Source organism: Castanea sativa, chromosome 3 (genome assembly GCF_040712315.1).
Source record: "Castanea sativa cultivar Marrone di Chiusa Pesio chromosome 3, ASM4071231v1".
In the NCBI taxonomy this organism is placed as follows: Eukaryota; Viridiplantae; Streptophyta; class Magnoliopsida; order Fagales; family Fagaceae; genus Castanea; species Castanea sativa.
In genome coordinates, this window is record NC_134015.1 from 5,553,939 (window position 1) to 5,626,027 (window position 72,089).

A 72,089-nucleotide genomic window follows, 5' to 3' on the forward strand; every position below is an offset into this window, starting at 1 on the left:
ATTACATAGAATGACTTGGATAATATGATGTTTATTGTTATATATTTTATTTTTACTCTTTTTTCCTCTCATCTTATTTTATTCAACATTTAAATCCAATCACATCTTCCATAGTATTAAATTATGCAACACAAATCAAGAAAATGGCTAGACACAAACTTGCCTTCCTTTACCATACATTGGGGGAATCAAAATCTTTGTGTGATAAAGGATCATATAATATATAATTTAGATAACACCCTTTGAATGTGTCTAGGCCCATAGATTTAGCAATTTGTAGAGTTAAAAGGCTATTGAGAATGAATTATTATATATCAGTCTAAAAAAAAATATGAACTACTATATATCATTTAGATAAAAACTTTTATCATAGATACATTAATATTTTTTTTTGCCACAAATTTAAATCACGCAAAATTAATAATTTTATATAATGTGTTAGCATCGCCTCTGCTTCTTCTTCTTCTTCTTCTGCTTAAAAATATTATGTATCATCTTTAAAGGATGCCAATAATATTGATTTTATGGGAAAAAGTTACATAAATATTGAGAAAAAAAATGTTTTATATTACAATCTACTAAAAATGTTTTTTTTTAAATATTTAAACCTTTATATTTTTCATATCACTGACATGTTTTACACTACCACATGTGTTAACTTAAGTCTTAATATTCTTAAGTTGTTTCAACAAAAAGAAAAGAAAATGAAAAAAAAAAAAAGTTGTCACAAAAAAGGAGTTCATGTAAAGTTCTTGAAAAATCTGTTTTGTAAGGCCACCAAACTTAATAATTTGCAAATGTGGAACCACTCGCAACAATATCGACATAGTTATATAGTTCTAGCTAAGGCAATCGTGTATACTTTTAGTCTTCAAAAAACATGCATCTGCCAGTGGTTAAACGTTCATCTTGGGTAGTTTTAACTTTTCATATAATTTTACCTTTACATATTCATCTATTTTAATTTAGATTTTTTTTTCAAAAAAAAAAACTTTAATTTAGATATTTATAAGTAAACAATGAAATAATGATTCATGAATAATTAAAAAAAATCTATAAATATTTATCTTGTGCAGTTGTAACTTTACATATATATATATATATATATATATATATATATATATATATATTCATATAATTTAATTTAGATATTTATAAATCAATAATGAAATCTATAAACAAGGTAATTAAAACAATTATATTTCTACAATTCAAAAAGTCACAATTTCTTTTTTCTAAAAAAGGCCTTTTACATTTCCTAGGAATTATTTTTAAAAATTTTTATAATACCTTTGACATACCAATATCCTAACCACTTCATACATTAAAAAAATTTAAGTCTCATTATTACTTCCGTTAATATATAATGGATATCTTAATTGATTGAAACCAAACTAGAGAAATGTCTTTCATATTTCCTTGAAAATTTAGAAGGGCAAAAAAAAAAAAACCTTTGACATACCACTAATGTAACTATATCTATAACTATTTAAGCCATCCATGATATCTATTTCTTATTGATAACCATAAAATTTACAACTAGCAAGGGGAAAAAAATGAAATCAAACGTTAATTAATAACCGTTATATGAAAAATAAAAAGGTGGCCAAAAGGAGGAAGAAATAAATTAGAGATGGCTCTACAAAGGACATTGAAAACTTTATAGTGCAATAAAATCAACCATTACATTCACTTAATTAAATCAATAATCAACAATTAAGTATAATAATACAAAATTTAAACTTAAAACTAATCAAACTCTAACTAGGGAAGTTTTATATATATTGTAAGTGCACAATTTGTACCCGGTCCAATCACTAGATGGACTCAGGCCCAAAGAGCCTTATACAATGAAATTTGTAGAATATGGGTTTGAAACTTAGGTCATGGATGTTAGAGAAATAATAAACGGGCTAGATTGCTGCTATCTTATGCAAATAATAGATGAATATAACAAAAAACTCTCCTCGGACGTAACCCAAGAACCACTTATATTGCCTTTCTTTCTTTAAGCAAAAGATTACAATTGAAGTTAAAGTCTTTAATTCCTTCTCTCTCTTGATCTCTTTCCTCTAATTCTTCGATCCCCCTCTTCATACCTCTCTCGTCTTCTTATATCCATCTTCTTCTCTCTCATTTTTCTTCCACATGTAGCACAGATCTTCCAAATAGATACTTGTCATATCCACTACCTTCTTAAAGTCTTCAAACAATAGCTGGAAGGTTGAATATTACTGTTCAGAGGTCATTTCTCCATTAATGCGGCCAGGGAAGTAGGGGCAGAGTCTTTAATGCGGTGGTAGCAACATTTTCCCTCGATATTTCACATACGTTCTTTCTCTTTACAACAGTATAGAACACATCTTTACCCACCAGGCCTTCCAGAATTCTCTCCCCATACATAATGACACGTCACACGGTCTTTAGCTGACCTGACCGAGGAGACGTCTCTCCTCGGACAACCTCACCAATCTATCTAGCACGAGTCGACTTGTGGGCCTCGAAGGCTCTACTCAGACAGGCTTACACCACCAAATCAGGCCCAAGGCCCAAATGCATATTTTAACCGTTTTACCCCCCCTCCCCCCCCCCCACACACACACACGCACACACACACACACACACACACACACACACACACACACATATATATATATAATCATAATCTCCATACACCATGACTTAAAAAAATTTAATGAATAGTTCTACCTCTTATTTAATGTCTATGTTATGTAAATCATCAACCAATAAATATGCAATAATGGTAAAAAACATTATAGACAAGATTATGAAAAATATGATAAAACTATTTATTAAAAAAACTCTTTATAAATTCTAGGGATTAAAATAATATTTTACCTAAAATTCTATGTTATCCTGCGACTAGTTTTAATAAAACTCAAATTCTTCCATAACATTCATCAATAAAAGAAAGGGTGTAATTTTTCTCAAAAAATAAAAAAGAAAGGGTGTAATTTCATTCCCTTTTTTATGGTATAATCGTTTAAACTAAAATTTAAAATCCGATCCTCCTCTTTGAATACCTATATTGCAACCAACCATTAGTTCATTTGCCACTTGAAATCTTTTGGTGCAAGATGGGTTTTGCAACTCTCCAAATATCTTGACGGTAGCTTTGAGTATTTCAAATGAACATATCAGTGGAGGAAAAGCAATACATGATAGAAGAAAATGAAAAGATATTTTAACTAAATTTAACCAAAAACATTAGGAGTTACTCACAATACTGAAAATAATTAACATTGGGTTTCTCAATGTTAATATAATGACAAATGTCTTTCATCAAAAGTAAAAGGACGCAGGTTTGAGTTTGAGAATCTGTTTCTCCAACAACAACAAAAAATAAATAAATAAATAAATAAAATGGGGGGTGTCAAGGTAGCCTATCAATCATATTTCTTAAACCTCATAAAAAATTTAGGATTTTGTGCACTTAATACAACTTCTTCTTTTTCATTTTTTTTTATTTTATTTTTTTTATTTTTTCTCTTGCATATAATTTGTTTCTATCTTCATGTCAATATTACAGAAGTGTAAAAAAAAACTGCAATAGAATTTACAATGATGATATGAACTTTCTGTGAGCTCATAATAGTATGTCTCGCTAGTCAGAATGTGTCCTTTGGTGCATATAAAATTAGGCAAATGTTATCAAGCATCGATATGAATTTTCTGTGAGCCCATAATGCTATGCATTACTAGTCATCATAAGTCCTTTGGTGCATATAAAATTAGGCAAATGTTAACAAGCACTATACAGTGCTTGTTAAGGTTGAACTAATATAGGTCCACTTAATAAAAAAATTAAATAAATAAAAAAAAAATACATAAACTGGTCTTACGGCCTATTTTAATATATTTTTTTTCTCTCAATAAAGTTGGCCTTATAGTCTATAAAGTTGAAAAAAATAAATAAATAAATAAATAAAAAAAGACATAAAACTGCAAAAAGTGACAAAAAGCTACCGCACATGGACACCTTAACTAATAAAATCATTCAGTAGAGCCGATGTATTGTGCATTCTCTTCTTCCATAAGAATAGGCTTTACTTGTAAATCTTGCATACAAGACCCACCCTTACCTAAGAGAGATGTATATTAAATTGTACGGAATAATTATATTGGTGTACAAGAGTAGCAAAACATGGATGCCTCACCCTATTGGTGTACAAGAGTAGCATCAGCACAAGGCAAAGCCCAACCAGGTAGCAATGGGGCTCAGAGTTCAGAAATCAGATTTGTAGCATAAAATTTGCACATATTTGCATTGACTCCAAAACAGGCCCATTACCAAGTTAGTCCAAGCCCACATATGATAGAGTGAGCAGGATCTTTTATTTGTTTTTATAGTTTTTTTTTCTTAAACTTAAAAGCTAGACTTAACAAAGTTTCAACCCAGCTAATAAGGTGTCAATGAGAAAGCCCAAAGCTTTTTCTTATTTATTATGGGCTTTGCTTCTAACTTCAATCAGATGGCAAAAATTGTGTATCACCAAAAATTAAATTTCAAAGATCAGGAAAGTGATTTTTTTTTTTTTTTGAGAATAAATCAGGAAAGTGATCTTATTATTACTTAGTTAGCTATTTTTTTTTTTTTTAGAGATAGTTTCAACCTATAGCGTCCGCACCTGATGATAGTTTTTTATCATCAGACCAAGACATCAATCAGTTTTTGCCTTTTTGGTGTAAGGGGAGATTTAACTCTAGATCTCTTATTCAACCATTAGAGACTTTACCAGTTAAACTAACTATAACCCACAGCTAATTAATTCCTAGCAAGGCCCACCCCAATCCTGTTATTATTTATTACCCTAATTGTTTGATGAAACTAATGTCCCCGTCTTTAATTTATTCTTTTGGCTAAGCTAAAATAAAAGGAAGGCTAAGGTTTTAAATTTTAATATAGGAGAAATTATTGGGTGTGTTGGACCACGTCAGCCATATCCAATTGTGATAATACCATTAATTAGGCCGAGAATTTAGGGAAAAAAACATTGCTTTTAGCTTATGGAATTAATTTAAAATGACGCCTAGTTATAATTGCAACAACATTGGAGCACTAGAAAAATCAATGCTTTTCACTTCCAATATTCATAAGATGAGATACAACAATAATTGGACCTTAAAGTTGCTGATTATTCTTTTATAAACCTTATTATGGAAGAATCTAATTGGTAGCTGATTTGAGATTTACAACTCATTGGATTTATTACCTTCCCTAACTCAAACTAATTTACTCTATGAAAAATGCTAAAGACACAAATTATTTTACAAACTTTTGTATAATCTACTAATAGGGTGGATGATCAATAGTAAGTAAAAATGTGATGTTAGAAGTAAGCCCATTTGTGAACACTATAATAGTGTTGCTTGCAATAGGTGTCTCACACAACGGGTTATCTTATCTCATACACACACTATTTCTATTCATTCTAACATGTAAGATTTACTATTTTGTAAGATCCACTAAAAATGTGCACACTTGCATAGATTCCACTTGCATAAAATATCTATTACATGCAATGGGTACACTAAATTGGTTATTAGAAAGCATAAAACTCACGCATCATGATATGACTCATAAAAATTTTTAAAAAATTATCATAAAATAGAAAATAATACTCTCCATATGAAGTTTGACAATTAAAATTGAGCTCAAAATCTCTATCTACGCCAAAAAGAAACATATTAGTGTCTTAAAATAAAGAACAATAATTATTTAATAGATACCATATATTTCAAATTCTATCATAGCTATAAAAAAAATAGTTTAATGTAATTTCCTTATTCCATTTTTTTAATATTTGAGAATCATTTTCTTATTCCAATAATGGAGATGGTTTCCGTTATAAACAAATCTCCCTTTTACTTTTGTTTGGGATGGAAATTTCGTAAATAAATATAGCTAACAAGATTTTAATTACTTTTTAACTCAATTATCAAATCCTTAAAAGAAAAAAATAATTAAGAGGACAAAAGAAAAACGCCTTTTTGGTATTTATTTATTTATTATGCAAATTTGTTCAATCACAAAGGAAAAGTGCAAAGCACATTGAAGTTTGAACTACCTCTCTGTCTTCATATAGCTAATAATGCATGGTGATAGCTGCCAATAAAATGTAAAGGAATCTGTAATAGCCTAATAGCCAGGTCCCCTTAATTAACCGTTCTTCTTCTTCTTCTAATTATTTGTGCCAACAACCTTACAACTCATCCTGAAATATCATTTACATGCGCAAGTATCACTGAACGCATGCATATATAAATATTTTACTATAACTTAGTTCTAAATTAATATTAAAAAAATTGGGTACTTATAACAACTAACAAGTGTCTTGAGGGCATAGATTAAGATTAAAAAATGCTTAATTATGAGTTGTAATGCATAATTTTTTCAAAAAAATAAAATATATTTGTTAATAATTCATTGGCTTACAAGCACAATTCAATGTGGCTGTGTGAGTTTTTTTGAATATATGTATACAGTTTGACTTTATTTTTGAAAATTTTATTAAAATATTATTTAATAAAATATCAAATGAATCTTAATCAACACTCTTAATACATTCGTTGATAAATAAATAAAAAATCCTTTTTATTTTTTAATATATATATATATAGTAATGCATAGATACTATCAAATTCATAAAGATTTTACAACTCTGTAGTCATGTTCACCAGATCTAATTCAACTTATTTTACTTAAAGTAAAAAATTTCAAGTTTTACTTTTTTCTAAATAAAACTGTACTTTTATTCAATTTATTTTTTATGTCCAATAAACCAATGAAAATAAACTCTCTCAAACTAACACTTTAAGCAAGTTATCAAAAAATTAAGTCTAGCCAAAAGTTTATAATTATTTTATAATAAAATAGATAATATTACATTCAAATCTAAGAAGGTTGTGTAAAATCCTCATACAACTTAGGTTACCTTGGCATAAAAATAGGCTAAAATATTATTTTTCTTCCTAAATTTTGTTTTTTTTCCTGAATTTCAAAAAGTTAATTTTTCATCTCTAAATTATTGAAAATATTTCACTTTTATGTTTATATATTTTTTTAAATATCTTTTTTATCCATAAACGATTGAAGATGAAAAATGTGTTCATATATGCACCCATAACATATTGAAAATAACTCTCTACTAAGTTTAAGGATGAAAAATGAACTTTCAAAAGTTTAAACACCAAACATAAAATTTATGCAAAGATTAGAGATACATGAAAACAATATTCCAGCCCATAAAAATATGATAGGTAAGGGGTACTATTTTCTTCTAATTTTTAATGGGTGACATTTGCACTAAAACTCTGCCCCAAATTCACCTCATCATTGAGATTAAAGTGCGCACTAATATATACACTGAATAAAAGCATAAGTAGATTACAACCCCCCTCCCCCTCCTGGGCTCCCTCATTCAATTTTTAAACTCTATAATGCTGTCTAATTCCCTTTTCTAATATTTATGTGCCAAACCATCCACCATACTATCGGTTTATAAAATTTTCAAGGTATTTTATGATCATTTAGTGGAATAATTTGACCAATTCTTTTTTTAAAAATTCCATATTCCCTTTTTTATACCACAAAAAAAAAAAAAAAAAAAGTTACATCCAAAGTCTCATGTGACCATTAATTAAGAAGTTTTTTTTTTTTTTTGGGTCAAAATTCCTCTCAAGTGACTGTATAGATTACACACTTTATCATATTTTATGCACAAGCTCAAAGCCCGAATTTTTTTTTTATATATAAATGTTTTTGGTACATGTATTACAACTTCTATAAAAAATTAAAAATGAGGACACTATATTGTAATCCCTAACACCCTCCCCATTCTTTACATTTCTTGAATTCCAATTGTTTTAATAATCAATGCACCCTCCCCATTCTTTACATTTCTTGAATTCCAATTGTTTTAATAATCAATGGTTAATACTTAATAGCCCTAAAATTAGGTGAAAAATGTATATGATAATTGATATATAATTAGAGTTGATAAAATTAAAAAAAGATAATTATCTTTAAAATTTAAAGTATATAAATAAAGGGTCATGCAAACGAATGCCCTTAAGGCATTGGTTAACAATCCATTTTAGGAAAGTTTTGACATCACTTTTATGGAAAATAAAAAAAATTGTCAAAATATTAATTGTTTTTCTTTCTTTCCCCATAAAAATTTTATTTAAATAGATTATTAAACAATGCCCTAAGAGCATTCGTTAGCATTTTTCATAAATAAATAAATAAATAAGATGAGAATCGGAAGTTATGATTACTATGTGCATTTAAAATCAAAATGTTAAAAAAACAAAAAAGGTTGAATAAGAAGTTAAGAGCAGTAAAAGTTCTGTGTGTAAAATAGTTAAATGAGAGTTAGACGTGAGAATTGAGACCATTGGAGTAGTCAAAAACTCAAACGTGTCACGTGTTTTTTGTGTTTTTGTCTCCTTTCAAAATATATATATATATTCAATTTGTCTTTGAAGTTTCAACCATTTGTCAAGATACTTTTTTGCCATTAATTTGTTTCTTTTGTAAAATCAATTCGAAGTAAAATTGTGAAAAGGTGCTGAGTTATTTGCGATTATAAATGAGAAAGCTCCCAAAGAACCAAGAACTTGTATAAAAGTTCAAGTGGAAACAAACCTCCTTCTAGATGGTCAAAGCTAAATTATGATGGGAATGCTGACTAGTTTGACAGGAGGAGGTGGGCTGATACAAAATGAGAATGGAGATTGGACTGCGGAGTTTGCAAGATCCTTAGACCTTAGGTATAACCTCTAGAGTCATGTTTGAATTGTGGGTATTAAAGGATGGACTCATTCTAGCTACACAACTTAGAGGGCGTTTGGATGCAGCTTATTGCTGCGTCCACGTTTTGCCCCCTTTTTTTTTTTTTTTACTCGCTGCTGTGAGGGACAAGCGCGCAGTGCGCGCACTGTGCGCACACTGTGCGTGTACTTTTTTAGCAATTTTTTATTAAAAGTGGGTCCCGCAGCACTATTTACACATTTAAAAATTATTTTGCTGCAGTGTTTTCAGTTTTCAGTTTTCAATTTTCAGCAATAAATTCTATCCAAACGGACCCTTAAAATTAACTCTCATGTTTGCTGCTAACAATCATTCTATGCCCAATGATTGAAGGATTCTGTTGAGAAACTTTCACATGTCAACAGTCCAATACATTTTCAAGGAAGCGAATTAGTGTGTTGATGCATTGGCTAAGTCCTAAGCCAACCAATCTACTGAATATATTAATTTTGAGGGCAAGACTTAGGTACATTAGTTAGGTGATGTTCCTTAGGCTCCCTCTTAAGATTCTGTCATGTGAATTGTTTATCATGGGATATAATTGTATTTTTTAGTTAAGTAGTCATATGGCTGAATCTTAAGAAGGAAACCTAAGAAACATCACCTATCTAAGTTTTGTCCTAATTTTGATAATTCAACGCTTGTGGTGGAGAACCTGCTAGCTTTTGACAAAACTGAGTCTTTTTTTTTTAACAAACTTATTTGCAGGTAATATATTTGCACTGTCGAATTACCCAAAAAAAAATACACAATAAGAGTGTTCTTGAAAATAATGAAAAGTGGACATCAATCAATCAATCTCTCTCTCTCTCTCTCTCTCTCTCTCTCTCTCTCATATATATATATATATAGGGGTGGCAAAATTTGACACGACCCGCGAACCCGACACGACACGACACGAAATTAGCAGGTTATGGGTTGAGGCTTAACGGGTTCGTGTCATATTCGGGTTGACACGACTAACCCGTTTAATAAATGGGTTGGGTTAGGGTTGAACACATAGAACCTGTTTGACCCGTCTGACCCGTTTAATTAAATGATATTTTACCAATATACCCTTCAAACTCTAGGTATATAAACTTATTAATTGTTGTGATTTATTTTCTTTGACATATTGTGATTGATTATTTGTGATATTGGGATATGCTTTAACTTTGAATGATTATTTGTGATGCAGTTACTCGTTAGTTCTAAATTTTATATTAAAAATATTTATTTGTTTGTTTTTTCATTAATTTTTATTTTTCATTTTGATAAAATCTGATAAACAGGTCGACACGACTGACCCGTTTAATAAATGGGTCGTGTTAGGGTTGAGAAATCTTGACCCGTTTAATAAACAGGTCGGGTTAGTGTTGACCTATGTAGTCGAATACTCATGACTTGACACGACACGAACCCGACACGCGAACACGAATTGCCACCCCTATATATATATATAGACACACATATTATGGAAGGAGCGAATTAGCCTCTGCTTGCTGGCTTGCTTATAATTGCAATTATTTTTTATTATGGGCTTAATATAATCCGTGATAGGGAGATTTGAACAAGAAACAAACAGTTCTATGTTAACCGAAAATATGCTTTTTATTTTATTTATGCATTCTTTCTATTACATCTCTCACAAGTGTTTCTCTCTACTCTTTTTTTTTTTTAGAATCCTCTTCTTTGTTTGTCTTCTTTTCTTTTTGTACTCTTCATTTTCTTTCTTCTTCATCCTTATCCTATGCTTGGTTCTTCTTATTGGATTTGGTTTACCTTCATTACTTTTTTAACCGAACATGTCATTTTGTTTTAAATATACAATGACAAGTGGTAATGAGTTTTAATCTCCACATTTTATTTAGTTAGTAGGTGATGTGCAGTCTCTCATTAAAACAAAAGGAGATTCATTTTTCAAAAGTACTGGAAGTAAGCTAAACCATTTCTTATTTTCTTCTCCAACATATGCCATAGTAGGTGGTGTCCTAGTATGGTTAGGTAGCCTTCTATTCCAGCAAACTCTTCTTTTCTTAAGGTTAAGATGAACAAAGACTTTGGGGGCTTCTTGTTTTATTATGATAAGTTATTTGTTGCATTAAATACTATTGCATCTAGTGAATTTCTATGGATTTATCAGGAAGATCCAAAGGACATCCTCGGATTCTGTGCATACCTTGGTGGTATGCCTTTAGTAGCTTGGAACATGAATTGGTGTGGATAGAGTAGTCAATAGGCTCTCACCTCAAACAATTCAAGTTGTCTACTCATGCTAGGACTAAGGTGATGGGTCCAGTTAAGTTAGATTCCAAGGTTCAAGGTCTTAGGGCACTTCTAATGACTTCTTGCTTCACCTTTTACCTGTATTCTAGAGTATGTATCTCTGTAGTTGGGCCCCATATCTAGAAGAGGTACGTTCTGGGCCCATTTTGGTCCAAGGCCCAATGTTTGATTGGGTTTTAAGTGCTACATACACACACACACATATATATATATATATATATAATTAAAGTGTTTTAAAATGCTCATACTTTTTATTAATTTTTTTAAGTTAGGCTTAATTTGAAATCATATAGATATTTAATTCACTAAAATCTTTAATGAGTGTTTGTCTTGAGTAAAACAAATAGTGTAACCACTCAACGCAACTTCAACTTTTATAAACCAACTTACATGATTTGGAAATTCTTTTAAGCTCTTGACTTATTAGTAATTGCAGGTTTTGTTTTGTTTTTTCTTTTTCTTTCTTAAGGAAAATTAGTAATTGCAAGTTACTGATGCTTTATGATTTGAATCTTAATAAATATTATCATAAATGTAATTTATATGTAATTTTTTTATACTCAATAATTAATTTTAACAAAAAGAAATTGTGCACAGTAGTTCTCAATTAAAACATCAAAAGCAGATTAGAGATACACAACAAAAGGAATAGATCCAGCAAAATTAAGACATAGAGCCCACTTTCAAGGGCTTGAGCTGCACTATTGACTTCTCTTCTAGTCCGGAAAAACAAACTTTGGACAATGTGGAAGAGATGTCTCTTATATCATGCAGGTTGAGAAGTCCATATTTGTTAGCTTTATTCAACAACAAATTTATTTGTATTTATTTACTTTTTAATGCATCTTTCCATGACTTAATTATATTTGGGGTAGAAGTACTTACGCCTCGTTTGCTATTTGTAAAGCTGCATTCAAAGTCATCTCATGATCTGAAACGACCTTTATGCGGCCTGCTTTCCTACAAGTGACACGTGGTAAAACGTCAAGATCAAAATGATTAATAGGCAAGTCGCGACCATCTCACGACTAGCCAAGCCGCAACAAGGTTGCGAGTTACACGATCAATGTACTCTACTCTATTTTCTGGCCATTGTGATTTTGTAAGCACACATCCTCGCAATTGTTATGCGTGGCTAAGCCTTCAGATAAGGGTCTTAACAAACCCTAGAACATAAGTTGAATATCAAAAAGAGACCATTTTATGTATGAAAAGAGAGAGTTTTTGGTTTTTAGCAAAAATAACTCTATCATCTCTTTTCCATCTCTTTCAATCCTTGATTGAGACATATATTGTATTCTTTCATCTCACCCAAACACAAACCTTGTGAGTGGAATGAAGGTTCTTGGAAATTAAGAAGCCATTTTCACATTTCAATTTATTTTGGTGGTGTTTTCATTGGTGCTTTAATGGAGGTTCTCTGGTAAGCTAGAAAGAGAAAGGACTTTCTGAACTCGGTTGCTAGCTGGAGCTAGGAGGACTCAAGTACTTATAGGCTTGTGCGCTTGGAGGATTCATACTGTTCTTAAGTACTGCAACTATCTTGTCTAGTGGGAATTTTCGACAGGTGGTTGGGGGACAAGTTTTTCCGCCATAGATTTTGGGCTTTCCTCTTTCTAAATAATTCTTGGTGTTTAGCTTTGGATCGTGTGCTTTTACTTTATTCATATTGCTTTATATTTGATATGCCTTATTTAGCCTAGCTCTTGGTTTATGGAAATTGATTAATCACTTACACTTTGACTAATCTTATTAGTTTTGCTTAAAAGTGATTTAGCCGTAAAAAGCATGGTTTAAGGTTCTAAATATTTGCTAAGGTTATTATAGCATTTTTGATTTGGTATCAGAGTCAAGTTCATGGGTTCGAGTCGAGGAAGTGTCATTGTCAGGGAAGGATTATTGGGGGAGATTACAATTCAACTCAACTCCTTACAGCTAATCTAAAAATAGGTCCCTAGGGCACAATATCAAATGCCATAAAAGAGTTAAGTGTGACTTATTCACCATCAATTAGTTTTGAGGTGGAGTGACACGGCTTACGGTCCAACAAATATTTTGTATTTTTTTCGTCTAAACCAAGAACACACTCCAAGGAATCACTTTCCATAATGACATTTCTAAGTCCTTCTTACATGTAACTTGAACACTCAATCTTATTGTTGAATCTTCAGCATCAACAGAGGAGCATCCATGTAATAACTGTGTCTCACCCCACACAAAATCCTCTCGATGATCATGAGCCACAATTGCAATGGCTACCTTTTGATCCGTTACAGCAGTGTCACAATTTATTTTGATAGCACCTGGCTCATGTTTTACACCATTTTATACTATACTTTGAGGTCAGAGACTGCACAATTTGACTTTTCCCACCCCCGACTTTCCACAAGGCTACTACAAACAAAGTAGCCATCAAATTAAAATCTCTAATTGGGATGTGTGGGGCACCATTTGTGTACGAGGCATATGCATTAAAAAAACAAAAAGGACTGTATTTCTAAGACTCTTCTATTTCAACGGTCCTGATTAACATCTGAAAGTTGATGGTGCTCTGCAGTGTGGTGTGCGGTAGTGTATACTATCATTCCTAAAGTCAAAAGTACAGTTCAACTGCTCGTCAACACTACAACCCAAAAAAACCTGCTCTTCAAGTTGGAAGGGTATTCCCGTAAAATCACCCAATGACAATAATTAGGACACATGCCTAACATGCATCATTCTATTCTCAATTTGACAAATTGTGGCCTTGGTGATTTTGATTTTGTTATTTACCCAAAAAAAAAAATTTTTTAAATTATTTTGTTGGGCCTCTTCAATTTTACTGTATTTCATATCAGTTTTGGAAATAATTTATTTAGTTTTTTGTTGTGAATTTTTTTAAAATATTATAAATAAAAGGTAAAAGTTAAATAAAATAAATAGGTGATTCAGGTAGAACATACAGATAGTAAAAAAAAAGCAATAAATAAATAAATAAATAAATAATTTACATAGAATCTTCATATAGTAATAAAAAAAAAAAGAGTGTAATCCATATGACTTCTTCATTAAGTGGGTTGATTAAGAATTTTTTTAATTGAGTAACTTTATAACTATAGTGATATGCAATGACTCAGAAAGATTATGAGGGTAAATGGGAACTAGAAGATCTCATGTCACATGTTATCTTGTTTAGGATATTATACAATTACTTTTTATTTCCTTTTATGGTCAAATCCTCAATTTAATATTATTCTTTGTAATCAAAAGAAATTCTTCTCATTTTCTTTCTTTAATTTTTTATAGAATCAATTAGGCTCTTACACTTTCTTGATTTTTTTAATCATTATATAAGCACAATAACTGTAAAAGCCAAAAATAAGTATCCATTATCTTTAAATCTTTCATAGGAATAGTGGCCACCAATCATATCAGCAAATTACTATACTGGGTCAAATAATTAATCACGAAAATAAATGTCCTTTTCACTTTTTGTTTTTGTTTTTCTACTAGGCCAAGTTGTGAATTTCACATATTGCAAAAAACCATCATTACGACAATGGTCCAAACAACATAATTATGTACTCATTTTCTCGGTTTGAGTTTTCCACTTCTTTCTTTTACATAATTTTTCATACCCGTTCACATTGAGATGGTACATAACAAAAAATAATATTAGTGATGGAATAAACTTTTTTTTAATTGAGAGTTTTAACTTCTGTTTTTTATGATAATTATTTATCATTAGATTAAGATACCAATTGAATTTTGGTGTAAGTGGAGATTGAATCTCAAAACTCTTATTCAACTATTAGAGACTTTATTAGTTGACTTTATTAGAATAAAACTTAGTTACACATAAAAGTTACACTATCTTTACTTTTGTTGACCAATTTTCAAGTGTTTTTGAATTTAATTGAAAACTCGGTAGGTATAAAATAACTATACCTTGAATCATAGGAGAAAAGTAAATAAAGGCATTGATTTATGAATATTTTTAGAAAAATTTTATGTAAAAAGAAAAAAATAATTGATTTTTTTTTTACAATTTTTTATATTTCCCATAAAAATAGTATCGATACTTTTAAAAAATAAGATAAATTAACAAATACCTAAAAAATATTCATTAACCGGAACCAAGTTTTATTATTGTAATCTAATATTGCTTTTTTTTTTTGAAAAGTAATATTGCTTAAATCATAACATGTTACTTGTTACCTTAACATTATTTTTTTATTTTTAAGTTTTAACTTACTAACACACGATAAAAATGATGTTAGTGATAGCTCTATATAAAAAATTGATAATACCCCAATCACAATTTCCAACTTTAAACATTTTTCATTCTAAAAAAAAAAAAAAAATTTAAGGACCCGTTTGATACGTATATTTAAATAACAGTTTTTAGTTTTTTTGAAAATACACGTGAATGAAAAAGTGTGTGAAAATACTTATACTATTGTTTAAAAACTGAAAACATAGGTTTAAATTAATATACCAAACATGCCTTAAACATCTTTCACTTGTTTGCTTGTTTGTTTTTTAATTTTCCATAAAAATAGTAAAATGTTAAGAAATAGTACAAAGATAATATTGCCTTTGGAAAAAGGAAAATGACGAAAATATCCAAAAGAGTCAAATTCACCGTTCAAAGGCCATAAAGAATAAGGGCATTTTGGTAATCTAACCATCCGAACCTCCTCATCCAATGTAGTTGCCAAGTTGCGTAGGCCATAAGTGTCAACGTTATTACGACATAAAAAAATAAAACATAGAATATTGATAATTACGAAAATAAAATTATTAATATTAATATTAATATTAATAATACTCTGTGTCTCTCTCTCTCTCTGTGTCTCTCTCTTTACATTTGAAAGCAAAAACATTTTCAGAATCCGTGTAAAAAAGAAAAACACTTCCATTGTTTCTGGTGCTTTTCTCTTCCTCCTCTCTCAGGTACCAAAACCCCTCTCTTTCTCTCTCTCTCTCTCTCTCTGTGAAAATTTATTTATGAATATTGTAAAAAATATATGTATATATTTTTAGATGGGCACAATTTTTATGTTTTTCATGTTTTCTGAGTTTGTTTGAGATTTCATTGGAAGTTTTTTCTAAAAATAATGGTGGGTTTTTATTTTTAGATAAATTGGACTTGAAATAAAATGTTATCCAAAGGTAAAGTTTTGGTTTTTTTTTTTTTTTTTTTTTTTGGTTTTTGTTTTTCTGTTTTGGGTGTAAAATTTGAAGCAATTTGTAGAACAAATCTGGGATTTGGATTTTATTTTATGGCTGTTTTGGTTTTTGGGTTTTTGTTTTCTGTGCTGAAATAGATCGGTGATAAAGGAATTTTCAATTTTGGGTGAATGGTACTTTTTCCTGTATCAGATATAGCTATATATTGTATATATATATATTTTTTGGTTAGAGCATTTTGAGTTGTGGAGCTTAAGCTAGGAGCACAAAAAAGGAGGTTAGAGAAAGAATCTTTAGGATTTTTGTTACTGTATGTTTTATTGGATTGGATTGGATTCGATATCATTTGGTGAAACAAAGAATCTTACATATTTGTTTATGTGATTGAATTGGGGTTTTTGGAATTTTGTTTTTCTGTTGGTTTTGTAGGAATAGATGGGCAGGGGAGGAAAGATGAGTAGCAAGAGGAATTTCAGGAGAAGGGTCAGGTCTGAAGATAAGGGTTCTGATGATTCAGATGAGGATTATGTGGTTTCCAATGATGAAAACGTGGTCTCAGATGGTTCTGATGAGGATTATTGCTCTTCTTTAGACGGATGTGCTTCAGAAGAGAGTTTTGATAAGTTTATTGAAGAGGATGAGGAGGAGGAGGAAGAGAAGGGGGTGGTGAGGAAGGTTGTTAGATCAAAGGCTAGATCAAAAGTGCAAAAGGGTCGGTCGGGGCAGCAGAAAATTGTAGTGAAAACAAAGAGAAAGAGGAGAAGGGTTATGGGGGATGATGAAGAAGAAGATGAGGAGGAGGATGAGGATGAGGATTATAAAGTTGATGATGATGATGATGGGGAGGAAGAGGAGGAGGAGGAGGTGGAGGTGGAGGACGAGGACGAGGTAGAGGAGCCCGATTATGAGGATGAGGAATTTACCCCTGATGAAGATGATTGTTCAGATGCGGAAGAGGAATTGATGCATAGAAAGAAGAGAAATAATATGAAAGTGAGCAAGAGAGGTTTGCAGAAAAAGGGTCTTGTTAGAGGTAGGAAAAGGAGAAGGAACCCTAAGGTTCCAAAGAAGCCTTTGGGTAATAAAAAAAGAAAGAATGGTGGGTTTAGGAGGAAACTTCAATTGGATGATGATGACGACGACGACAACGACGACAACGATGATGATGATGATGATGATGATGATGATGATGAGTTTGTTAATAATAGACCGGTTGTGAGAGAGAGGAGCAAGAAAAAATCAGGTCGAAGACGGAGGAGGTATGTTGTTTGTTTGGATTCAGATTTTGTGTCTTCTGGATCATCTGATTGTGAATATACCATTTCCGAGGAAGAGAAACATACTATCTCTGAAGAAGAGAAACATACTATGTCTGAAGAAGAGAAACAGCCAGTGAGAGAAACCATGGAGTTTTCTAGAAGTTTGAGAACTAGTTTAAGGAGTTCATCTTTGCCAAGTGGAACTCAGGAGGTCGGGAATTTACATCAACGAAGAAGACGTCTGGTAAAGAAGGGTAAGGAGAAGTTAGAGGAACCTTCGATTAAGAAGGGTAAGGAGAAGGTGGAGGAAGTGAAGACTGAGGTGGTGAAGCAGGTGTGTGGAATTTGCCTGTCTGAAGAAGATAAAAGAAGATTAAGGGGAACACTGGATTGCTGCTCTCATTATTTTTGTTTTGCTTGCATAATGGAGTGGTCAAAAGTGGAATCTCGTTGCCCTCTGTGCAAGCAGAGGTTCAAAACAATCATTAAGCCTGCAAGGTCAGCAGCAGGAATTGATTTGAGAGAAGTGGAGATTCCAGTGCCTGAGCGTGATCAGGTATCTTATTGCTTTCCTCTTACTGTTCTGTGCTTATTTAGAATTTCTGGTTGCTTAATACTTATTTTCTGGTTTGAATTGGGTTCATTGCTTTATACAGGTTTATCAACCCACTGAGGAAGAACTTAGGAGTTACCTTGATCCATATGAGAGTGTGATTTGTACAGAATGTCATGAAGGTGGGGATGATGGTCTCATGTTGCTGTGTGATATCTGTGATTCTCCCGCACACACCTATTGTGTTGGTCTTGGACGGGAGGTACCCGAAGGTAATTGGTATTGTAACGATTGTAGTAGACCCAGTGCTATGGTATCTTCAAGTTCCCAAGCACAAGATCATCTGCCTGATCAAAGGATTAGAAGCAACAACATGTCTAATAGACCCCCACCTCTTGTAAATATTAGAGAAGGTTTAGACCTCAATTCAATGTCCTCACCTTGTACACCATTTCCCCAAGGATTTGGGAATCTTTCCTCTCCCAGATTTCCTGTTGGAAGTTCTCCTGCAGCTTCTCCAGTAACTGGAGCAGGGGCACCAACTCTTTCAGGGAGACGCTGGATACATCGTCACATACAACAACTCATTTCCTCTAATAGAAATTCTATGGCTAGTAGAACTGATGGGATGTCAGCTGTCAATTCAAGTAGTGATTTTTTAAATTCTCTAAATAATCAAGGCAGGGATACAACAAGTCAACAAACAAGGACACACGACACAGGGATGCCATATCACATGTTCTTGGAGGATAGGTTACGTGACAATCCCTCTTCATCATCCCAAAGTAGGGATTTCTTTCCCTCGAGATTAAGCTTTGTGAGAAGGCAAGCAGCTCAGGACCAGACTATGACATCTACTGATAGGTCTTTAAATGGGACATTATGGCCTGAACAGTCAGGGATGAATACAATACCGGGTTATGAGCAACTCCATCCATTCAACAGATCATCAAACTTTGGGTCTGATAGTAGTGCTTCACCTTGTACAGTTAGAGAGGGGATTGAGTTTCACATGGCAAAGGAACAATTGCAATTAATGGTTAAAACCCATTTGAAGAGCTTGGCCCGAGATATCGATTTAGGTATGCAAAAATTTATATTATTTTATCAACATCACTTAGCCCCTAGACATTGTAAGTGTTTAAAACTATACTTGTAGTGTCTAGGGAGAATCTTCAACTACGGCACTCAATTGGAACATAAAATCCTTGTTTAGGAAATACTAAAGCAACATATGCATTAGAAACATAAGAATAAGTTCTATAATTATTTTCTAATATATGATGCTGCCACTACTTTTGATGCATTCTATTTTGTTGAGTATTTTTTATAAATAATAAAATTTAATTAAAAAGCACAAAAGTGGTGCAATCCTACTACATGGGAAGAATACAGAGGAAATGCCCAAACCAAGAAACAAAAATAAAGGAAAATACAAGAAAACTAATGAAAGCTCAATGTATTCAGGAACTCCAGACAGTCTGCAGTAGAAATAATTCTGGAAGTTCAGCTTAATCAAGTCTAGCTCTTTCTCCTTAGAGCAACAATTGTTTCTTGCTGAGTTGATTTCTTATCTACCATGTCTGTGGAAAAGCTCAAACTGCACTTATTCTTTTGATTCAGGGAATACTTTCAAGGACATTGCAAGGAGTTCTACACACACCATATTAGCTGCATGTGGGCTTGAGCATACGAAGAGCGAGGTTTATTATTCCATTCCCCCACCATCAGTCTGTTCCCACATTGAATTAATGACAGGTGGACAGACAAGTCTGATGAAGGGTTGCTGCTCTTCTTGTTTCGATTCTTTTGTAGGGGATGTGGTGAAGAAGATCATGGATGCAAAAATGCCACCGACATGGTTGAGTCTAGGTCTTTAGGGATATTGATGCAGCAAGTATGTCTTGCTGCACATTTTTTGTTTAGGAGTTAGACAAGAAATTTGTGGTTAACTTGTTTATAGAGATTATTCACTGACATTGAACACACAACACTATTCTTACTCAATTATTTTTACAGCTAATATTCAAGAAGTCAAATTTTCTTCCTCTTAATGCATTGGTTACTGCATTAAAAATTTTTCAGGGGAAAACCAAAATGGTTCTTAGTCACTGCTTGTACCTGTTTAGCACTACTTAATGGTAATCTTGCAGATAATTTCACATGAAGGTGTCGTTGTTAATGGCTTAGTTTGGCATTTTTGTTTGTTTATATTTTGCTTTTTTAAAGATGAACTTTTTTTCAGTTTCCTTGGTATTTTTGTTCAGCTTATTTTTTAAGCAAAATTTAAGAGTCACTGACATAAGCTATACCACACAAAACGTTGTTATCATATGACAGTTGTTTCGGTTATTTTAATGTAAGACATAGTCGTTAACTGTTGCGGCCACCTTGTTTCTTTCCAGAATCTTTGGTCACTGAGTCAAAACCAAAAGTACCAATATCTTATTAGCTCTCTATTTAAATAATAATAATAATTATTACACATTTGGTCCTCAATTTTTACCCTTTGTTTCAAAATGGTCTTTTATCTTTTGAAATATTTTATTAGTCATTGTACTTTTAAGTTTGTGTAAAAAAAAAATCTATATCATTAACCCTTGCTTTGAAACATATATAAAAGAAGTAAACAAAAATATTTAAATAACCAATCTGTTCCCTCTTGCTTCTATCAAAATCCTTCAATTTTACTTAAAAATCTCAATTCAAAATCAAAATAAAAGTAACATCGTAGACCTTTTTGACACACACCTAAAAGTATAATAAATTAAAAAGGAAACATTTTACTACTTTTCGGCCCTTCTTTTTCTTTTTCCCAAACTTTTGCCTCAGCTAAAGAGTTTTGACATAGTCAAAGGCACTATATTCCTTTTTTTTTTAATCGTAACTGTTGAAATGGCACGTTGTGATTTGTATATAGTCAAAGTGATTTCAATAGTTGTTTTATGTGAAAGTGATATTGTGGAAATAGTCATCACCTTGTAAAAAAAAAGTTTTGAAATCTATTATGTTTTTAAGTTGTAACATTGTTTTATTTGGAAAAATGATGTGTCCCAAATATTAATCATTATAATTTGGATTAGGTTAATATCAGTTGGGGCAACGGTGTCAACCAGTTGCAAAATAGAAGAAGTTACAACTTACAAACACACCACCCCACCGCAAGCCAAGTTGGGTAACACAACAAGTTACAACTTTATTCTTTTTTGTTTCTTTACTAACGTAGTTATCTAGAACAAGTTACAAGTTGCTAACACACTTCAGCCACCACAACACTGTAAAAATCATTTTTAACAAACTTTATAGGTATCCACCAATACCACCAAGTCCTCCCTCATGCAACCACCGACACAGTGACACCACCCCCACAGAAAAGTGCCTTCACTTTGCCGGGAGGATTCATCACTTGAATGGGACTGATCAAGTGTGTGTCTATATATATATATACTTTTCTTTTCTTTTTTGTTAAAATAATAAGTTGTGATTAGTGTACGATAAAAATAATATCAGAAGTAATCCTTTAGAAAAGTGATATTGCACTAATCACAATCTTCTATTTTTTTGTATGTTGTAAGATTTATTCTCTAGAATTGACAAAATATTTCATCCTAAGCAAAAACAACCAAATTCCAAACACTCAAATTATTAGCTTCCTTTTTTCTACCTTTTTAATGGGTGCCTATAGGGATGGAATCAAAATTTCATCTATGAGGAGGCAAAGAATGAATTAAAAAGCTTTCAAAGCTTAAGAATAAAATACTCTCACATTAAAAATAATTTACAAATCAATAAGCCATATTAGAAATCACAATTCATAGACAATAAATTCAGTTAAAGAGCACCATCCAAAAACAAACAAAAAAATCAGTTAAAGAGGTGGTGGTGGTTTTTTTTTTTTTTAAATAATTATTTGATAGTTGGAGGTAGAAGTTTTTTTGGGAGGGAAGGAGGGGAGAGTGGAGGAGAATATAAACCTTGAATATCTTCGTTAGAAACACCAAGTTGAGCTTTTTAAGTTGATGGGAAACACTTGGAAAAAATGTTGTATGTACAATATAACAATTTTAACAAATAAATTCCCATTCCAATCCCAATTTACTGGATGACTCAAAGATGAACTACCAAGCAATATACTTGATGCAAATGTCAGTTGCAAAATTTATGCCATTCATGGGAACAACTAACTTTCTTTTTCTTTTTTTTCTTTTCAATTTATGGCCATAAATTAAAAGATGATATAAATAAAAGTATGCTGCCTAGAAACTGAGCCAAGAGCCTTTTCAATTTATGACTTGAAATTATAAGATGATATAAAAGTATTTCGGACCTCACAAATAAAGTTCACATGAGAGCCCACGGCTTACACTGACATTGCCCAACCTCTCCAATGAGAAAAACCACTGTTCAAATCTCCATAACCCCAATTGAAAGCAACAAAAAGAAAAGGAAAAGGTTTTTTTTTTTGGGTGGGGGGGAAGAAGCAAGTTTTCAGTTAAAAGGCATGGAACCAGTCATTCAGTTTCGTTAGTTAAACTTAATTGGGAACAATGAGAATGCTGTTTATATCTACAAAATAATCAAGATGAACTTCCAAGAACATAATTAATGCAGATATCAGTTGAAAATCAAGGCCAATCATAGGAAGAACTCAACTTTTTCTTTTTCAATTTATGACCAGAATTTGAAAGGTGATATAAAAGTATGTTCAGGCCTAGCAACTAAAGTTCACATGCAACATAAATTACACTCATTCCTACACCTTATTCCACACTCTGGGTTTTAATACATTGGCATATTCACTACAAACAAACCATATGTTGATGCAGAGCTGTTGGTTGTAACTTTGAATACCACTAAGCAGCAATTATGAACTTTCTTCATAAATTGTCATCAAGAATGGTGGACAACAACAGCCCATGAACAAACTCGCATCTTTTTGCCTTCTCTTCCTGATCCTTGATAGAGAAGGGAGACGACTGAACATTTCTGTTACCAAAAAAATTACAAAAAAAAAAAAAAATGAACATCAGAATTGGCCAGAAAAATAAGTAAATAACAAGAAATTACATAAAACATGGTGAATTTGCCGAAGAGAAGAGAAGAGTATGGACAATTTGTAGTAACGTGGCTTGTGTTTCTGCTAAACATTTTCACACTAGCATTTGGCTGTAAGCAAGGAAAGTGGTGGGCACAGCACTTGAGATGATGTGTAAAAAGGCCTAAAGTTTACAAATGCTTTTTCTGCGTAAACCAATAGATCATATTTCTTCATGGGTTAATTTTTCATGTGTAACAAACAAATTTTATATGGATGAGGCAAAAAGTTCAGAATCTGCATACGCATGCATGACTGTGAATGCTTGCTTGTGTGTGTGACAAATGCTTTTGCTGCGTATACTTATTGATCATATCTTCCTGGATTAATTTGTTATGTGCTACAATCAAATGTATATGGATGTAGAAAAATTCAGAATTTGCATTTTGCTACATGCATGATTGCAAATCTGTGTGGGGATGTATGTGTTTTACTTTATTTTTTTGATGAATAGGGGGGTGTGTTTCACATTCAACAACCTTTATTCTGGAGTGTCCAGCTTGGCCTAGAGTTATTAGGTCAGGTGTTAAGCTAGCTGGGTAACATAGGTGTTATAGGAACGCTTCAGTCTTGCGTGTTCTGGGCTTTCATTCAATTTTCCTTTGGAAAATGCATAGAACAGATGGGAAACCAGTTCAACTTGACTAATTCTACTGCAAAGACTGCACAATCTTAATCAACCTCAAGCAGTACACTACATATAAATTATGCAGTACACTACATGTCAATTGTAAGTTTGAATGATATTTATAGATTAAAAAACCAAATTACATGGAATATTCCCAAATCAGACATGAATACATAGAAATGATATTATGATTCTCTCAACCAAATATTCCAGCACAATTTGTTGTGAGACTTTAACATGCTTCAAAGGAAAATTGTGTGAAATACCCTTCAACTAGAAGAAAAATCTCCACATGATATTAGCACACAATCAAAGACAATGGTTATATTGATACCACATCAACATTGACATGAATCCTAGCACAAAATAAAATAACTTACTAAAATGGATTAAAAAAAGGTTGGAAATGCAATTACATACCGCTCTGACACTTTCTGCTCTGTTTTTTTCTTGACTGAGCTTGTTTCAGGTGAAAACTGAGGTTGAGCAGATACAAAATCATCAGCCATGGGCAAAATAAATGATGACAACAATGGATCTGGTGCTGCGTTGGATGAAGAGACTATACAGGAAGAACCCCCAAAAAGGGACTGAAAGTTTCCTTCTCGCAGCTCTTTCCTCAATAAAGATAGTGTAGAATGTGCTCCACTTTTACGTGTTTTTCTCTTGCGTTGCATGTAAACAATTGTTAAGGAATCATTGTGTCAAACTCTTGTGATAATTTTTTTATTAGTAATTACATGTGCTGGTGAGTCTTGACTTCACAACCTCATCTTCAACCTTGTTCTTACCAGAGGAGGAGGTGTCGCTTGATATAAAGAAAGTGGTTACCAAATAATTGGCAATGCACAACTTAAATTTAAGTATATTGATGGACCCAAAGACCAAGAAAGTAGAAAAAATACATCTCAAGAAAAGTTAATTGATCTTCACACGACTTACTATTATGTGTTTCATTAGTCTCCTACTGGTTTTTTTTTTTTTTGGCGGGGTTGGGGGGTGGGGAGTTGATTAAAAAAAGAGAAACAAATGAGGGAAACCCGTGTAGACAAATGAATGAGTTAAACAAAAGGCAAGTAGCGGATGGACAAAAATCAATTCTTCTGATCTTTCCAGCACCTTCAGAGGAACCAATCCTTCAGAGAAAGTGCAGGAAAAGATAATTTGTTAATTTAAAACATTAGAGATCCATATCATTTTCAATTATTCTCTCAGATGCCATAAAAGTTGTTCCTTCAAAACACATGCAGAATGTTCAAGCAAGTCGGCTTGGAATTCAACAAAAAAAAACTGACTCGAAAACAATGCATGAAAAGATTGCAGACTACTTGTAATAGATAATAACTCAAAAGTAAAGGATATCTTAAATATGTTTCCATGTTGTAGGGTAATGTGCGCAACCATATCAACCCCCACCCTCATTGCACAAACTGGACATACCTGCAGAGAAACAATACCCATAATGAGCAATATTAAGGTCCAATAAGCACCCTCCCATTAGGGAAACGGGAAAATTATATTTTTATCTATTATATGACAAACAAAAGCCACGAAACCAAAGATTTAAACTTCCATGATCTTAAACCAGACAGGGTATCAATCAAACTTAAATTTTCAGCCCATCACAGACACCCTAATCCACACTATCCTGATCATATCCCAAACCACTAGTGGGTTGAAAATCAAAGACCCACCATCATGTGCAAGTAAGTGGCTTTTCAAGAAGTCAAGTCCCACTTTCCTAAATAAACAAAAGGGGCACGTACCATCATCAGCTGCAAAAGCCTATTGGTTGGTATGAATCAATATGCCAAAAGTCAAAGCAATTAAGGGTTACAATCTCTTACATCAATATTTTTTTTTTGTGTGTATTAATAGATTAACATAATTTAATAGGATACCAGCATTTCATCAACAATTTCATTTAACCAGTGAATAAATGAATTCTAATGCCACCCAGGGCAGTAAAAGTTGAAGCAGCAGCTACCTAATATCATGAGAGGAAATCAATAGGACCAGCTTAACTCTCTGTTGGCTTAAATTCCAACTCTTTAACCAATAGCCATGCAGAAAAACTCCAATAGTTGGAAGTTTAGGCTTTGTAAATTAAGTTGAGCAAAACATTGCTTGATTAAAAACAAATTTATCATGCCATCCATTAGATGCCTAGTTTATAAGCATGAACTAACTTTTTAATAAACATGTAAACACAACGAACAAGGCATTTTGGGGAAAAGAAAGAAAGAAGATATTTCAAGGTTTCAACATCTTCTTGCTTGTAAGTTGTAACATATGGAGATGGTTATTAATAGACAAGGAGTAATACCCCATTCTTCGCCTCTACAGGATGTTCTTCATCAATGTGGCAGCACAGTCCAACGATATCGAAATACTCTGAACAGAAAGGGCATGGAAACTCTTCCTTTATATCATCATCGCCATCAATTTCTTCAAATCCCATGAACATATCTGCATTGCAAAACTTTACTTCAGTAAGCGCCAAAAAATATCACATTGCATACACATCACAGAGCAATTAAGACCTCCATTTTGAGAAAACCAAGTAAAACAATACTGAGGGAAAAAAAACCAAATAATTGGACTTTCAAAGTTCAATTCTCTTCTGTCTGATCATCATTCTTGCAACCAAATGGAGCTTATAATTAAAGGCTTTGTACATCTAGTCCAAAGCAAGCAGTTTTCAAATTTTTTTTTTTTTATTTTTAAGAAAGATGTATATTAAAAAAAGCTGCTATATGCAAAGTAGTACAAAGCATATCAAACAATACAAAAATAGAAAGAAAAGCAAAAACATAAAAAGAAAAACTAATTACAAGGAAAGAGAGAGCTAAGGAACAAAGGAAAGAATCACTAGATGTGAGTTTTAAGACCTAGACCAATCATAGAGGGAACCAGTAAAGAGAGCAAGTAGCTGGTCATCAGATCTATCTAAATCCTCAAAAGCCCGCCAATTGCGTTCCTTCCAAATACACCACATCAAACAAAGCGGAACTAAGCAATATTTACACTTTAGTTTCTTTCCCTTGTCTGCCTCTATAAGCAAAGAAACAAAACATATTTACACACACAAAAAGGCAACTTCAAAGCCAAACAGTGGCATCAAGTTCAATGAAAACTTCATTTCTATACTCTTAACTAATCTTAATTGATTGGTAAGCTACAATATGCATCCCATGTGTTTTTGGACCCACAATATTACGCTCTACCCACACCTGTGAGAGCAGGATGTGCCATTTGAGCCATGGCTCATTGGCCTGATTAACAAAAAGTTAAAACCAAAATCTTAAACCCATAATTTTTCCTTCATTTTCTCAGATATCAGTACACCTGACATTTTGTAAAAATGTTCAGAAAAATGTTACAACAGTTGCTTTAAAGAAATTACCCAAATTTGAATAATAAAATATCCAAAAATCTTTCATAACTCTCTCAGCAGCAGCAAAATACAATAAAAATCTTCAGGTCAAACATTAGACCAACCTCTAAAGTAATCTTCCGTCCAAAATTGACACAACAAATAATTTAAGCTCCAACACTCAAGTCATCACTATTTACCTCATTTTTCAGCTACCAAACAAAGCCATAAAAGGAAGTCATACAAGGCAAGCCATATAATCACATTAGTCTCTCTAAAAGTAATCTTTCACATTTATCAAATCAAAAAGAAGAAATATAAAAATTCTAAGTTCTAACATTATAGTGGTTTCCCTAGTTTTCTCAGCTCCCAAACGACACACAAAAAGTGCCATGTAGGTGATAGAAAACATATTTTCTAATGCTTGAGCTCTAACATTAAATTCACTAAAACTTTCCCTCATCTCTCAGCTACCAAACAAATCCACAAAAAAGGAAGTGTTATTCACACTATAAGCATATAACCACATCAAATTCATTACAAATTGACCTTTTCCCTTTCTCAAATCTAAATGACCAAAAACTTGAGCTCCAAAATTCCAATCACCAAAATCAAGGTCATATAACCACATCAACATTACTAAAAGTAAAGCTTTTCCATTTCCATATAAATAACCAAGAACCCAAGGCCCAAGCTCAAACATAACAATTTTCCCTAATTTTCAACAATCACCAAAAATTCCTCCATTTTCTCATCTAACAAACAAACTCACAAAAAGGAAGTGTAATTCAAGCTATATAACCACATCAACCTCACTAAAAGTAAACACTTTCCATTTCCCACATCAAAATAACCAAGAACCTAAGCTCTAACATTATAACCACCAGAAAGTTCCAATTTTCTAATTTACCAAACAAACCCACAAAAAGGAAGTATCATTCAGGCTATATAACCCCATCAACTTCAGTAAAGTAAACATTACCCATTTCCCACATCTAAACAAACAAAAACCTAAGTTCCAACATTCCAATCACCAAAACATTTCCTCATTTTCTCAACTATCAAACAAACCCGCAAAAAGGAAGTGTTATTCAGGCTATATAAGCACTTCAACCTCACTAAAAGTAAGCCTTTTTCAATTTCACACATGTAAATAACCAAAAACCTAAGCTCCAACATCCAACCACCAAATTTTCACTCAATTTCACAGATACCAAACAAACCCACAAAAAGGAAGTATATTCAGTCTACATAAAGACATCAACCTAAATTAAAGTAAGCCTTCTCCATTTCCCACATGTAAATAACCAAAAATTATAGCTCTAAATTTACAATCACCAGAATTTTCCCTCATTTCTCAGCCTTCAAACAAATCAACAAAAATAAAGTGTTATTAAGGCTATATAACCACATCAACCTCACTAAAACTACGTTTTCCCGTTTACTACATCTAAACAGTTCTAAAGTTTCCAATCACTGAAATTCTCCCTTGTTCTCTCATCTTCCAAACAAACCTACAAAATGGAGTTTTTATTCTTGCTACAAAACCACATCAACCTCATTAAAAAAAAAGGTTCCCTTCTCCCACATCTAAAATACCAAAAACATAAGCTCCGACAGTCCAATGACCAGAAATTTCCCTAATTTTCTCATCTACCAAATAAAACCACAAAAATGAGTGTTATTCTTATTCAGGCTATATAATCACATCAACCTTAATACAACTAAAATTTTCCCCTTTCCCACATCTAAATAACTAAAAACCTAAGCTCTGACAATCCAACCACCAAAAATTTACCTCATTTTCTTGGTTACCAAACAAACACACAAAAAGGAAGTGTGTTTTTCAGGCCATATAACCACATCAACCTCACTAAAGTAAACTTTCCCGTTTTTCACATCTAAATAACCAAGAACCCTAGCTCCAACATTCCAATCCCCAAAAAAAATTCTCCGTAATCTTCTGAGCGGCCAAACAAACACACAAAAAGGAACTGTGATTCAGGCAATAGAACCACCTCAAAAGTAAACATTTTCCATTTTCCACATCTAAATGCCAAGAACCCAAGCTCCAACACTCCAATCCCAAAAATTTCCCTGATTTTCTCAGCTGCCAAGCAAACACACAATAGGAAGTGCTATATATAACCACCCGAAACTCACTAAAAGTCAACTTTTTCTGTTTCCCACATCTAAGGGCCCATTTGGTTTAGAGATAGCTCAGTTTCATATCTCAGTTTTCAAAACTCATAACTCAATTCTCAGTTTTTGAAAACACCCATTTGTTGTTTCCTGTTTCCATCACTCTAACTTAAATTTTTGAGTTTTAAGTGATAGAAACAAATGTTGAAAACTAAGTCAAACACAAAAATTTTTGTGGGACCACGTATTTTGAGAACTCAATTATGAAAACTGTGTGATATGATCCAAAAACCCACTCATCCAATCAGGCTCTAAATAATCAAAAACCAAGCTCCAAGTTTCCAATCACAAAATTCTCCCTAGTTTTTTCTGCTACCAAACAAAAACACAATTAGGAAGTGCTATTTAGGCTATGGAACAACCTCAAACTCGCTAAAAGTAAATCTTTTCCATTTCCCACATCTAAAAAACCAAGAACCCATGCTCCAACATTCCAATCCCCAATATTTACCCTAATTTGCTCAGCTACCAAACAAACACACAAAAAGGAAGCTCTATTCAAGCTATATAACCACCTGAAACTCACTAAAAGTGAACCTTTTCCATTTCCCCCATCTAAATAACCAAGAACACAAGCTCCAACACTCCAATCCTCAAAATTCTCCCTAATGTTTGCAGCTACCACACAAACACACAAAAAGGAAATGCTATTCGGGCTCTAGAACAACCTCAAACTCGCTAAAAGTAAACCCAGATCTAAATAACCAACAACCCAAGCTCCAACATTTCAATCCCCAAAATTTTACCTAATTTCTCAGATACCAAACAAGCACACAAAAAGGAAGTGTCATTGAAGCTATATGACCACCTCAAACTCAATAAAAGTAAACCTTCTCCATTTCCCACATCACAATAAGAAGAACGCAAGCTTAACATTTCAATTCCCAAAATTTACTTAATTCTCTCAGCTATCAAAGAAACACACAAAAAGGAAGTGTTAGGCAATATAACCACATCAACCTCACTAAAACTAAACCTTTTCCATTTCCCACATCTAAATAACCAAGAACTCGACCTCCAACATACCAATCCCCACAATTTTCCTTAATTTTCTCAGCTACAAAACAAACACACAAAAAGGAAGTGTTATGCAAGCTATATAACCACCTCAAACTCACTAAAAATTACTTTTTTCCCCATTTCCCACATCACAATAACCAAGAACCCAAGCTCCAACATTCCAATTCCTAAACTTTCTCAAATTTTCTCAGCTACCAAACAAGAACACAAAAGGCAAGTGTTATTTAAGCTATATAACCACCTCAAATTCACGAAATTTTAAACCTTTTCCGAGTCCTACATCACAATAACCAAAAACCCGAGCTCTAACATTCCAATCCTCAAAATTGTACCTCATTTTCTCAGCTACCAAACAAAAACACATAAAAAAAAGTGTCATTTAAGCTATATAACCACATCAACCTCACAAAAACTTAACCTTTTCAATTACCCACATCACAAATAACCAACAACCCAAGCTCCAAATCCCCATCACCGAAAATTTTTCCCCCATTTTCTCAGCTACCAAACAACCCCACCAAAAAAAAAAGCTCAAAATCCAGCTCACCTGATCGCGATTGCAGAGCCGACTGGTACCTCTTCGAAGCCGAAGAAAGCCGAGCGCTCCACGAATCACCATCCATAGCTCAACCTCTTTCTCCTTTGTCTCTCTCAAAAAAGTCCCACCCCCAAAAAAAAACGCACCGTTTCACACACCACAGGTCCTCAGCTATCTGAGCTCTCCAGCTATAATATCCTCTCTCTCTCTGTCTCTGCTTTTTGATTCACACCCAATTCGATTGAGATTAAGAGCTGTGCGAGAAAAGAAACTGGGTAGGGTTCGAGCTCAGAGAGGAAGAGAGAGAGAGTGTGTATGTGTGTGTGTGTGTGAGAAAGAGAGAGATGTGTATGAAGGAAATTTCACCGAAAGAGAAATGAGAATTGAATTATCACTGTGGTTTTATATTTTTCCCAAAAAAAAAATAAATTTTTCTTTTTCTTTTTTCTTTCCTTTGTTTTTTTTTTCCTTTTTCTTTTTGGGTTTTGTTGGATTATTGGGTGAGAGAAATGTGTGGTGAGCATGAGAAATGGACAACAAGGTATCTCATGAATTTCATAGTATTTACAACGTCCCTTTTATTATAGTATGTGTGAATCCCATGTTAACTTTGAGTTTTAATCATAGATGTCTGATTTATGAAATAATTATTGAACGATCGAACATGATTTTAGGGCGGAGACAATGACCATACACGTGAGCTCTATTTTTTTTTCTTCACATTGAAAAATGATTTGAGTGTGTTAGAGAGAGTGAGTTTATCTAGGTGGATTTGTAGTAGGTGTCAAAGTACTAAATCACATTTGGTATGGGATAATGTTTTAGAATTCTTGATAATATTGAGAGATTCTAACATTTGGTTGCAAATCACACAACAAGGAAACTAGATTCTCATGCAATGCCCTTTTATGGGGATGTGGATTCCTTTCAAAAAAAAAGTGGGTATTCACATTCAAATGCAGCAATAAAGTTACATTTTGTATAAACAGACAATTTTACCTATTCTCTCTTCCTTTACCAATAGAAATAATATATATATATATAATATATTTACAATTTAAATAATTATTTTTGTATAATACATGTCATTTAAAAATGTTCTACTATGTTTTATTAAAAATTTCATGATTTATAATTTATATTTTGTTTCTTATAATTTATTTAGAAGAAGATTTAAAAAAAAAAAACTTGATGTTGTATTTACAAATCAAATGGTATTTTGGAAAAAATAAATAATTCTGATAAGATTCTTATAAATAAACAAAATCTAAACATCTCATATTTTCAGGATTTTTATTACATTTCAAATCAAATTAAATATAGAGATAATTACATTCTCAAACATTCAAATTTCCATGCATCATATTCGAAGAAATCCGAATGTAGAGGATAATGTGCATTCCCTCGTACCAAACACCACGTAAGAGTAGTTATTGAACAATTTTGAGTAATATTTTCTCCTCACATAATAATACTTTCTATTAGTGTGGCATTATTTTCACATTAACTCATTACTGTCATCTTACCTATTTCTCAACAAAAAAAAAAAAAAAACTCATTACTATTATGGCTTTTATTATATATCAATAACACATCATTTTCTCATAAAAAAAAAAAACAGATCATTTTTTGGATGTTATGTCCCCTTATTAATTGTGAACAAATTATAAATAAATAAAAACCAATGAAAATGAATGAAAATTAAGTAATATTATTTGGGAATACCAATACAAGAAAATATAAATAAATCATTTTATAAAAACATTACTCTTTTACCACTAATTTTATACAAAATGTTGAGCTTGTTAGTGTTGTGTTTATTAAACTGTGTTACTGTTTTTCTCAACAAAAAAAAAAAAACTGTGTTAGTGTCAAATAATAGACCGACATCTAACATTGACATGTTATTCCGACATCTAACATTGACATGCTTTAAAGTATAGGCTATAGGATCTAAGTTGAAAAAAAAAGTTAAAACACGTTTTAATTTGAAAGAGAGCTAAAATCTAATTTATTTTCATTTGTTGATTTCCCCTATAGTTTTAAAATTATTCATGAAGCTAATATTTTAAATTATTAATTTACAAACGTCACCTTGTTTACCATTTTATTTATAACATAAGTCTCAAAAAAATCAAATGAATAATAGTATATAACACAATTATTTCAAAAAATCAATATACCATGCATTTCACCTATGTGTTAACTATTTTAAAACGTTTTATTCTAAAAAAAAAAAGGAAAATCAAAACACGACTCCAACTAAAATTGTATTCATTGTTTGTTCATTTATTATAATTTCATATTTAATATAATAATAAAATTTTAACCATACATACCATATTTGTGCCATATGGATAAAATTATTATATTTTTTTGTGGAATTATACAAATAATTAATTCATCCAATATGAAAATTTATTAGATTTTTAATTACTTAACTCTATTAAATATGTGGGTTCCAATTAACTTAACTAGTAAAGTTTCTGATGAATAAATATTAGATCTAGAGTTCAATTTCTTCCTACGCTAAAAATCGATTGGTGTCATGGTCTAATGATAACTCTTATCATTAAAATTTGTCATCAGATTTATTACTAGAAGCAGATGTTATAAATTCAAACTTTTTCAAAAATTTCTATAAAATATAAATTGGAGCACTTATTTGAGCACATATAGGTGTAGCCTATAGTAGTAGACCAAACCAACTGTACCAAAAACTATTTAATATGGGACCCACCCAACAAATTAAATTAACTAAAACCACACCAAACCGTTATAACACTGGCTTTCTCTCCTTGGACCAATCAAACCTCTTTCCTTGACACTAAAATTGTCTCTCTCTCTCTCTCTCTCTCTCTCTCTCTCTTTTTAATAACGCCACGGCTCTTTTTAACATTTCCAAGTCACCACAGCGCACGTGACCCCTCGATCACCACTCACGTGACCCGCTCTCTCTCTTTCTCTCTATTTTCTCTCGCTTTCTTTTGGCTTTTCTCGCTCGCTCGCTCGCTCGGCCATGAGCGAAGCTCAGATCTGAGAGATTTCGGGTTTTTTTTTTCTCGGATCTGAATTTTGTGGTTTTTTATTTGCTTCTTCCATGGCGTCGAGGAACCGGACGGTGATTTTCAGGAAGTACAGGGATGCGTTGAAGACCGTCAGGGCTCCGACGAGTTCTTCGCCGGCGTCGACGAGTTCCGGCGGCGGTCGCGGTAATGGTCCGGTGATTGAAATGGTCAACGCCTCGCTTCTTCATCCTAATCGGTCTTACACTCCTCTCAGCACTGAGGATCCCGGTAATTCAAGGTCTCTTTTTTCTTTTTTTTCTCTGTGTGTTTGGTTGCTAAGAAAATGTTGGAAAAGTAAAGGAATTTGAAAATTTTCAATCTTAATTGGTGTAATTGGGCTGAGTTAATTTCAATCTCAGTGTTTTCTTTGTTAGGAGATGATGATAAAAACGAAGATCTTATACAGCTGAGATGAATAAGATTACTAATTAGTGTGTAATTGTGTTGAGTTTATTAGTAGATTTGAAAGCTGGACAACATTGTATAATTTGATTTTGGCTGCTGATAAAATGTTGGAAAAGTAAAGGAATTGAAATTTTTTTTTATCTTAATTAGTGTAATTGAGCTGAGTTGATTTCAATCTCAGTGTTTTCATTGTTAGGAGATGATTATAAAAGTGAAGATCTTATACAGCTGAGACGAACAAGATTGCTAATTAGTGTGTAATTGAGCTGAGTTTATTAGTAGATTTGAATGCTGGACAACATTGTATAATTTGATTTTGGTTGCTGATGAAATGTTGGAAAAGTAAAGGAATTGAAAATTTTCGATTTTAATCAGTGTGATTGAGCTGAGTTGATTTCAATCTCAGTGTTTTCATTGTTAGGAGACGATAAAAATGAAGATCGTATACAACTGAGATGAATAAGATTGCTAATTAGCGTGTAATTGAGCTGAGTTTATTAGTAGATTTGAAAGCTGGACAACATTGTATAATTTGATTTTGGTTTCTGATAAAATGTTGGAAAAGTAAAGGAATTGAAAATTTTCAATCTTAATTAGTGTAATTGAGCTGAGTTAATTTCAATCTCAGTGTTTTCATTGTTAGGAAATGATAAGGACGAAGATCTTATACAGCTGAGATGAATAAGGTTGCTAATTAGCGTAATTGAGCTGCGTTTATTAGTAGACTTGAAAGCTGGACATCATTGTATAATTTGATTTTGGCTGCTGATAAAATGTTGGAAAAGTAAAGGAATTTGAAATAATCAATTTATTGAACGAGCCTACTTCAAGTATATGGAAAAATATACACAAAGCAGACTAAGAATTACAAAATGTTATGTACAAGTGGACGATGATTCTAAAAACTTAGTAATGGAGTTACAATTAGTAAAACCCCACAACTAGGACCAATCAAACAACAATCTGGAAAAAAATTCTATCAAATATGTCCTTGAACTTTCCAAATTCTCAAATGTACAACCTTACACTCCCCCCATAGTGTCCACATCAAACATAAGGGAACTAGATTCCAAATACGAGAAGACTATGCCACAAGTGGGCCTGTCGCCTGATTTTTAGTGTCGAAAGTCATGATGGTCTAACAATCTTAGTGTTGCTAGCATTTTTTAAGTTTATGAAGATGGGTGAGGTGCAATATAATTTGGATTTTCCTTTGTTTGGCTTTGTTCCAATATAGCAGGGACATAACTTTTTTATGTGGAGCTTGTGTAAGGTTTTTGGTAGATGAAGTAGGCGCTTCAAGTGCATTAGGCTTGCCTCTCAATATTGTAGTGTTAGAGATATATCTGATTTATATTGCAATTGGAGTGTAAAAATGTGAAGTGAAATACCAGTGGCAGTTTAAGCCAGGAGAGATGGTTTATCTGGAGGTTGGTGTGAGACCCAAGGGCATTGGTGGGACATCCAAAGGCTAAATTAATGTGAATATATAATATAGTAGAAGGCAACTATAGATTTCTGTTGAGTTTTTCTTCTTCTGTTGGATTTTTTTTTTCTTAACGTTTTCAGTACTACACATTTTCCTCAGTTAGGCACCCAATCATGTAGCAAATATTAGGGGGAAGTCATATGTTTTTTTTTTGGCTGCAGTAAGGGTGCACTTACTGTGGGTCTACCTCCAGCTTGGGTGGATGTGTCTGAAGAAATATCAGCAAATGTACAGCGTGCACGGACTAGAATGGCTGAGTTAGCCAAGGCTCATGGAAAGGCTTTAATGCCTTCGTTTGGAGATGGTAAAGAAGATCAACATTTGATTGAGTCCCTTACACAAGAGATAACTGCTTTGATAAAGAGATCAGAGAAGAAACTACAGAGACTTTCTGCTGCTGGGCCTTCTGAGGATTCAAATGTTAGAAAGAATGTGCAGGTATGACTTGCAGCAAGATGTGTTACTTATCATTGCTAGCACAGCTATGTTGATTGTCTCTGATATTTTGATTTTTGCACAAGAGGGTTGTCAATTATTTTGTTTCTGGACTCTGGTATAAACCATCATCCTGCATATGGCATTTGCAACCAATATAAACATATACATATCAACTTCTATCCTCTCAAACAGGGGCCTATTCTGGTGAACTATGCTTATGTTTGCACTTTTCTGTTGCAGCGCTCTCTTGCCACTGACCTTCAGAACCTTTCAATGGAGCTTCGCAAGAAACAGTCAACTTATTTAAAGCGCCTCAGGCAGCAAAAAGAGGTGCAGACCAAATTTTCCTCTTAGAGGGAAAAATTATTAGACAATAGTGACTTTGCAATTACAAAGTCACACAATTCAGTGCCTCCTCCTTTGGCACTTGGAAGCATGCTTTGTCATGTATGGTTCCAATATATGGAATAAAACTACAGCCCTTGATGCTGCTACTTTTCTTTTAGAATATTTTGAACGGATCTCTTTTGTTCATAACCACAAGAGCACTGAATAGCTTATAAAGCATATATTCTCATAAAGTTCGTCTGTTATTATTTTGTGCTGCAGGGTCAAGATGGGGTTGATTTAGAGATGAATCTAAATGGAAGTAGATCTATAACGGAAGATGAGGATTTGGACAACATTGTATGTGTTTCTTTTTAACCTTCTCCTGTACATTTGGCTAAATTAATCACAAGAAGTATTAAATCAAATGATCTTTTTACTCCAAATTCTTTGTACTATACGTGATTTGCTCTGAAAATTTAGCTTACTGTTGTGCCTGAACCTTACCTCAGATGACACTAATATAGTATAATAATATGTTAGGTGTTTAGTGAACATCAAATGACCAAGATCAAAAAAAGTGAGGCATTCACTGCCGAAAGAGAAAGAGAGATCCAACAGGCAAGTAGAATTTCTTTGTGCACCATTATCAAGATAGCTTTACACTAACCTTCTGCTATTTAATTATTTTTAATTAAATCTTTTTTTTTTCCTTCTTTCTATATATGCTTGTGTAGGTTGTGGAATCTGTAAATGAGCTTGCTCAGATTATGAAGGATTTATCAGTTCTAGTGATAGACCAGGGCACCATTGTTGATCGAATAGACCACAACATTCAGACTGTTGCAACCACTGTGGACGAGGGGCTAAAGCAGCTGCAGAAGGTCCTTTCTTCCTTCCTCTTTTTTTTTTTTTTTGGACTTTCTTCTTAGCCTCTGGGTTATATAGCAATGCTATGTTGGGTGCTTTGGGTTTGCAGGCAGAGAAGACACAGAAACAAGGGGGAATGGTGATGTGCGCTACAGCTCTCATAATCATGTGCTTTGTCATGTTGGTTCTGCTAATCCTAAAGGAGATATTCTTGTAATCTTTGGGCACTGTTATCTCCAGATTTCGCTTACATTCTTATTGTTGTGACCCTCCCCTGAGACTTTTAACACGCGAAGAAAGGGTGGTGTGCTGTGCGCACGAGAAGATCATGGGAGATTCAATCAACCCCAATATACTTGATAAAGAGACTGTATCTATTTGTTTCTTTTCATTTTCCTGGTTTTTGGGGAGGGGAAAAGAAGGGAAAAGGGGTGGGAGGGTTCATGCCCAGGAAATGTATAGAGCTGCTATTGTATTTTGTTCCATTGGCAAGGGTATTTTTCAATGGGACATGTAATTGATTTTTCTGATCTCCTGGAGGGTTATGGCTTAGTTCCTCCTTGGAGTTCGACTTACAGGGTGATGAGGCTGTTTTATTTGTTTCTATCGATTTTTTCTCATGCAATAAAGATGAATACATCCAAAAATTAATGCATCAGGTTTTGGTATGAAACTATTTCTTTGTGGAGGTGCATGGCAATTCCAAGTATGTGCCTGTGTGTAAACATTTAGTACAGTGACCAGGGGTGGCTTGATGTATTTGGGGCTCAAAGTGAAAACTGATTTTTTTTTTAAATGCAAAATTACTACTAATTAATACAAGTCACATTTTTTTTTTTTTTTTGAGTCTATAGAGTATATACACAAAAAAATTGACAAAACTTTTTACACCCGTTGATGTTGCAGATTAATAGCAGTAAGCAAAAGAGTGATGTTAATGGTAAACCCAGATAAGAACTGGTAAAAATTTGTGAACTCAAATATTGTGAAAGATATTGTGAATTTTTTTTGGGTATTGCTATTATTTTTTAGAAGTATTACATTTACAATATTTTTCTCAACAAATCGTAGATGTTAAGTTGTTACTGGTTTTAATTTGAATCTAATACTAATTTTTTTTTTTTTTTTTGTCATCAATAACAATTTGTTATTTAGAATGTGTTGTAAAAGTATTGTGAAAAATGTGGTGGACGTAACATTTTTCTCTCTTTTTTATTTGTATTTCGTTTGATAAAAAAATACTATTTTATTTGTTGGCTAATATTTGAGCTTAATTATTACTATTATATTGATAAAAATAATCATATTGGTTAAAATTTGGAAGCCTTTTTTTTACTTGGGGCCTTAGGCGGCCTCATTAATTGCTTTCACCATCGAGCCAGCACTAACAGTGACACAATAAATTTCACAATTTATTGAGGTGACATGTTGTGATTAGTGTACAATAAAAATTGTGTTAATTGTGAATCCATGTGAAAATAATATTTCACTAATTACAATTTGTCATCTAAATAAATTGTGAACAAAATTGTGAGATATGAAACTACAATAAGGATTGAGATTTATAAGTTTTGTATCCCCATTTTGTTTTCATTCGGTACAACCTTTCTTTCACTTCCGTTATTTTATCTCTCATTTTAATTAAAAATTAGCTAAAACTATGACACGCTTTCACTTCTTTTTTTTTTTTTTTTTTTTTTGGGACAAAAGTAAAATTTTAGAAAATGAAAATATCCACCAATTCACAATTCCCTTTTGTCTGGATAAAGATATTATAGAGAAAGATTTATCTTTCGAAACTTTAGTTTAAATGACTTGAATAGTATGAAAATATAATTTTGTTTCCACTATATTCCAATTTTAAAAAAAGTACACTTGTATTGTACTAAAACCGAAACCAACAATATATTAAACCAGAACTAACAAATTATATATATACACACATACAGGCAGTTTTAAATGACTTCCATTTGTTATCAAAGAATGATATGGTGGAAAGGTTCATCTGAAAAGCCGCAGTATTTTAAGTAATATATTTTTTTGAAACTGTGTAAAGCAGTTAGCTTTCGTAGCTCAGTTGGTTAGAGCACCCGTTTAGTAAGCGGGAGGTCTTGAGTTCGACTCTCAACGAAAGCAAACTTTAACCTTTTTTCGTGCATATCCATTTCCTTTTTATGTGGGTCAAATTCGAAGTTTTCTAGTCGAAGAATAACTTTGATTAGGCCTTGTACATTCCATCTTTTATGTGTCACAGATTCAAAGTTAAAGATGTTTCAAATTCAAAGTTTTTCTTGTTCAAGAATGACTTTTATTAAGCCTACATTCCATTTTGCTGCTTGGGCATCATTCAAGGTATTCTAACAAGAATGACTTTTTGAGAAGGCCTATGTTGCATTTGCTGTTTGGGGTACCATTTCTACTACAGAGATAATCATGTGGAAAAGAAACATGTATCCAGATATCCCCATCAACTGTAAAAAGCTCCAAGGTTAAACTCAGTCTGTCTAGCATTGGTTCAAACAACATACATGAAAACTCTTAACAAAACCCATGCACCAAAATTACTTGGCACATCATTCCTAACATTTTGTGTCATCCACAAGTTATTCAAGCCCTCCTCTTATTCAAGTAAAGCTGAATCACTCCATTCCTTTAGCAAACATACTTAAAGTGAAAGAAGAAGGCAATAAAAGTTTGAGCCCCAAGACCATAACTTTTAAGACTGAATAAATAATGACATTTTTATTGTAATGAATGATTTAAAGTTACAACAATAAAGTTTCTTTCTTTGAATTACAAAAACTAATAACCCAATTATTGGTTGTATACTTGTATGCCACCCCAAGCATGGTCACCAACATCAATGAATTTCAAACTCTTTAACCTGCTTAAATGAATTCTATTCTCTTGCAGGCCTTACCCCATATCATTGGACCAATCAGTTATTGGTTATAGTAAAATGGTTACTACTGAAGCATATTCATGGCTGGAAACTAGCGCAAACTCTTCTTCTTGGATTTGGGTGAATCTGAGGGAAGGAACGACTTCATTATAAGATCAGAGATTGACCATTTCAGCACAAAAGTCAGCCTTGGAAGAATTATAGACAGTAAGTCTACGTCTGCCATGGCCCTATGAGCTTTACCGGTTAATGGAATTTCAAAGCTTTGCCGAAGGGCTTGCAATGAAATTGAAGTACTTTTTTCACCTGTAAATAAAATCAATAAAAATTCTTTGTGTCAAGTGCCAACACACATAAAAAAAATGTTTGTGTGTGCACTGAGAGAGAGATTGACCTTTGGATTTCATCATCTCACGTGCCAGAGTAAGCGTATCCACAAACAACCAATTTGAAGGAAACTCAGCTTTACAACGAGTAAATTCACTACGCAAAAAAGGCACATCGAAACTGCGAGCATTATGAGCGGCCAACACTACATATCCCCCAGGTTTCTGACGGCTTCTTACAAACTGCAGTAAGATTGGTATCAGGTCCTCCATCCTACATTTAATTCACAAAACCAAAGTTAACTTGATTGTAATCAAGTCTGAACTTTACTGAGCAAAAATAAGTAAAATATGGGCGCTAATAAGTTTAATGATACTCAATAACCTATCTAAATAAACAAGCAATTTTCCAACCCTCATTAGCAACACACTACAGCCAGGGAACAGAGCCTGTCCTCGGGGTATCTCACATCATACTTAGGCCCAAAGTCCAAGTGCTTCGCTTAACTGAAGCAAAGCTTGTTTACCTTTCAGATTAGTAGTTAAATTAAGAACTTGATCTTGAAGGAAATGACATGAACCATAAAAATAAAAATAAATAATAAATAAATAAATAAAACTTATCAAAAGACACAAACAAGGATAATTTATTATTCTTGTGTTTTTTGGTCTTAGCCTATAGGATACATTTTGATTAAACCTTATGCTTCATTCAAAGATATTAAATTTACGTATAAAAATGTTATATTTCAACTTTATATGACTAGATTATTATCACTTAGTCTATTTTCATAATTGTTATCAAATTTACTTATTAAAATTTTAAGAAATTGAAATAACTTTTGTAAATTTGAACTGACAAACTTTATATAAATTGCACAATTCATTTAAGGTAATAGGCAAAACATATTCCTGTTTTAATTTTATTCAACATTTTATGTTTTAGTTTACTATAAAGAGCACTTGTGCTTTGCGTCTGAGAGCTTCAAAGGGCTATGTGGTGCTTGACGCTTTTATTATCAGTGCACAAGAGATTACAAACTTGAGAGACCTAAATTACAAGTTACCTACCCAACGAAATAGAAAACAAAAGCCAATGAGCCAATGGCATCTCCTTTCTTTATAAAAACAAGGTGAAGGATGAAATCGTGGGTTCAAGACCGAGTGAATGTGTATGCATCTTACCAATGAAAAAATGGAAATAAAATGCAAAAATTCAATCAACCATTGAAATCAACTTCAGATTAAGTCATCCACAGTTACTTAACCATTTAAAACTATAAGCAAGATTGTTTCCTAAAATTGTGGTAGGTTTAGTAAATCACACATGCACTCATGAGTATTGAACTTATAACCTCGTCGTCTGGGCCAGAGCTTATTGGCTAAATAATTGCAGAACCATTTCTATTGTTATGGGTGTTCCTCAGGTGTTTAATGTCAGTTGTGGTCTTCTTTTCTAACAAATAACAAGATCCATAATTCCAGGACTTAACAAGTTGAAACATTTATTGGCTAAACTAGAGAACAAAGCTGGATGGACATTTAAAGAAGTAAAATTCCTTGGAATTAGCCAAAAATTGGAGTAGAGCATAAAGCATAAATCCTCTTTAAAGCTTTCACTTTATCTAGATAGACAATTTGAGTTAGACCATATTTTCAGAATCAAAACATTTCCTCACTACATGCATGACTTGTTGACCTTCCTCATCATAATTCCATATTATTAAGGTACTTCAACAATGAATGTGCCCAATTCAGATTCCAGGCATTTTCATCATCCTATAAGTCTTCACATCCTTAAGTGCGCCATAATGTGTCCATGTCCAACAGACCAATTTACAAATCATCCAATGTTATCATTGTGTCATAGATCTTCCTTTACAATAATCAGAATGTGCTGGTCATACAATCTATAAATTATGTCTAGTGAAGTCACAGCTTTACTACTATCAGAAGCATTATGCAGGAACTTGTGATGAAAAACAATTTGTTTGTTGGTCTTGGTCCTAACCATGAGTTCTTACCCTAATCATGTTTGAATACAAATTTTCAGATAGGAGTAAGATTATTTTAGACTTTGGAGTTTGAAGTACTTTCTATGTTTCCATTTTTACTTACCACCTTAGAATTTGGTATCAATTGATTACTCCAGGCATATATATGCTACTTCTGTATGCTTTCTAGACATGCAAATACAAACGCACACATGATCCAAGGTTCCTTCAAAAATGTGAAAGCAAAGTATAAAGTCATAAAATTATCTTTAATAACATATACTGAGAAAATGAAAAGAAAACAAGAAACTTTGGAGTCATTTTATGACTAAAAAATTGAATAGCAAATATAAATTATATTCCATGATCACATCAATAAATGGTCCCAGGCACAGACAAGTGGAGAAGAGTTATTACAAAATTTGAATTAATTGCCCATACATATGACACAAAAATAGAAGCCGTAACTTTTTATTTATTTATTCTTATTATTATTTTAAACTTCTTTAATGGGACTGCATATCAAACAATTAAAATATAGAATACCTTGGAACATCAGGTTTGTTGACCATACGGGTTGTAATGCCATGAACATGTGAATTTGGAACAAAGCGTTGAGGGTTTACTAGAGTCTGGAAAGTGCTGTTTTCACCACCCTCAAGATCTCTAAGTGCAATCTCAATGATACGTTCATTCTCTCTGCTAAAACCAGTTGTCTCGATGTCAAAAACAATAACTGTCACCAGGCTAGCCAGTTCCTTATTCTCAGCAATCTTTTGTCGAATATCACAGTATTCAATATTTTGGAATTGACTAAGTTCTGTCTTATTTACACTAAATGCATCACTTTTTGAAACCACTCCATCTAAAATTTCATGCCCAATGTTGCTCAGTTTGCTTTGCTGGGTGGTTTTATTTCTTCCCTCTGCGTTTGTAAATACAGGTCTTTGAGTCCATTTCCTATTGTAACTTCTCTCAAGCCCATAGATATTAGAACCAAGTAGCCTAAAGCTAGAACTGTTTTTGTCAGTCCTACTCAAACTGTGGAAGCTTTCCCTCCAAAAAGTAGCTAAGGTGGGGATTCCGCATCTAGGAACTTGCAAGATGGAAAAGCACATGGAACCTGTCCTCATCTTAACTCCAAAACTATAGAAGAGCAAGGTTCCTATACAGTTGTAGATTCCACATAACACACAATCAATCAGCTTTGACCTGGGGAAGAAAAAAAATTGATAAGAGAAAGATTGGAAGGAGAAAAAAAAAATTATCACAATGAACCAACTGCAAATTATCTACCACCTCAAGCATCAGTGCTGCATAATGAAATATTGCAGTTCACTAAACACGAACAAATTATATTAATGATAAACTATGAAATTCAAATTTAAGGGTCCAGCAGATCACTTGATTTTAGCATTCTTCCCAAAAAAATTCCAAATCTTCATTAAAGTAGAAGAGCCCAACAATGTGACATACATCATCCAATATACGAAGCCAATCAAGCTCTAAGATGCATACTATAAGCCAATTAACAATGTGTCTGTTACCAGACCAAACCACCTTTCAAAGCCAAGAAAAACTAGAATAAAAGGCTTCCAATCAGACAAACCAAGGGTACCTACAAATTTCATTCACAATCATAAATTAATTCCACTTCTACCTTAACAAAAAATGCTCCAAAGATAAATAACAAAATTATGCCAAAAAAGTATAAAAATATACCTTAATATAAAAACATAACTTAATGCTTATTCCAGTAGCAAAACCTAAAAAAATGGACTCAATACCAGGGGGAGGGGGAATACTATCAATGAAATTTTAAAATTTATCCCCAATAACATACCAACCCCTCATCAGCAACATTTTCAAACCAACCTTAGTCACATAATGTGATTCAGAATCATCCAAAAGTGGAGGTAATCTATGCCTTAATCTTCTTAAGGACAATGAAAAACTCAAAATTACAACAAAAGAAAAAGCCCCATTTGATTTAATAAATCAAACTCATTAACCTGCATATAATTGGCATATAAAGTGATCAACTTTTATAGAACTAACTAAAATATAGACAAAAAAAAAAACCAGTACCTGAACTAAAAAATCCCAAGCATGCAAATTGTAATCACAAAAAAGAAAACAAAATAATATTATTGTTGAAAAAATTTAAAACTTTATCCCAAAAAAATACCAACCCATTATCAGCAACATTTTCAAATCAATCCTAGTCACAAAATGTGACCCAGAATCATCCAAACTAAAAGCCGCCTATGCTTAATTTTCTTAGGCACAATGAAATCCTCAAAATTACAACAAAATGAAACACCCCATTTGATCAAATAACTCAAACTCATTAACCCACATATAACTGGCACATAAAGTGATCAACTTTGATAGAACTAACTAAAATTTTTAAAGAAAACCCAGTACTCTTTTCTGACACAGACAAACAGAAAAAAAGATAAAAATAAAAATAGAAATTCTGCTAAAACAGTATTAGAAGCTGAGTTCAGTTTGATTTAGTTTCATTTCATAAAGCATAAAAAGACACAAAAATCAGTTCCAAGTTCATATTTTCTTTTTCCTTTTCTCACTTCATTTCAAAAGAAACCAATAAGAGAGAGAGAGAAAGAGAGAGACATGCCTGGTAACTGTTAAGATTGAAACCCAAAAAACAAGCGGATTTGTATGAGACTTGAAATGTGATATTTTATGGTGATAAAGAGAGAAAGAGTGTTTATTTCGGATGGCTTATGGAGATGAGAGTCTTTGTGAAAGAAGCAACTGTGACTGTAAGAAAGCAATGTTGAGGAAAACTAAAAAAAAAAAAAAAGGAAATAATTTTAGTATTTTTCGAGTTTCAACTTCCAACCTAAACTTTCGGATCCACGAATGATGCCCCATCCGGGTTCAACTCCTCTCAGCTTTTGTACCTTACATTTTTTTTTTTAATACTGTGTCCAATTCTCATGCCATCTCAGCAAAGTCCATATGAAGTGGGTCCCAGAAAAGTGTAGTTTTTACTCTTGTCATATTTATTTGGTTAATAAATCACTAATCCATGTGATGCACATGCAAATTATGTCATAAAAGTGGTTTGATCATGTCATGAATTAATTAGGATGATTTTGATAGACTCCAAAGTTGGAGATTTTAACCTATTCTTAGTTTAGATTTTTAATGGTATCTCTAGTGCCTTTTGTGGCTATAATTTATAAAAAATAAAATAAAAAAGAAATAATTTTAGTTCATGCTGATTATCCTTTATTATTAAGTTAAAATACCAATAAATTTTTGGTATATCAAATCTCTTATTCAATGATAACAATTTTTTATTAGTTGAGCTATTTGAAATCTCGCTCATGGCTATAATTCTTGATATGTAGTTATTTTTCAATATGATAAGAATTAAAGACAATTTTAACAAAATTGTTGCTATATGCGATCACTGGTCACTAAGGTGCCTTGCTAAAATAACAAAAACAAAAGTTTCTTGTAATGGAGCTTTATTTTAAATTTTATTTTGCAGTATTAGAGGACTCGCATTAGTGCTTGTATAATAGAAAAAATACCACATTTTATCCAACTTAAGCCCAAAATTCACCCATATTAGATTATGCAAAATTATGTAAAAATACATGGTTGATACAGTAGCCATGTAAATTTACACTAACATTACACATTTTGCATTTTGCATTTTGCATTTAGTTTTTTATTTTTTCTTTATGTATCTTGAGAACAACAGACAAATAAAATGAATGGTGATTGTTATGTGTGAAGAAAGACAAACGATTAAAAAAATGAAGAAATTTTTTAATATTATAAAAAAAAATGTAGTATAAAATAGATAATATGACGTAGGGTGTTTTAAAAATTAAGTATGTAAAATAGAAAAAGTATGTTCTTATATTAAAATAAACAAAAAATTTTGCACAAGCTAATGTGAATAATCTTACTCTTAGTTTTAGATAATGGAGTTCATAAGTATAGAGCTTGAAAATCATACTATTTTCCGAAGGAATCAATAAAGCATAGCAAACTGCATCTAAGATCACGTGAAGATCAAGACAAAGAACATTTGATTGTCTAGTGGTTTTAATTTAATTTTTTGCATGCTGGGAATATTCTTGACCTTCCTAGATAAAAATTACATTAATTGACTAATTTTAAAAGCGCAAGGCTTTATATAAGGCCCAAATTGCATGATATTTCAACTATCACATGTCTGAGTACTATGTATAATCTGAACAAATCCTTGTAATTATGTTCACTGGGCACAATGTCAATGGTTTCTTGCTCAAAAGAATTACTATTACAATAAGAATGATTACAATGTAATCAAAAAATGATGATGGTTACTTGTTTATTGTCTTGAAATTAACAACACCATTAATTACATAAATCTCTCTCTCTTTGGCACCAATTTTGGTACGGACCTAGCTAGTTGATATAGAAAATAGTATGCTGTAACGTGCAGTTTTGCATATGCTCTACAAAGGGAAGCATTAGCATCTTGTGTGATTATGCCTTGCTTGAGATAGTTGGGCACGTAGGATCATAAGACAAATGCACTACAAGTAATGTTTACCAAACTGCCAAGAAAGGAAGAAAATTATGCATGGTGTTTTTTTTTTTTTTTGAAGGAAACATTTTTTCTTTCTTTCATTCCCTACTTTGTTGTTTCCCCCACAATCACATTCCTAATACAAGAATAGTATGGGTTACTATTGAAAAATTCTATAGTCACAATTGTTTTAGGGGAATAATTATAAAAGTTTTCACAACCTTTTTCCAAAACTTGTTAATGTGGTAAGTTATTATTAGAATAATATTTTTTTTTCTCATTAACTTACCATTAACATCATTTTTATGATACATTAATCACAAAAAACAACATCAATAATTATAAATTTTAAAAAAATTATAAAATTTGTTTGGATCATTTGATTTATCACATGCCAAACCCCTTTAAATAAGAAATTAAAAAGGAAGTTAAGGGTGTATATAGAAATTGAGCCTTACATTGACCATTATTGTTTAGCCCAGAGAATGAGAAACTATATGGGAGGAGTAAAGTGGGCTAAAAAATTATATGTGAACCATCACTAATTTGAAACACCTTATTACAAATGTCCACTAGCCCAAACTTTGACCACCCTTTCTATAATTGGGTGCCTTGAAAGTTCAATATCAAGAAGGGCACATGATTTTTGGCTAGGAAATGCCTACAACTCTTATAAGTTAAAAACTCTTTCATCTCCCTGAGTAAGATAAGGAAAATTTAGCAGTAGGCCCACAAGAAATTTCCAAAGTACAATTTTAAGAAAACTCCATCTCAAATTCATCATACGCAAGATATAGAACTTTATGTGTGTATAACCTAGTTTTTTTTTTTTTTCCAAGAACAAAAAAATGGCTCATATGGTGCAGTATCATTGTCTTGGCCCACTTAAACCGAATTCTATGGCGTGAGACCACCGAAGCTACTTAGGGCTATCCATGTGGGCACAACATTTTAAACTGAAGCGTCATGACTTGAACCACAACCCTCAGGCTTGCAAGGGTGATGGTTTAAGGGACTCCTACCATCAAGTTACCACCATTCGGTGGTATAACCTAGTTAGAGATACATAACAAAAAGGAAATAGTAGTAAAAAGTCATGACATGGATGAGTAAGATTAAAAAATATAAAAGATTAGATAAAAGAAAAAGAAATGTATAAAACTTTAAGTTGTTGGCAAGCAAGAATATATTTCTTGCTTGCTTGTGTTTTTGTTCTTTCTTGTTTCCTTTTCTCTTGAGTTGGAGAACAAATTTATTGGAGAACAAATTTATTTTTTGATACCATAGGATACACTATATATAGTAGAAGTCATTAATGAGTTCTTCATGACCTTGGTTCTAACAATATTGAAATTGAGGGAAACTTGGAGGCTTCTCTAGGTGTGTTTTGAAGCCAAAATTGAATTCTTCTTGCTGTAAGAATTAATAGTTGCTTTTGCAAATTTGTTCATATATACATGTGTTTTTCTATTATTATTCATAAATGGTAAGTTGCTATGCTTGCTTAAAATTTGTCATATAGATATTAAATGTGGTAAATTTCTATTGCACTTGGATTAATACTATATTTTGTATCCTCAAACTATAGGCATGTAAATTGAAAGTTATTATTCTAAAAGGCTTTGCTCTTTCTTTTTTGTATCCTCAAACTATAGTCACTACTAAATTTTTTGTTGGAAGTTCTGTTTGAATGGCATTGTTGTTTTGAGTTATGATGACTAACTTGACTTTAGTAAAAAGTTGCACAATTGAGAACTAACCATATCAAATATGAAAGCAAACTTAGCTGCACTCCCAACTTGATATAATTAACTTCACCACATGAAATTTCCAAAGTGCAATTTTAAGAAAATTCCACCTTGAAATACATCATACGCAAGAGATAGAACTTTATGTATGTATAACCTATAGTTTTTTTTGAACAAAAAAAAGGGCTTATACAGTGTGGTATCATTGCCCTAACTTACTTAAACCCGAATTCTATGATGTGGGACCATTGAAGTTGCTTGGACCTATCCATGTGGGCACAACATTTTAAATTGAAGTGCCACGACTTGAATCACAACCCTTGGACTTGCAAGGGTGATGGTTCAAGAGATTCTTACCATCAGGCTACCACCCTTCGATGATATAACCTAGTTAGAGATACATAACAAAATCTCATAATAAATAAGAAAGTAACATTTTAGCATAGACATGTTTAGAAAAAATAAAAATAGAAAAAGGAAATGGTAGTATGAGGTCATGACATGGATAAGTAAGATTAAAAAAATATAAATGATTAGATAAAAGAAAAAGAAAAGTATATAACTCTAATTTGTTGGCAAGCAAGAATATATTTCTTGCTTGCTTGTGTTTTTACAGTTTTTTTTGTTTCCTTTTCTTTTGAGTTGGAGAAGGAATTTATTTTTTGATACGATAGGATACACTATATATAGTAGAATTCATTAATGAGTTCTTCATGACCTTAGTTCTAGCAATAGTAAAATTGAGGCTAACTTGGAGGTTTTCCTAGGTGTGTTTTGAAGTCAAAATTGAATTTTTCTTGTTGTAAGTATTAACAGTTGCTTTTGCAAATTTGTTCATAGATATGCGTGTTTTTCTATTATTATCCATAAACGGTAAGTTGTTATGCTTGCTTAAATTTGTCATATATATAGATATTAAATGTAGTAAATTTTTATTGCTCTTGGATTAATACCATATTTTTGTGAGATATCACCACTAAATAGTTTGGTTTATGTTACTATATTCTTGGATCCATGTTTTTATTTAATATCTATTTATAAGGTTTTTTTTTTTTGAGAAAATTTATTTATAAGTTGATCGCATGCAAAATTTCCATTTACCGTTAAATCTATAATGTTGCCGTTTACTACTAATTTTTTGTCAAAAATTTTGTTGGATTGGCTTTGTTGACTTTGCTATATCTTTACAAGAATTGAAGGAATCACCTATCTTAACAATTTTTTGCCACAACCGTAAAAAAATTTCGTCCCCACCTGGGCCGTGTCCATGCCTCTTAATCAGTCAGGCCCAAATCCAATTTTCATTCAAAATCCAAACATCTTTACTTGCTTCTTATTAGACACAAAATCAAATACCTCATGTACAAGTACTGCTCTCTCTCACGCCCATATTCTGTACATACCTTCTCCTTTGTAAACGTTTGATCCCAACCAGACAATACAATCTATATATCATATATAGATGATAAGAAACAGAGAACAAGCAATAGGCGTGAGAATTGCTGCCTTTTCAGTTTTGTTGCATTTTTTTTATTGCTCGATTTTGATGTGAAACACCGATGTTTTTAATTTAAGAAAAGATTGAAGGCTTCTTTTGGTGAGTTCAAATCTTCTGTCTCACTTTTCCTGCTCCACTCCATACTCCACTAATAAAAACTTGCCACGTGTTCAAATCTTTAATTAATTACTACTATTAATTAATAACAGTAGCATTTAATAAGTCAATAATGATAATATTTAATTAATTAGGTGAATACGTGGCAAGTTTTTATTGGTGGAGTATGGAGTGGAGCAAAAAAAGTGGGACAGAAGATTTGGACTGGTATTGTCTTCATCTTTACAAGAGAAGAGATGAAGAAATCATCTATCATAACAGTTTTTTGCCGCAACCATAAAAATATTTTGTCCCCACCTGGGCCTCTTAAACAATCAGGCCCAAATCCAATTTTCATTCAAATTCAAACCTCTTTACTTTCTTTTGTTAGACACAAAAAAAATCAAACACCTCATGGGCAAATTAAATGCTGCTCTCACCCACGCCCAAATTCTGTACACACTCCTCCTTCGTAAATGTTTGATCCCACCCAAAACGAGAAGCCTTCAATCTTTTCTTAAATTAAAAAAATCGGTGTTTCACACGCCTATTTCTCTTTCTTTGTTTCTTTTCATCTATATAGATTTGGATTCAGCTTACTAGCCCTGTTGTATTGAGTCACGTTTTTATTTTTCTCTAAACAAATTGGATGTTATTTTGTTTGTGACTCTGTGCATGTGATACAAGAAGATGGAGCAACAACAGCAACTTCTACATTTTTCCCATTCAAAGCATCCCTTGGTCTTCGATCCAGACAGGAGATGGGGAGGTACTTGTTGTGGGTGCCAAGAATCAGTTTATGGTCCTACCTACTATTGTCGAATGCATGGATACCTGCATCCGAAGAACGCCATTCATCATAAATCATGTGCGGAAGTACCCCTTGGGTTGCACCATCCCTTGCACCCATTACATCCTCTTATTCTTTTTGACGAAAAAACTGGTTATCTTGAGAAAGAAAACAGCAGATGCCAAGTCTGTAATGAATCTCGCAAGGAATACACTTATCGCTGTTACCGTTGCGATTTCAACCTTCACATCAAATGTGCTGTTGCCCAACTTGAACCTGAATTCCACGATCACCCATTGATTCCCTTTTGGAAGTCAATCACATTCACTTGTGACATTTGCGGCAAAGAAGGTAAGGGTGTGCCCAATCACTGTGCCACATGCTGTTTCTGGGTTCATAGAAGTTGCGCTTCTTTCCCACGCAGACTCAAGGTTGTACGTCACAAGCATCCCCTCCACATCACCCATTCTTCTTTTGAACTCCGTGAATCCGACTCCCAATTTTGTCTACTCTGTGTTCAAAAGGTGGACACACGCTACGGGCTTTACTATTGCTCCAAATGCGATTTCATTGCCCACCTCAATTGTGCTATATATTAGAGAAATAGGGAGGACATAAATTTGCTGGAACTTAAAGGCGAGGAGAACAAAGATGCAGAGCTCGATCAATCTGTTAAGTCTGCAGCAGCTTACAAAGTCAAAAATATCAAAGCGGGGGAGGACGGCACTGAAATAGCCATAGAAATTGAACACTTCAATCATGAGCATGACTTGTAGCTTATTGATGAGGAGGTTCACAATAATGAAAAATGCGATGGGTGTATAAGAGCCATTTTCCCTCCTTTTTATAGTTGTGCGAATTGTAGCTTCTTTCTTCATAAATCTTGTGCTAATTTACCAATGAAAAAGCGAAACCCGCTTCATCGACACCCACTCACACTCCAAATGAAGCTCACCCGGTGTAAAGCCTGTTACCAAAGGTGTAATGGCTTCGTTTACAATTGTGAGTCATGCACCTTTAACCTTGATGTTCAATGTAGTTTGGTCCTAGAAATCCTTACCCATGAAGGTCATAAGCACCGACTCATCCTCTCCTACACAAGCTTTGAACAGAGTTGCAGTAGTTGTGGTGATAGAAGAAATCAAGTATTTCGTTGTACTAGTTGTGAATTTGCAATTGACTTTAAATGTGCTACACTACCACAAACCACAAGATACAAACAACATGAGCATCCCTTCACTCTCAGTTATGCAGCTGAAGATGACTCTGGTGAATATTATTGTGATATTTGTGAAGAAGAACGAAACCCAAACTATTGGTTTTACTACTGTGTAGATTGCACTTATCCTGCGCATCCCAAATGTATTCTCAAGTAATATCCAAATAAGAAGTAAGGAAGCTCTTAAACATTTGATTGTCATTGACAGCCCCTTCTTTCATTAAGGAAACTAAAGATCACGCTCCATGTTACAAATGTAATCTTCCTTGCAAATAGTTGATCTATCAACATGCCCCGTGTAATTTCTATATCCACAATTATTGTTTATAGAAAGGAAAAATCTTTTTTTAATTCTAATTTTAATATTTTCCTTTTCAGTTGAGCATTAGTTCTTTATTACTGAATTGAATGTATTATTACGACTGTCAAAAATGGGTCTCCTTCACCTTTTATAACATTATGTTGAGATTGTTAGTGTGAATTTCTGTTAGTGTGAATTTCTGTTCTTTATTACATCATTAGTTTATTTTATATATTTTTTGCAATCATCCTGTAGTCAAAATCTGCACCTCTAGGAGTAAAAACACTGAATTTAACAAACAGTCATTCAATCATGCATTTTAAACTTCCCAATTAGATTTGATCCTATGCAATTTTATGTTTTATTTTACTAATGATTCTGTGATTAGTATTTCCTTATCTACTCCTATATTTTATCTTTTAAAAGACCATATATATCCTAAAGCTTTTCCTATGATGTTTCTTTCTCGTGTTTTATTGATAGAGTTCATAGTTAGGCTAAGTACTGTTCCAAGTGATTGTTTGATTTGGAGCAATCTGTTGTTGTGGCATAGAAGAGATATATTACTTCGTTTTAGGAGTTGTACTTGTAAATTGAACCCTTCTATTGTATGGGCAATAGATCAAGATCAAGAACCATTTATTGGTGGCACTGGAATTTCTCCTCAAGATATATGTATTGTGACATGTTACCATGTTACACAGGAGTTTTCTAGAATCTAGTATGTTTTGTTTGGTAATCCTCAGCATGTATAGGCCAGATTTGGTACTGATATTGGGGTCTTGTTAATGAAATGCTAGGCAATGTTACACACTACAGCTCTTAATTAACTGAGATTTCAATCATTACATTTCAAATCAATCATTTTAGAAAGCCTGTGTAGTTTGAGGATTGTTTCTCTATTTGATTTGGGAAAGTTGTACCGGTTGAGTTTGATCCAAGTTAGAACTAGCGTGGTTACCTTTATAGTTTTATAAATTTATCTCAAAGGACCTCCAATTTTTATGCACTAATGATCCAATGAGTTCAGAAGCATATCTACTTGTTAGGTACCATCCCTCATTTGTGAAATGTATGTAGTGTGCGGGTAGTTGCCATGCATAGTTGCACAAATCCACATGCATATTCCCTTCTATAAACATTAACCATGAAAGGATGAACCTGATTCTATAAAATTCATTGTAGACATACATTGCATTTGAATACCGTCTTAAGCATATATCTGATTTTATGCTTTCCCTTTAGCTTACTATAGAAAGAACAAATGTGGTTTTAATTTTAATTTTTATATTTTCCTATTGAGTTGAACTTTAGTTTTTTATTGTTAAACCTAATGTGTTATTAGGGCTGTCCACTAGTGTTGTTCACTAATGGAAGCCAAGTCGCTGACCTCATTAGTGAAATTAATAAACAACCTTCGAATTCAGCAACCGGAGATAAGTTTCACTCTTTCTCTGTCTCTCCCTCTAATTTTTTTTTTTTTTTTTTTTTTTTTTTTTTTTTTCTGATTTCCTTTGTTTTGTTTTTTGTTTTTTCGGTGGAATTGTGATGATTTGTGGCTGATCTTCTTTAGGTGGCCGGGTTTGTTTGGATGATTTGTGGCTGATCTGCTTTAGTTTCAAGTTGCATCAATAAATATACAACCACGTAAGGCTGATAACTTAAAAAATTCCTTCTTTTTATTTTTACCTATTATTTTGTTGCAATAAAAATTATTAGTTATATGGTTATACCTAACTTACAAATTCTTTGAAGGTATATGAAAATTTCTTAGAAGTAATTTCCAGTAAAAATGTGAGGTTGGACTTTTCTTCTAAAAGACGTCTACTATTTTTCTTAAATAATACCCAAATTACCAAAAATAGCAACTTATTCCATCCTTAAGTATGGAGAAATTCTCTTCAATGGAGGTGCAGGTGTTTTCATCAAAATAACTCCTGAAATGAAGAACATAAGTTTCAAAAACATGTGAAATGTAAAGTTATGTATGGCGATATGATGTACTGTTTCATCCATTCATTGTTTCTATATAGTGTTTTTATAACTAGACATAACAAGTAGAATTCATCTGATATTTTACTTTGTGTTTACTCATGATGAAAAGCCCACTAGTTGAAAACATTTTGTAATTTAGCATTGATTTTTGCAAATGATGCTAGCATGCTATTATGTAATCTTTTAGTTTTCCATTATTTATATATATATATATATATATATATATATATATATATATATATATATATATATCTGACTAGTGAGCTCCTAAGGTGCCAACATTGAAATTGATATAGTAGAGTAACTCACGTTATGTTGCAACAATCCAGACTACAATTAGAGTTTTTCAAGTTTGATATTTGTGGAAAACAAGATGGGTCATAGTCACACACTATCCCTTATTTGGCTACGAATGTTGGCATTTTGAAGATGGTGGTGTCTTTGATTGAAAAGTCTAAGATAGAGAAGTTAGATGAACAAAGAAAGATGCAGGGGAAAACAATATGATCATTATCACTTGAAGTGGAATGCTTTGAAGCGAGAAAAGAAAAAGATTATACTGGATCTGAGTAATGGGGTTGACCAGAATGAGAATAATGGAGAACAAGAGCTATTCTTGTCTTAAAGTATGTCCGCTTGGCAGAGTCCTTTAAGTTTGGATGCCATGAGAGCTTAGATACTTCAAGGCCAGCTTTGTGGGAGAGATTGGTGAAGATGGTTTTTGGTTTGATAGAAGCCTTAAAGATAGAGAGAGGAGTTAGATAACAGTACAAGAAATAACAATGTTAAAAAATTCTTACTTGCCAACAAGTTATAGGTAAATTTCAGTGGCAGCCTGGCAGGTAGGCGTTCTTCTTGATGCTCCCATAATGAGGTACAGCGCCCTGTAGTGGGCTGAGTACATTCTTCCACAGCTTGCTTATCATTTGGTTCCTCATGGACTTACCCATGGACTTAATCTCCATTTACAGACCACAAATTTCCTAGTAATTTCTCTGGTAACAATAGTAACATATTCTGGCTCAAACTGTATCTTCTGCATTCTGCACAAATGAGTTCCAAGCCTCTTCTTCATTCAGAAAATCTGCCATGACATCTTGATTGGTCATCATTTGCCTATGCACTCCAAAGATTGTGCTGTTAGTAGGATCTTACAGTTAGCTTGGTCATCGTTTTGTGGAATTCCCACTATGCAAAAATTAATCATGTAGGGTCAGAATTTCACAATGTCAGTGAATAAACAGAATGGTATGGTCCCTGAATGCCAGTAGAAACCAACGGCATTGTAAATAACAATGACAACCCAAAAAGGAAGACTTGGCATGAGATCAAAAATAATTGAGAGGGCTTAATAATGGAGGCTCAACTCAACTTTGTAAATACAAACAAAGAAGGCCAGAAAATGAAGAATCATTTTGAAGATGATGTTGGTGAACTTGATTAGAGGTATGTTTGCTTAAGTGGTTTGTGGAGCATAATGAATTAATGAGCCTACTAGCATTGATTGGCTTGGTATTTAGTAAAACTATCAAATTGAATGAAATGAGTATAGAATTACATTGTTAGTAATCACTTTCCAAAGTAATGCTATGGTTGTTTGACACATATGATGTTTGGAATTTTATGCTATTGGCTGATGTTAGCAAAAGAATGCTATTTGCAGTTCCACACTTTGTTATATGCCTGTTTTTCACACCCAACCTTTATTCCTTCATTTCAAATTAAAACAAAGATCACATTTCCTTGAATTTTTAAACTAATATTTTTTTCTGTGTTACTCAAAGTTTAAAATTGAGGTGAGTTGAAGAGCTTCTCATTTTAGCTCATTCTATAATGACTTGGTATTTAGATCATGTCATAATCACATACATGCTATAAGATGGTATTCTTATTTATATTGGGACCCTTTTTTCCTCCCTTTTGTGAAATAGTCTGTGGATTATTACATGGCCATTTTATTCTTAAGGCGTGATATCCAATATGGTCTTGCGTTTTTAGTTTTGGACCACGGTGACCTATTGGACTTGGACACAAGGTGTCCTCCTTTGGGCACTTTGGTGGTGGGTGGTAACTTTTTTTGTCAGCATGTCAAAGTAAAATAAAAGACAGTTTGATGGAAGTATTTGGTTGGTAACCTTTTTCTACATTAATAAATGAATTAGGTTGACATCATATGGATGTTGCTTTTTCTACTAATATTATAAGATGGCGCATGCTAATTTATGTTGAGATTGACACCGGGAGATGTTTATATGTCATTGGCTATGGAAACTGAGATATGGCATTTGAGCATGTGAGATATGATTCTTGGGTTCTCTAAGGGGGTCTCACAAAGTTAGTGAGCATTTTCATGGGGAATTGTACTCTTTCATTCATATCAAGTGGTGGTTGTTTGATCAGCTGGAATTTGGACTGTCTCTTGCTGAAAGAAGATCTTATTTGCTAATGATCAATAGAGTCGTATCTTGGTGTATTGGTTAGAACTTCTATTCTTTTGAAGGGTGCAGCATGGGATTTTTCTGGGACTGTTCCAAATATGTTAGCAATCCTTTCTCCTATCAAAGTTAAGAATTGATGAATTATTCATACAAATTCTTGCTTAACGGTTGTCTGTCTTTTACCAGTCAAGTGTCTTTAATGTTTGTTGTGAGTAATAAGATCAAACCAAGGTCAATGCTTTGTTGGACATAAACGTATTCTAAGCTCTCTTGGTTTTTAAAACTTGGTACATTAGATTATATGCAATTTTTAAAGGGCATCTGCATCATGAAGTTTGAATTGCAATCAAAATCAGCGGCCAACAGTAATTTCATGCATGCAGCACCAGGGCAGAAAATGCAGCTGGGGCATTGGATATTCTTCAAGGCAGCAGCTGATGAAAGTTGCAGCTGAATTGGGTGATGTTTTTAGTGACATATCAGTGTACTTAGTTGATTGTAATAATTAGTACACATGCATGTATTGGGTGATCTATTAGTTACTTAGGAAAAAACTAAGAATGTGCTAGTTACAACTATAACTAATTCTTTTACAGAAGTTAATTACAGAAGTAATCACTTAGATACGACTCTATTGATCATTAGCAAGATACGACTCTGTATTGGAATTACAACTGTGTGGCTAGTAGTATAAATAGCTGTAATTCCAATTGTAAATCAGTTTTGTTGATAAATAAGAATTTCCTTTAGCCTTGAGTGCCAATATTTAGAGATGAGTTCTGTGTAGAGTGTTGTCCACCTATAAGATTCTCTAAGCATATCTCACTTCCTTTTCAGACTAAAGACTAGTTAACCAACTCTATTACCTGCATCATCATCAAAACCCCATGATGATTGGTTCTTATTATTTATTCACATAAGAAGAAGAAAAGATGAAACTATCAAATGACTGGTACAACTTTTTTTTTTTAATGAGCGATTTATTTTTTCATTGGTTGAGTGATTTGCTCTAATGCAATATAAGAGTTAACACTTGGAGAAAGATGATTTAGTGTCTCTCCATAAGGGATGAGATTGTAGGACATATATAATATCAAGGTGTTGGCTTAATTCTATCCACGCTTTCACCTATATTTTAAATGCCAGGAGACGGAAAAAGGAAGCAGACCTTCTTAATGACATAACCACTTCAAACCAAATATTACACAATACACAATCTCAGTCAGGAGGCCAGCGCGGTGCTTAAGTCTATCACATGCCTGATTTGATATATAAAGAATAAATCCTATCAATTTGTTTATATATGTATGTGCAGGTTTGTGTGAGCAACAAGAAATATACAACAAGTGAAGCTTCAGACTAAGAATGACATATTAGTTTGACATCCTAGGAAAAGATATGCTTGCAGTGGGAAGGAAAAGTCTTGATAGAGTAAATTTCATTTGTGGGTCAATATCTGGTGGGAAGCGTAACAGATGTGTCATTTTTCCAGCTTGGCAGCTGAAGAAACCAGGACCGGTAAAAAAACCCCTCCCCACCTCTCTCTTTCAAGATATCCTACTCTCTATGCATACATTTATATGGAATGTCAATGATGTACTTGTGATTATAGTTACACACAAGATCTTTTTATGGCAAAGAGTCCCATTTATTCATATTTGCACAAAGTGCACTCAATTACTCTATTCTTAATAAAGGATGAAGAATCAATCTTTCTTTGTGCGACAAATTTATAATTGAATTTAAGCCCTTAGAATCTTCATTACAAATATTGACTCATGTAGAAAGTTTGCTTCCATATGGTGTCCTATATTCAGCCAAAGAAAAACAAAAATGGCAGATGAATGAATTCATTCTCCTTTGTTGTTGCATTGGAAACCATGTTATATTGTTTGATTCCAAACTAAAATTTTTAAAACCTTAACTATTACATCTTAATTGCTTTTACTTAATATTTGAATCAACTCAACTAAGCCTTAATCCCAATTAAATTTGCGTTGGCTATGAATTCTTATCAACTAATAGTTAAGATATTCAATAGAACCTCACTAGCTGTGTCGTTACCAGAAGCTTGTGAAAGAGACACTAGTCACTATCCCCATTATTTAACTAGACAATCTTCCAGGTGGATCCAAAACTTCTGTATTAGTAGTCAAATTTTTTTTATGGATGGAAGGTTGATTTAACACCAATGCTGCTCCATTATAATTTATATTGTGGTGCTCATTCCTCGGAAATAAGTGACGATCTTGAACAAGTAAATATAATGTCCAAAGCTGAGAGCTTTCTTAACTTCTTAATTTTTATAGAGTTACAACTCATGGAAGGATGCTCAAAAGCAATTGCCTAGAAGACCTGCATAAATCCAAAAGAACTTAGTTTTGGTGATGATAATGTACAAGACTTGAATTTTTTAGCAAATAATGCTGTGAACTCAAAACCTGTAGACACTTGAAAATTGGTGGTTTGAAGATGTTTCATTTCTTTGAATAGATCAATTTAACGAAGTCGTTCAAACTATTAAAAGTAAAGGGATGAGATCATAGTTTGTAGGATCATGAAGAGCTAATTGGTGCAAAATGGCTTTCTTGAGTCACTTTTGGGCTTCACAATTCGGCTCCCAAACATCTAAACCCACAATTACAAAGAGTTACAACTAAATGCTTGTTTAATGTGCTCCCTGTGGCAGAAATTTTAGTTTTTTACAATTTTCTCTACACCTATGCTAGAAAGAATTGATTCCATGTTGGAGCAATGTCATCTTCCAGATCTCTTGGTTAAGAATTATGGAGACAATGAAAGTGGTTATGTTGTGGGCATTGTTATAAGGGTGGTTGAATCTTGTTTATTTTCTTTCAAGCAAACCCGCACCAAAAATATTTGCTATTGGAAGATTTATAGATGGTTTTCTTATGCTAGTTGCAAGGGATGAGAACCTTAGTGCTATAAGCTTTCGGTCACTTGCAGAAGCAATGCCAAAAGATGATCAGCAGTGTGATAAAACCTCTATACTCTATAGAACCATTAACATGTATCTCAATGTATGGAATTTTGAAGTTGGTTTAAAAGAAAAAATATATGTGTGTGCATAGCTATTGAGTCTTATTTGTGCCATGGTTATGACAGTTTAGCCCAGAGAGTAAGAGATACAAGAGTAAAGTAGACTGAAAACTTGGTGAGCTAGCCCATATATCAGAGTGGCCACCCTTAATTTTTAATATCTTAACACAAATGTCCACGGGCCCAAACTCCTACCATCCTTTATATAGTGATATGCTCAGTGTGTGGTTGAGTGCATTTCCCAGTCAAGCCTGAACTAGGCCTGAAAGTTCAATATCTAGAAGCTTGGGCTCAGAATTTTTGGCTTGGAATGAGCTACACCTTGTAAATTAAAACTCTTTTAGACTCCTCTAAAGAAAATGTGGAAAACTTTGCAGCAGACTCGTTGACTTTCACTCTACCACCAATCCAAAATACTTTGGAAGAGTGACATTTATCCCATATTCCCTTCACCTCAGTAGCTAAATCAAATGGGTTAAATAAACCTCAAGAGACAAAAGTAACTCCTTTAGGGATGAGCATACATTACTAAAATAAAAAATAAAAAATAAAAAGAATTTGCTGTATACTGCATCTCCATAGATTGTTGTCTAGACTTTAGAGGTAAATAAATAAAGGCCTCTAAAATAGATTGGTTCCAAATTTATTTTATTCAAGAGGTTTGAGTTCCTTTTTTTTTTTTTTTTTTTTTATCAAACAAAACTAACTTCAAATCTTGTGCCATCACCTGACAAATAAAAGCATTTGCAATTTCAGAAGTGGGTCTTGAGAACCAAGAGAAACAGCTAGATTTGATTCCTTTGAAACCGTGAGAGATCCAGGTATTCACCTTCATCTTAGTTCATAAGATAGAGGCCTATAAAGACTGACCCATATAATTGCCCTTTGGACCTCATGCCTTGTAGCATTGGCTTAAAACCACCTTGCTACAACATTTCGGTCATCCTGTTATTTTATTTTTGGGCTCAATAAATATAGAAACTCAACATTTTTCAGTGTAATTAAATTTCAGTGTAATTAATAGTACATAATAATAATAAAATAAACAATAAACACAAATTAAACTGACAAAAATGGTGTAAAAATAGTGTAAAATAGTTTATGACCGTGGCATTACCCTTTTGAGAATATATTAAGAATTAAAAGCTCTTGAAGCAATTCAAACATCCTTTAACCAGATCTTTGAGCGCATTTTTATGGACACCTCAATTGCTTAGGATGGATCATACAATGACAATTCTCGCAGACGGCTTCCCATTATAAAGTCATCCAACAATATCTACAAACATCATAATCATGAACCAGAACAAATGGTACATAAATGATACAACCAAAAAAAAAGATGATATATCATTACTTCCAAGTATATGTACAATATTACTAAGATATGTCACCAAAAACAGGAATGTCATTTCTATCAATTATCTCTCAATTTCCTTGACTATTCCATTCTTTTCTATCTTTGAAAACCCAAATAACATACACAAGGGTATTTCCATTTCCTTTAATCAAAGAAAATGTTTTTAAAAAAAAGTAAGCCAAAAGGAGAATATTAAAAGGTATACTTGTTGGTTGGGGTTACTGGTAAGTGGTTAGGGTCTTCTTTATCTTATCAACATTTTGTTGTGTGTTTCCTCCTTTAGGCAAAAACAGAACCACAGGACAGTGCCATCAAACACACAGCAGCTTGTTCCTCCTCCTTCAACTTCCTCCTCCTCTGGCACCTCTGTTTCTTCATCACTGATGGTAACCTTTGCAGCAAGAAATCATTTCCCAAAGCCATTAATTTTGTCTTCAAAGACTCTCTCAGATTTCTGCCACCATTGCCAACAGATTTAGACGTGGATGTTGATGTGGTGGTTGTGGTTGTGACATTGGAATTGGATTTGGTGGTAGTGGTAGTAGCACGAGCATTTGATCTATTTTTTTTCCTATATGATACATGACTCAAACCCATCATAGAATTCCTCCTCTTTCTGTCCCTGATCCCACAGGCATTACACAGTGACTGAAAAAACAACAAACAAAAAGACCCATTACTCAAAATCACCAACACACATCACAAAATGACAAACAAATAAGACTAATCTCAGATTTTTTTTTTTAATTAAAAAATAAGACTAATCAAATTGGCAAAGTAGTAAATAAATACCCAAAATTCAAACCAATGCAACAGAATTGAAAAACATTCCCCACGTTCCTCAATCACAATGCAAAGACAGTATGGAATATGGATTACTATACTATTGGAGTAATCTTGCAAGATGCCTTTATCCCCCTTTCTTTTCTTTTTTTTCAGGTTAGAAAGCAGAAAACTTATCAATATTGTTGAGTGACCCCGAGGAAAAAAAAAGTTTTTCCACTATTCATTACTTTTTTTTTTTTTTTAATGTAGTTTTTAAATGTTATCAATGATTTTTTAAGGGTTTTCTTTTAAAGAGTTGGTTGTACCATTTTTTTTCCCAATTAATTCAAGCACACATTTGAAATTGAGCAATATTAGAGAAAAAAAATTTCACAAATTGTTAAGCTGACAAGTTATGATTGGAGTAATATCACTTTTAAATAGATTTATCATTAACATTATTTTTAATATGTACTAATCTTAGAAAAATTCACATGAACCCTTGTACAAAAATTTGTGTCACCAAATTTATTGTTTGAAATTTGGTTCAAAGTGCCAGACCCCTTCATTTAGAAATTTGAAGGAAGTTGGTTGCAAAAGAAAAAGAAAATTGAAAGGAAGCTATGATTGAAGGGCCTACGCAGCTATTGAGTCTTATATGGGCTATGGCTACGACTATTTATGGAAGGGACAAAGTGGACTAGAACTTAGTGAGTTAGCCCAAGTATCAAAGTGGTTGAGCCACCCTTTTAATTTGTAATATGTAAACACAAATGTCAATGGGCCCAAACTCCAACCAACCTTTTCATAGTAATATGCTTGGGCACAAGATTTCAGGCTAGGAAAATGTGGAAAACTTTGCAGTAGGCACATTGACGTACAAGCCATTATTCATTCAATCTGCTAGACCAATCCAAATACTTTGGAAGAGTGACTTTATATAATCTCATATTCTCTTCACGTTAATTAGCTAAATCAAACGGATTAAATAAACCACAGGAGACAAAAGTAACCCCTTTAGTGTGGTTATGCCTTGCTTGAGATATAATAGGGCACCTAGGATGAACTTATTACCTAATTCACTACAAAAGTAACGTTTACCATACTGCCTAGAAAGCAAGAAAATTATTATGCAAGAAGTAATCTAGCAAGATGCTTCATCCCTTTTTTTTTCTTTTTCACGCCATAAAGCAGAAAACTTATCAATTTTGTTTAGTGTACCGGGAAAAAAAGGTTTTGCCGCTGTTGTTCCTTTATTTATTTTTGTAGTATTTAAATGTTATTAATGATTTTTTTAAAGTTTTACTGATGTTCATCCTGTACACAAGTTATAGGGTTGGTCATACCATTTTTTTTTTCCAAATTAATTCAAGCGCACTTATGAAATTGAGTAATACTGGAGAAAAAAAATTTCACAACTTGTTAAGATGAAAAGTTATAATTTGAGCAATATCATTTTCAAATTGATTCATCATTAATACTACTTTTATTATGCAGTAATCTTAGAAAAATGGGGTAATTACACATAACCCACTTATGGTTTGGGCGAAAATCACTTTGCCTACCCGTGGTTTGAAAAGTGTCACTTAACCCACCTGTGGTATGTCTTGTTTGTTTTCTGTAACCCACCTCTATTAAAATCAGGGGTAAATAAGTATTTGTGCTCAAATTTTATGTCTCTCTCCTCCAAAAAAAAAAAGACACTAAAACAAGAGAAAATAAGATCAAAAGATGCTATTTGTAAGAATTTAGAAACTTATATCAAGAACTCCAAAAAATCACAAACTATATTTTTGTAACACACTCAAAAGAAAATAACACAAAAGGAAAATTTTCTTCTTCTTTTTCACTTCCATTTCTTTCTTTTAGCTTTTCATTTTCTTTTCAACTTTACTGTGGATGGGTTGGATCTTGTGCAGAATTATTTTTGTTTTTATTTAAATTCTTTCTCCGGCAAAAACAATCCCAGCAACCAAAACTCAAACAAAATTCCGGAAAAAAAAAATCTCAGCAATCACCAAAACTTAAAGCAAACACATGAACCACCACGACACAGATCGCATACCCAAACCTCAACCCACCACTGTACCAAACCTAGCAACCAACGCCACCATGAGACACCGATCTGCCACATCTCCGCCATCACAAGACACCAAGCCTAGCAACCACCACGACACAAATTGCATACCCAAACCACAACCCACCACTGTACCAAACCCAACAACCACCGCCACCACGAGACATCGATCTACCATATCTCTGCCACCACGAGACACCAAGCCTAGCAACCACCACGACACAAATCGCATACCCAAACCACAACCCACCACTGTACCAAACCCAGCAACCAACGCCACCATGAGACATCGATCTGCCACATCTCCGCCACCACGGGACACCAAGCCTCGCAACCACCACGACACAAATCTCATACCCAAACCATAACCCACCACTGTACCAAACCTAGCAACCAGCGCCACCACAAGACACCAAGCCTAGCAACCACCACGACACAGATCGCATATCCAAACTATAACCCACCACTGTACCAAACCCAACAACCAATGCCACCACAAGACACCGATCTGCCACATCTCCACCACCCCAAGCACGCCGATCTCAACACCACGATCTGCCAAATGCCCACATCCCACACCGGTAGACCCACTTTGGTGAAGAGTTCCGAGAATTGAGAGGGAGTTTGACTAAGAAGAGGAAAGAAAGAGTGAGATAAATTTTCACAAAACCCTCCCTTTTCCACCACCCCACACACGCCGATCTCAACACCACGATTTGCCAAACGTCCACGTCCCACGTTGGTAGACCCACTCTGGTGAAAATTTCTGAGAATTGAGAAGGAGTTTGACTGAGAAGAGGAAAGAAAGAGTGAGATAAATTTTCACAAAACCCTCCCTTTTGATCTTATTTTCTCTTGTTTTAGCGTCTTTTTTTTTTTTTGGAGGAGAGAGATATAAAATTTGAGCAAAAATACCTATTTACCCCTGATTTTAACAGAGGTGGGTTACGAAAAACAAACGAAATATATCACAGGTGGGTTAAGTGACACTTTTAAAACCACACTTTTAAAAATACTTATTTGAGCAAAGTGATTTTCGCCCAAACCACAGGTGGGTTATGTGTAATTACCCCTAGAAAAATTCACATCATTATAAAAAATTTGCGTCACCAAATTTATTGTTTGAAATATGGTTAGAAATTTGAAGGAAGCCGTGGGTTTTAGTTAACTTAACCGGTAAAGTCTTGATGGTTGAATAAAAGGTTTGGGGTTTAATACCCGCCTACACCAAAAACCTATTAGTGTTTTGGTCTGATGATAAAGAGCTATCATTAGGAGCAGATGCAACAAGTTTAAACTCTCTTTCTCTTTATATATATATATATATATATATATATATATATATATATATATATATATATATATATATATATATATATATTGAAGGAAGTTTAAAAAAAAAAATTGAAGGAAGTTGGTTTCAAAAGAAAAAGAAATTTGAAAGGAAGTTATGATTGAAGGGCTTACATAGCTATTGAGTCTTATATGGGATGTGGCTACAACTCTTTAGCCCAGAGAGTGAGTAATATGGAAGGGATAAAATGAACTGAAATTTGGTGAGTTAGGCCTAAAAGTTCAATATCCAAAAGCTTTTTAGTCATAGGATTTTTGGCTAGTAATGGGCTACACCTCCTTATAACTTACAACTCTTTTAGAATCTTCTAAGCAATATTTGGAAAATTTTGCAGAAGGCCAATTGACTCTTTATCTGATATTCCCTTTACCTTAGTCCACCTTCTACTAAAGGCCCAACAATAGCCATTCTGGCTCGGTCTAACTCCTCCAGCTCAGAATTGATGGTTATCACTTACAATTTTAGGAGTTCTACATCCATAACATTTTCACAAAAAATCATATGTGGTAAGTTGTTATTAGTTCTAATTTGAATCTACAACTTAAATTACTTTTCTGCACACCTATAGCAACCCACCACTTAAAATTTGTTGTGAAAATGTTGTGGAGATACTCTTGTCTAATTCTCATGCCATATCAGCAAAGTCTATATGTGGTGGGTCATACAAAAGTATAGTTCTTATTTCTCATCATTATTTATTTGGTTAATAAATCACTAATCCATGTGATGCAGAGGCAAATTATGTCATAAAAGTGATTTGATCATGTCATGAATTAATTAGATCAATTTTGATAGACTCCAAAGTTAGTGATTTAAACCTATTCTTAGTTTAGATTTTTCTGGTATCTCTAGTGCCTTTTGTGGCTATAATTTTTTTAAAAAATAAATAAGAAAGAATTTCAGTTCATGCTAATTATTCTTTATCATTAAATTAAGATGTCAATTAATTTTTTGTGTATCAAATCTCTTGTTGGATGACAAATTTTTTTTATTAGTTAAGCTACCTAGAATCTCGTTCATGGCTATAATACTTGATATATAGTTATTTTTCAATATGATGGGAATGAAAAGACAATTTTAACAAAATTGCTGCTATATGTGATCACAAAGTTGCCTTGCTAAAATAACAAAAACAAAAGTTTCCTGTAATGGAGCTTTATCTCAAATTTTATTTTGCTGTATTATAGCATTCGCATCAGTGCTTGTATAATAGAAAAAATATCACATTTGACTCAACATAAACTAAAAATTCACCCACATCAAGTTATGCAAAGTTATATAAAGATACATGGTTTCTACAATAACTATGTAAATTTACATTAACACAACTCATTTTGCATTTAGTTTTTATTATTTCTTTATGTATCTCGGGGACAATAAAAGAGAGTGGATGGTATTGTTATGTGTGAAGAAAGAGAAACAATTATAAAAAATTAAGAAAAATTTTATATTATAATGAAATGTAATGTAAAATAGATAATTTGATATAGAGTATTTTAAAAAAGTGAGTATGTAAAAAAAAAAAAAAAGAAGTATGTCCTTATATTAAAATAAACAAATTTTTTTTGACAAGCTAATGTGATCGAAAGCTCTTACTCCTAGTATTAGATAATGGAGTCCATACATATTAAGCTTGATAATCATGTTATTTTCTGAAGGAAACAAGAAGATCGAGATACTTACTGATCAAAAAATCTGATTAGGCTAATGCTTTCAATATAAATAATTGCATGCTGGGAATATTCTTGACCTTCCCATATAAAAATTACATTATTTGACTAACTGTAATTTGTAAAACACAAGGCTCTATCGAAGGCCCAAAATTGCTTGATATTTCAACTATCACATGTCTGAGTACCATATATAATGATCAAATCCTTGTAATTATGTTAATTGAGTTTAAGGTCGAGTGTTTCTTGCTAAAAAAGAATTACTATTATAATAAGACTGATTTCAAGGCAATGAAAATGATGATGATTACTTGTTTATTAGGCCACCATAAGAATTACTTCTTTTTTAATTACGTAGATCTCTTTGCCTTTGGCACCAATCTTTGGTACTTTGATAAAGTCAATAGTATTAGTATAGCTGTAACAAGAAGTATTGCATATACTCTACAAAGGAAAGGAAGCATCACGTGTGATTACTGATTATGCCTTGCTTGAGATATGTAGCATTAGCAATTTAGCATTACTCCTAATGAAGTAATCTTTTGCAAGATGCAATTGTCCCTTTCTCTTTTTCAAGCCACAAAGCATAAATCTTATATTTATTTCCCTTTTTTATTATTTAAATCTTCTCAATGATTATTTAAGTTTTATTGATGTTCATCCTGCACATTGTGTTATAGGGTTGGATTTAGTTGGGCTCTTTTTATTCTTTGCTAAAAACCCTGATTGGTATCAATTGTATCATTTTCTCCCAATTAATTCCAGTGCACATTTGAAATTGAAAAATTCGGCTTCAAAAAAAATTTTGAATAATTCTATAGTCACAACTTTTTTAGGGGAATGGTTACCTCCTCTCAAAATTTGTTAAGAACACTCACAGTAAAGGAGGTATAGTTGCTATAATACTATTTTAGCAACTAAAACACCAAAATGGAAGCTACAGCAAGGTTGTAAAACACATTGTTTTACTTCTTTTCATTTCAGTCCTCTAAGTTTAGATTTTGTTATTTCAGTCTTTTAAGTTTCATTCATTTTCAATTAAGTCCTTCGTTAACAATATGTTAGTTGCTGCAGTTATCCTACCCAGAAGATACCATTTTTGCCCTTTATTTAATTTTAATTTTATATTTATTAATTTAAAAAACGTTAATTTGAAATAAAAAACCAGAAACAATTGACGTCATCCCTTCCCTCCCATCTCTATAACTCCATTAAAATCTCTCTGTTTGGGTGTGGTGGTCGTTGTCACTCGTGATGGCTAGATTGGGTTTGTCATCGCTACCGCCGCCGCCACCAGTATGGGTTTGTGTGGTTGAGATCTCTGGCTTTGTTGGGTTGTGTGGTTATGGGTTTGTCGAGCTTGTGGCGCTAGTTGTCTGTCGTGGGTCACAGTGGTTGTGTGCAGTTTAATGGGTTTTTGATTTCAATGGTGGGTGGTGTTTTTGTTTTTCTTGTCTTGACTGGTAGTGGTGATGCAATTGAAGTTTTGGGTTTGTGATTTGGTTGTGATTTTGGTGGTTGGGGTTGCAGTTGTGGGTGGCAGTGACGGTGGCATTAGTAGCTGTGGCGGTGGTTGTTGAGTGAGTTACCTTGCTAGTGGGTTGTGGTTGGTGGGTAACTGGTTTTTTTTTTTTCTTCAGAGGCTGTGGCTGGCGGTGTGGGTTTGCTGGTATCCCGATACTACCAATTTTCTTTCTATAGTTTTCTTTTTTTCTATCCAACCAAATCCTAAGTTGGTAACAAATTCTTAATGATTGCACACCAACAATCTTGCCATGAATTTACTGGCATTATTACACTTGCCCATACAAATTCTTAATAAACTCATTGATGATTGGTCATTCTGGTTAGGAATCCTAAAAGCAACATCAAGCATCTCACTGTGATTTCAAAGAATCCTCTTTCTCTTGTGGATCCACATTTTACAGAACAACATCAATGTTGGGCATATGTCCAGCCACTCTCGTTTCTTCAACCAAATTGTCCCAAACTTCTGTAAATCAGTCTGCTCATTTTTGTTATCACCGAAAATAAGACAGTAAGCACTATTCCTCACCAAAAACCCAAATACAACTTGGTTCTTTTATTATTCCTCTGTTACTAATCAATTTTCTAATTTCTGAGGCTTCTTCCCATAAATTGGCAGTGGAGAAAATATTGGATAACAATAGATCAGAATGTACAGATTCGGCGGCTCTAGTTCCCTCTTCTCCCTTTCGATCTCTCTTTCTATCTCCTTCTCCCTCTCGGTCTTCCTTCTCCCTCTCAATCTCTCTCCTTCTCCCTCTCAGTATTGGGTTAGGCTAGGGTATCAGGTGGGCGGGATTGCAATTTTGTGTTCTTTGACTTCTTTCAGATGGGAGGGACGACGTCGATTAATTTCTGGTTTTTTTAAAAAAAAAAAATTTAAATTAACGTTTTTTTTAATAAATAAATAAATAATTAAAAATTAAATAAAGGGCAAAAACGGTATTGTATGGGTGGGATAACGGCAGCAACTAATGGATTGTTAACTGAGGACTTAATTGAGGATGAATAAAACTTAAAGGACTGAAATGACAAAACCTAAACTTAGATGACTGAAATGAAAAGTAGTAAAACTTAGAGTATGAGTTTTGCATTTTAACAAAAAAAAAAACAAAGCTACAGTGGACTGTCAAACATAATAGCTCACCGTAGCTCAAAACTTAAAAAAAAAAAAAAAAAAAAAATTATATCATTCTCTCTTCTCTCCCCTTTAAAATTTTTTTTTTTCTCTTTTTTCTCTTCTCTTTCTTCTCTGACCATCCATTTCTCTCAATTTTTCTCTCTCTTCCTTCCCCAAACTTCTTCTCATTTCTTCTTCTCCATATCTCTGCCTACCTCCTCTTTCTTTCTTTCTTTCTTTCTTTTTTTTTTTTTTTTTAAATTTTTAAATTTTTTTTATTTTTAAGCTATTGCCCAAAATATCACACTCTTTCTTTGATTTTTTTTCTTTCTTTCAATTTTTTTTCTCTTTTGTGGCGGTGATGGGTTTTGTACCAGTTGTGGGTGGCGTGGTTATGGGTTTTGTGGCCAATTGTGGGTGTTGTTGTGATGGGTTTTGTGGCTGGTTGTGGGTGTGGTGGTGATGGGTTTTGTGGGGTTTTTTTTTCTCAGATGGTAGTGATGGTGATCATGGGTCGGTGATGGTGGTTTGTGGGTCGGTGATATATGGGTTGTCTTTCCTTTTCATCGGTGGATCGTGGTGGTGGTAGATGGTGGATTGCGGCTGTGATTTGGTCCGATTTTGGATCGCGGCTGATAATTTTTGGTTTTGTTTGGGTCTTAGCTGATCTGGTGGTTTTTGTTGATTTGGTGGGTTTTGGGTTTTGATTTGGGTTGAGGTTGTGGGTGGTGGTGCTGTGGCAGTGGGTGTGGGTGTGGGCGGTGGTGGCTAGTGGCAGTGGGTTTCTGATGGGGGTGGTGGCTGGCAATGTCTGTTATGGTGAGGGTGGGTTTTGGTTGTATTTGTTTGGAAAGAGAGAAATACACAGAGAAAGAGAGGGGAAGAAAGAGAGAGGAAGAGATGAGGTTGATGATAAAAAAGAATTAAAAAAAATAAAGATATAATATTTTAATGACCTGCTAAAAAATATAAAATCTTTGTTGGAGGGTGAATTACAAAGTGGGTTGTTAAAATAGACAAAATAATGTTTTGAATTGCTAAAATCTAATAGGGTGTTTGGTAAAAGAATTTGAGTAATATTGTTTGTAATTTTTTGAAATACGTGTAGGTGAAAAAATGTGTAGAAATGTAAGTAATGCTATTTAAAATGTGAAAATGTGAGTTTGAGCTTGACTACCAAACACGCCCTAAATTTTTTAGATGCCTTACTATGAATGCTCTAAGGTAGTAAGTTATTTTTAGACCAATATCATTTTCTAATTAACTGTAACATCATTTTTATGATACATTTATCACAACAAACAACATTGATAACTATTTTTTTTATTTAAATATTGTAAATTTTTTTGGATCTTTAGACTTATCATATGCTAAACCCCTTCAAAATAATAAGTTAGAAAGGAAGTTAATAGAAAGTAAGTTAAGTGCAAATATAGAAATTGAGCCTTACATTGGCCATCATTGTTTAGCCGAGAGAGTGAGAAACTATATGGGAGGAGTAAAGTGGGTTGAAAAACTATATGTGAGCCATCACTAATTTGAAACACCTTATTACAAAAATCCACGGCCCAAACTTTGACCACCCTTTCTAAAGTTGAGTGCTTAGTATGCTTGAAAGTTCAATATCAAGAAGGGCACATGATTTTTAGCTAGGAATGACCTATAACTCTTATAAGTTAAAAAAACTCTTTCAATCTCCCTAAGCAAGATGAGGACAATTTAGCAGTAGGCTTATATGAAATTTCCA

General features: G+C 33.1%; 5 protein-coding genes, 1 non-coding gene and 1 pseudogene across 7 annotated transcripts; 5 read left to right on the plus strand and 2 right to left on the minus strand.

Annotated features, from left to right (window-relative positions):
- The first annotated feature begins 15,893 nt into the window (after nt 1-15,893).
- Nucleotides 15,894-20,136, plus strand: LOC142628137 (uncharacterized). The gene is made up of 4 exons (XM_075802144.1): nt 15,894-16,036; nt 16,703-18,088; nt 18,189-19,167; nt 19,709-20,136. The coding sequence occupies exons 2-4, from the start codon at nt 16,709-16,711 to the stop codon at nt 19,963-19,965; spliced, it is 2,616 nt and encodes an 871-aa protein (XP_075658259.1). The 5' UTR covers nt 15,894-16,036; nt 16,703-16,708; the 3' UTR covers nt 19,966-20,136.
- A 2,587-nt stretch (nt 20,137-22,723) lies between these two features.
- LOC142627741 (protein DEHYDRATION-INDUCED 19 homolog 3-like) lies at nt 22,724-31,321 on the minus strand. The gene is made up of 5 exons (XM_075801613.1): nt 30,954-31,321; nt 26,135-26,277; nt 25,169-25,248; nt 24,229-24,483; nt 22,724-23,071 (listed from the first exon to the last, which is right to left on the minus strand). The coding sequence occupies exons 1-5, from the start codon at nt 31,027-31,029 to the stop codon at nt 22,963-22,965; spliced, it is 663 nt and encodes a 220-aa protein (XP_075657728.1). The 5' UTR covers nt 31,030-31,321; the 3' UTR covers nt 22,724-22,962.
- Nucleotides 31,322-33,940: 2,619 nt separating this feature from the next.
- Nucleotides 33,941-38,192, plus strand: LOC142626967 (syntaxin-43-like). Its single transcript, XM_075800720.1, has 7 exons — nt 33,941-34,250; nt 36,068-36,344; nt 36,585-36,674; nt 36,954-37,031; nt 37,215-37,292; nt 37,409-37,555; nt 37,651-38,192. The coding sequence occupies exons 1-7, from the start codon at nt 34,045-34,047 to the stop codon at nt 37,756-37,758; spliced, it is 984 nt and encodes a 327-aa protein (XP_075656835.1). The 5' UTR covers nt 33,941-34,044; the 3' UTR covers nt 37,759-38,192.
- A 1,411-nt stretch (nt 38,193-39,603) lies between these two features.
- Nucleotides 39,604-39,677, plus strand: TRNAT-AGU (transfer RNA threonine (anticodon AGU)). The gene has a single exon. It is a non-coding gene; the product is annotated as a tRNA-Thr (tRNA).
- A 557-nt stretch (nt 39,678-40,234) lies between these two features.
- Nucleotides 40,235-45,682, minus strand: LOC142626940 (exonuclease DPD1, chloroplastic/mitochondrial). Of its 2 annotated transcripts, XM_075800687.1 has the most exons (5): nt 45,405-45,641; nt 44,282-44,381; nt 43,310-43,975; nt 40,838-41,043; nt 40,235-40,749 (listed from the first exon to the last, which is right to left on the minus strand). In XM_075800687.1, the coding sequence occupies exons 3-5, from the start codon at nt 43,894-43,896 to the stop codon at nt 40,535-40,537; spliced, it is 1,008 nt and encodes a 335-aa protein (XP_075656802.1). In that variant the 5' UTR covers nt 43,897-43,975; nt 44,282-44,381; nt 45,405-45,641; the 3' UTR covers nt 40,235-40,534. The 2 variants fall into 2 exon arrangements, with proteins under 2 accessions (XP_075656802.1, XP_075656801.1); XM_075800686.1 differs by lacking the exon at nt 44,282-44,381 and having other exon boundaries at nt 45,405-45,682.
- Nucleotides 45,683-50,900: 5,218 nt separating this feature from the next.
- On the plus strand, nt 50,901-52,951 carry LOC142627797 (uncharacterized). Its single transcript, XM_075801703.1, has 2 exons — nt 50,901-52,049; nt 52,233-52,951. Exons 1-2 carry the CDS (start codon nt 51,357-51,359, stop codon nt 52,830-52,832), a joined length of 1,293 nt encoding a protein of 430 aa, XP_075657818.1. The 5' UTR covers nt 50,901-51,356; the 3' UTR covers nt 52,833-52,951.
- Nucleotides 52,952-57,786: 4,835 nt separating this feature from the next.
- LOC142627798 (root phototropism protein 3-like) lies at nt 57,787-60,501 on the plus strand (annotated as a pseudogene).
- The last annotated feature ends 11,588 nt before the right edge of the window (nt 60,502-72,089 follow it).

Bases quoted from the DNA above. Each gene is read 5' to 3' on its own strand.
- LOC142628137 (XM_075802144.1), top strand. From the start codon at position 16,709: ATGGGCAGGGGAGGAAAGATGAGTAGCAAGAGGAATTTCAGGAGAAGG. The intron at 18,089-18,188 runs GTATCTTATTGC...TGCTTTATACAG, and splicing joins CAGTGCCTGAGCGTGATCAG to GTTTATCAACCCACTGAGGA. The intron at 19,168-19,708 runs GTATGCAAAAAT...CTTTTGATTCAG, and splicing joins GGCCCGAGATATCGATTTAG to GGAATACTTTCAAGGACATT.
- LOC142627741 (XM_075801613.1), bottom strand. From the start codon at position 31,029: ATGGATGGTGATTCGTGGAGCGCTCGGCTTTCTTCGGCTTCGAAGAGG. The intron at 25,249-26,134 runs GTATTACTCCTT...GTTTCTCTGCAG, and splicing joins CTGTAGAGGCGAAGAATGGG to GTATGTCCAGTTTGTGCAAT. The intron at 24,484-25,168 runs ATCCTTTACTTT...AATTGTTTACAT, and splicing joins CATGGAAACATATTTAAGAT to GCAACGCAAGAGAAAAACAC.
- LOC142626967 (XM_075800720.1), top strand. From the start codon at position 34,045: ATGGCGTCGAGGAACCGGACGGTGATTTTCAGGAAGTACAGGGATGCG. The intron at 36,675-36,953 runs GTGCAGACCAAA...TTTGTGCTGCAG, and splicing joins GCCTCAGGCAGCAAAAAGAG to GGTCAAGATGGGGTTGATTT. The intron at 37,556-37,650 runs GTCCTTTCTTCC...TTGGGTTTGCAG, and splicing joins GGCTAAAGCAGCTGCAGAAG to GCAGAGAAGACACAGAAACA.
- LOC142626940 (XM_075800686.1), bottom strand. From the start codon at position 43,896: ATGAGGACAGGTTCCATGTGCTTTTCCATCTTGCAAGTTCCTAGATGC. The intron at 41,044-43,309 runs GTATTCTATATT...AATTAAATGTAG, and splicing joins AACAAACCTGATGTTCCAAG to GATGGAGGACCTGATACCAA. The intron at 40,750-40,837 runs GTCAATCTCTCT...TTTTATTTACAG, and splicing joins TGAGATGATGAAATCCAAAG to GTGAAAAAAGTACTTCAATT.
- LOC142627797 (XM_075801703.1), top strand. From the start codon at position 51,357: ATGGAGCAACAACAGCAACTTCTACATTTTTCCCATTCAAAGCATCCC. The intron at 52,050-52,232 runs TATTAGAGAAAT...CATGACTTGTAG, and splicing joins CCCACCTCAATTGTGCTATA to CTTATTGATGAGGAGGTTCA.